We start from the raw sequence: 72,089 nt of genomic DNA, 5'->3' as shown, positions 1-72,089 counted from the left end.
TCCCCACTCCCCAGCCCCCTGGCCAAAGTTGTAAAGTTCGTTTTTCGACATAACATCTTGTACATCCCATTGTTGCAATGGGTCCACCTGTATCCCTATTTAAACAGTTTTTTCCCTTCCCCTCCACAAAGTATACCGACATCATATACAGTGAAAACAGGGGTTATATCTTGGGGGAGGGACATACAAAGTAACAATATGTTAGAAATATAAATATGTTAGAAACAATCGCAAGAAAGAAAAAAAACCACTGTATCCCCAACAGATTCTGTTGGGGATGCAGGGACCAGAAAGATGAGGGAGGCAAATAAAGATGGTGAATGAAGTTGTATATGATTGATATACTTTGGATATATACATATATACATATAAATATGTATATGAAAACAGAGCAATGAAACCAGTCGAAAGTGTTCTGAGGCGTGTGGAGGGAGTTAGTGAGGCAGTGTAATAGAGGTGCAGTTGATTGAGGTGCATTGTGTTTGTATGGTGCTATCACAATGAAAACCTTCTTATACAACGAATGTATCCTAATTTTGAAAAAAATTAAACATTGGAAATCACTGTAAGAATTGTTTTTAAGAAATTGGATTTGGATTGTTACATTTCAAACACCTGAATGTGAGTCTCAGACTGGTCTAAACCGGGAATTTGTTTTTTTTTAATATATATTTTTTATTTAAACCTGGAATTTAAATGAGAGTTTTAAACTTACTAGTCTGTTTAGAATATGCTGAGCTGTTTAAATGAGAGTTTTAAACTTACTAGTCTGTTTAGAATATGCTGAGCTGCTGAGAGGTCTTCAGAGCTTGGGAAATTTTGGGGAGTATACATGAGAATCCAAATAGGGCATAAGTAACTGTGAGGGTTTGGAGAGTGTATCGGGATTCAGTTTCTCAACCTGGAGACATGATTGCCTCCCAGCCTGCCAGTCTGAGAACAGCTGAGAGTGGAGGTGGAGAGGACACATGGCTCAGCAATTAGAAACCATCATTTACACCAGCCCAGCCACTAGTGGAAGAGGGTTTCATTGGAAAGGCCTAAAATGTAGTAAGGGGCTAAAGGGTCATGGGAATGTGCAAGGACTAAGACCAACACATACATGTACTCCTTTTAGGAGTACAAGAAAACTTCCATCAACGTAATGATGCTCCAGGGAGACAGAAAACTTACAATAGGCAGGGAGAGCCGGGCACACCCAGAATGCAGTAATGGACAGCATTTGCTCAGGAGTCAGAGAGAACTGGGATCTAAAGCTGGCTTTGTTTGTGAGATAGTTCCTTACTGTCTTTGAATCCTTGCTCCTTTCTGAAACAGTGATATTGTCTACTTCGAGCTTAGGAGGAGGGGATGAGATCATATAAGGAAAGAGGCCAATGAAGTTACTCAATAATGTCAGACTTGTAATAAAGTCATAACCATAAAACTTAAATATCCAACAACAGATAGAACATCGAAATCACAAAGAAGCTATATAATTGACTGTTCTATAACCATTTATCATTATGCTTTTTCCTCATTCTTATGAATATATATTAATGATAAAATGAATATATATATATATATATATATATATATATATATATATATATATATATATATATATATATATATATATATATATATATATATTGGTCAGTTGTGAGGCTTAAACTCTGGGCCCGGGCACTGTTCCTCAGTTCTTCAGTTCAAGGCAAGTGCTCTACCACTTGAGCTACAGCACCACTTCCGGTTTTCTAGTGGTTTATTGGAGATAGGATTCTGACGGTCTTTCCTGCCCAGACTGGCTTTGAACTGCGCTCCTCAGATCTCAGCCTCCTAAGTAGCTAGGCATGAGCCACCGGTGCCCAGCTAAAATGAATATATTTTTGATTAGAATGTTTTCATGCATGTGTTCTCTAATATGTGTCCATTAGTAAGTGTGCATACATAATGTTCTTTAACCATATCATCTCCATTATCTTTTTTTGTCTCTTCCTCACTGGGCCCTTTCTTCTTCCCAAATAATCCTTCTATTTTCATGACTTTAAAAAAATATATAGATTCGATATTTAAGAGAAAACATGGCATTTTCTTATCTGAGTTTGGTTTATTGTGCTTAACATGATGATCTGAAGTTCCACCCTTTTCCATTTTCCATCAAATTACATGATTTCATTCTTCTCTATGGCTGAATAATACTTCATTGTGTACATATATCACATTTCTTTATCCATTCATATGTTGATGGGCACCATAGTTGATTCCACAGTTTGGCTCTTATGGATAATGCTGCAGTAAATCTAAGTGCAATGGTATCTCTATTGTATGCTGACTTACATTCCTTTGAGTATATACCAGTTGTCTCTGAAAACAGCTATGGCTGTGTCATATGGAACCTCCATATTTATTTCCCATGGTGTTTGCTCTAATTTACATTCCCACCACCTATGTATGAGACTTTCTTTCAACCTACATCTTCACCAGCATTTGTTGTCTGTGTTCTTCATGACTGACATTCAGATCATGGTGAGGTGGAACTCAGTGTAGTATTGATTTACATTTTCTTTATGGCTAAGGATGTTGAACATTTTTTCCATATTTACTGATAAATATACTTCTTCTGAGAACTGTCTGTTCTCACTTGCCTATTTATTAACTGGATTATTTGTTCTTTTAGTGTAATTTTTTCAGTTTTTCATCATGTTTTGGATATTAATCCTCAGATTAATAGCTGGAAAAGATTTTCTGTAGGCTGACTCATCACCTTGGTAATTATTTATCTTGATATGTAGAAGCTTTTAAATTTGATACAACCCTGTTAGTTCTTGCTCATATTTCCTGAACTATCGGAGTCCTATTCAGAAAGTTATCACTTTTATCTAAATGTTGAAGTATTTTCCCCATGTTTTCCCTAGCAATTTCTAAGTTGCAGGTCTTACATTAAGGTTTTTCATCCATTTTGAATTGATTTGTACAGGATGAGAGATAGAGATCTAGTTCAGTTTTCTACATGTGGATATCCAGTTTTCCCAGCACTATTTGTTGAAGAGACAAATATTTTTCTACTTGTGATTTTGACACCTGTGTCAAGAATAAAGATAGATTCTAGCTATTTTGATTTATTTCTGGGTCCTCTGTTGTATTCCATTGGCCCATGACTATATTTGTGGCAGTACCATGCCTTTTTTTAAAGTATAGTTTTATTGATATTATTAAGATATTGTATAGAGGGGTTATAGAGTCTGGCACTGAGTACATTTCTTTTTTTGGACAATGTTACTCTTTCCTTTGCTTTTTGTCACTGTAGCTCTATAGTATAATTTGAAGTCAATAATCCTGATACCTCCAGCATTGCTCATTTTTCTCAAGATTGTATTGGCAATTTCAGGGTCTTCTGAGCTTCCATATAAATTTTGTTTTCTGTGTCAGTGAAGAATAGGATTGGAATTTTGGTGAGAATTGTATCAAACCTATTACAATTATATTTTGAAGAACATAATTAATAGAGAAATATTTAACTTACAAAATAATGTGAGCAGTACAAGGTAAAATACATACAAATACAATTTTATAAAGGAAGTATACACATCAAAAAACTAACAAAGTTTTGTTATTTGGGCTAAAAATCATAATCATGTTGGCTCCCTTTATACATACCAAAACAACAACAACAACAAACCAAATTGTTGTTGTTTTCCAGGTTTTCTGTGATATAAACAAAATTTATAAGAGCATGGAAATATAATTAGAGATAATAAACAGTGGTTTTTACCCTTGCTAACGTATTGTTCTAATTTGCTATTCCTAAATCCACTTCTGGCTGAGCCCCTGGGAAAATGGCAGGGATCCAGCAGAGAATAAGTCTGTGCAGCTGGAGGAATGAAAGGATTTTCTTCACTTACTTTGGGTGGCTTCTCTGGCTGGGTGTGTCTCATCCTGACAGGAAGTGTATCTCACCGGGAAAAAATTTCATTCTTTGCAGCAAAAAGATGGTTTGGAGGAGGGGGGAGAGAAGGAGTGAGAGGCCAGTACATGTTTCTCATAGATTCTGAGGGACTGTCAGAGCAGCTCTCCTTCTTTACTGGAAGCTCTCAGAGAGGAGTTGTCTCCCCAGGGGTCACCTGTGGCCACAAGGCAGTGTTCTGAAGGGCCAGCTCAATTTGCTTTTGGCCTCTGGCTTTGCCTTATAGAGGAATCAGCACCTCTCTTTGAGCCTCAGTTTCCCAATGTGTAATCCTATGAATCTCCCATCCTTGACAGTCACCATCCCAAAGGGAGGAACTGTGTTTTATTCTCTTCTGTAACCCAAGGCCAGTTTGTTTACTAAAATGAGAATTTGCTCCAAGTGGCTTTTGTTGTGGTGGTTGTTCCTTTGAGTCTGTGTAGCCTTGCCTTGCCTTGCTTCAAGCTCTCAATCTTCCTATCTCAGCATTTTGACTGCTGGAATTATAGGTGTGAACTACTCACTACTCTGGACTATAAATGTACTCTCCAGTATTGGCTATTACATTTGTACATATGGTCCTACAAAGTCTATTTATACATGATGCCCTATTTCTAAAGGATAAAAAAACATCTAGAGCCAATATGGGAAAATGGTAAGATTCCATAAATGTAGTTGGTGAGATGATTAAATATATGGAACCATGTAATATCCTAGGTCATCCCTTTGATTCTTTGTTCTTTTATTAACAACAACAACAACAAATACCTACCTTGTTAAATTGCTTTGTGCCTTGAAAATAAGTACTATATAAAAGGCTTGGTACACTGTGCCCTCCTAAGTATTGTTCTCTTAAAGCACTGTTGTAAATGGTAACTCTCAGTAGTCTATTTTAAAGGTTAAATCAGGCCAATGGCTTGTGCATGAGCCAGTGGTATACACTATGCAGGGGCTGAGATCTGGAGTATTGTGGTTCAAAATCAGCCGGGGCAGAAAAATCTGCAAGACTTCATCTCTAACCATAAAAACTGGACCAGAGGGAGGCATGGTTCAAGTGGCAGTGCACCAGCCATAAGCAAGAAAGCCAAGCAAGAACAAGGCCCTGAGCTGAAGCCCTGACAAGAATAATGTAAAAACAAAAATAGACTTTTTTGTTTGATTTGACCCCAGTCATCTGGACTGCCCTCCTACAGTGACACAGCAACATGTATATTGCAATGGAGATACACTGGATCCAACAGAACATACTCAACTACAATTCCACCCAGTGTTGGAAGTCTTCATCAGTGATATATGAAACGGTAATCAGCTGGGTATTAATTTACAACATGTGCTAGTCATTATACTAGGACCTAGAAATGAAGAGTTAAGAAGACACAGCCACAAAGAACTCTCTGTCCAGAATAAGAGACAGAGACAGAAAGAAATGATTACAATATAATGGAGGAAATAGTAAGCTAATAGCCCAGAGGAAGAAATGAAATATCCTGTTGCATTTAGTAATGAGAAGTGGTGATTTTTGTTAGGTAATGAGACTTTTAGAACCCATACATCTTTGAAGTTTAAAAAAGAAGGCCCTATTTGTTGAAAACAAAAGGGCACTAGTTTTAGACAAGATGATTTCATACATGTGGAAAGTAAATCAGTGTAAATATATTGTCATACATAGAAGTAATGGAGACCCATTTTGGGACCACATCAATGACAAAATGTCTCCTTGTGGGGAAGGGGGGAGAGATGCCAGGAAGGTGGTGGAAAAGATATTCCCTTGTTACCCACATATTGCTATGTTACTTGAAGATTTTAAATCAAGGATATAGTCAAATATTGTTTGTAAAATAATGAAAGATTACATACTGGAAAAAATAAAGGGATTCTGGTGGCTCACACCTGTAATCCTTGCTTCTCAGGAGCTGAGATCTGAGAATCATAGTTCAAAGCCAGCCCTGGCAGGAATATCCATGAGACTCTGATCTCCAAATTAACCACCAGAAAATCGTAAGTGGGGTTGTAGCTCTAGTGGTAGAGCACTCATCTTGAGTTGAAGAGCTAAGGGACAGTGCCCAGACCCAGAGTTCAAGCCCCATGACCAACAAAAAAAAAAAGAAGAAGAAAGGAAGGAAGGAAGGGAGAAAGGAAGGAAGGAAGGAACGAAGGAAGGAAGGAAGGAACGAAGGAAGGAAGGAAGGAAGGAGGGAAGGAAGGAAGGAAGGAAGGAAGGAAGGAAGGAAGGAAGGAAGGAAGGAAGGAAGGAAGGAAGGGAGGGAGGGAGGGAGGGAGGGAGGGAGGGAGGGAGGGAGGGAGGGAGGGAGGGAGGGAGGGTAAGTGAGAAGTCTTCTGATATTCATGTGATTTGCTCCTTTACTGGTCTGAGGTCTTATTCAAATGTCACTGTCTGAATATCCTACTTTAAGATTATCTTAGCCAGGCACTGGTAGTTCACAATTGTAATCCTACCTACTCAGGAGGCTGAGATCTAAGGATCATGGTTTGAAGCCAGCCTGGGCAGGAAAGGCCATGAGATTCTTGTCTCCAATTAATCACCAGAAAACTAGAAGTGGCACTGAGGCTCAAAGTGGTAGAGCTCTAGCCTTGAGCAAAACAGCTCAGGGACAGCTCTGAGTTCAAACCCTACAACCAAAAAAAGGAAAGAGAGAAAGAGAGACAGAGAGAGAGAGAGAAAGAAAGAAAAGAAAAGAAAGAAAGAAAGTTAGCTTACCACCTCACTACCTTTAGAATCCACCACCTCTTCTGCTCAGCACAATCTGACATCCTATATAGTCTACTTTTAATTTTTTTTCTAAATTTGTGCTGGTACTGGGGTCTTAACCCAGGGCATTGCACTTTTGCTTCGCTTTATAGCTCTACCACTTTCCACTTTTGGCTTTTTACTGGTTGATTAGAGATCAGAGTTTCTTAGATCTTTCTGTTCCAGGTGGCTTCTAAGAGTGATTCTCAGATATCAGCCTCCTGAGTAGCCAGAATTTCATGTGTGAGCCACCAGCGGCTGGCTGTACATATTTTTTAAGTGTTTCATCTATTTCCTCAACAAGAGGCCCTATGACTATGAGAGCTGGGGGTTGTTTCATAGCCCAAGCCTTTGGCCTAGGGCTGACTGTAGACAGGTACCTCTGGGCTGACTTCCTGATCTATGCAACAGGACTGCAGTATGATTATTTCTTTTTTAATACATATTTACTGTAAAAATACTGTACAGAGGGATTGCAGTTACATGAGCAAGGTAATGAGTACATTTCCTATCAAGTATTGTTGCCTCCTCCTTTGTTGTCCCCCCCCCACTTCCACAACTACACTCCCCCCAACCCCTCCTAAATTGCAAAGTTCCTTTTCTTTTTTATTTAACTTTTTAAAAATTTTATTGTGAAAATACCATACAGAGGGGTTACAATTACATGGGCAAGGGGGCGGGGGGGGGGGGAGTCCGGTCCTGGGGCCTGAACTCTGGGCCTGGGAGCTGTCCCTCAGCTCTTCAGCTCAAGGCTAGCACTCTACCACTTGAACCACAGCGCCACTTACGGCTTTTTTATTTTTACTTATGAGGTGCTGAGGAATCGAACCCAGGGCCTCAGGCATACAAGGCAAGCACTCTACCACTGAGCCACCTTCCCAGCCCCATGAGTACATTTCTTATCAAGCATTGTTGCCTCCTCCTTTGTTTCCCCTTCTCAGTCCCCCCTGCCCCCCCACCTCCCCCACCTCCCTGCGGCCAAAGTTGTAAAGTTCGTTTTTCGACATAACAACTTCTACATCTCATTGTTGCAATGGGTCCACCTGTATCCCTATTTAAACAATTTGTTTTTTCCCTTCCCCTCCACAAATTATACCAACAGCAAATACAGTGAAAGCAGGGGTTATACCGTGGGGGAGGGACATACAAAGCAACAAAGAAATCATCTTATAAATATGCTAGAAACAATAGCAAGAAAGAAAAATCATTTGAATACTTATCTTGGGGTTCATTTCACCTCACATCAGTTTATCTGAACTTTTCTGCTTTTCTCAGACATATACTAGTTATTGCAAATAAGAGAAATCATGGGACCTATGTTTCTTTGGGCCTGGCTTACTTCACTTCATTTTTTTTTTCCAAGTCTTTCCATTTCCTAACAAATGGGGCAATGTCATTCTTTCTGATGGAGGCATAGAATTCCATTGTGTATATATACCACATTTTCTTGATCCATTCATCTTCTGAGGGGCATCTGGGTTGGTTCCATATCCTAGCTATGGTAAATAATGCTGCAATAAAGCAGACACTCTGAAAACATTACAGAATGGAATAGGAGAAACCCTAGGTCTCCTTGGTACAGACCGAAATTTTCTTAATAGAGACCCAGAAACCCAACAAATCAAAGAAAGGTTGGACAAATGGGATTGCATGAAGCTGCACAGCTTCTGCATGGTAAAGGACATAGCTAGCAAGATCAATAGAAAGCCCATGGATTAGAAGAAGATCTTCACTAAGCCCATGGATTAGAAGAAGATCTTCACTAGCCATACAACAGACAAGGGTCTCATATCTAAAATATACCTGGAACTCAAAAAATAAAATCCCCCAACAACAAATCCTCAAAGAAACAACTGACCAATAAATAAGTGGGCTAACGACTTAAAGAGAAACTTCTCTGAAGAGGAAAGAAGGATGGCCAATAGACACATGAAGAAATGCTCAACTTCTCCAGCCATAAAAGAAATGCAAATCTTGGGCTGGGAAGATGGCTCAGTGGTAGAGCACTTGCCTTGCATGCCTGAGACCCTGGGTTCAATTCCTCAGCACCACATGAGCAAAAAGAAAAAAGCCAGAAGTGGCGCTGTGGCTCAAGTGGTAGAGTGCTAGCCTTGAGCTGAAGAGCTGAGGGACAGTGCCCAGGCCCAGAGTTCAGGCCCCACAACCGGACCCAAAATAAAAAAAGAAAAAGAAATGCAAATCTAAACAACATTGGGATACCACCTCACTCCAGTTAGAATGGCTAGAATCAAGAACTCTAATAACAACAGATGCTGGAGGGGATGTGGACAGAAGGGAATCCTACTGCATTGTTAGTGGGAATGTAAACTTGTTCAACCACTTTGGAGGTTCCTCAAAAGACTCCACATAGAGCTCCCCTATGACCCAGCAATCCCACTTTTGGGCGTTTATTCAAATGATCTTCATTTTCAACATAGTGTCTTGTACATCTCAATGTTACAATGGGCCAACCTGTATCCCTATTTAAGCATTTTGTTTTTTCCCTTCCCCTCCCTAAATTAGGGAAGTGTATATACAAGACAGGGAGGTGGGGAGTGTAGTTGTGGAGATGGGAGGGAAGGGATGGTAGGGGGAAAACAAAGAAAGGAGGAGGCAACAATGCTTGATAGGAAATGTACTCATTACTTTGCTCACCTAATTGTAACTCCTCTGTACAGTATTTTCAAAATAAAAAACTTATTTTTTAAAAAAGGATGCAGGGCACCAACATCAAATACAGTGAAAACAGGGATTATACCCTGGGGGAGGAACATACAAAGAAACAAAAAAAAATCATATGGCCCTAAAAACAAACAACTATCAACCAAGAATACTGTACCCAGCTAAACTCTCCTTCATAACTGAAGGCCAAATAAAAACCTTCCATAGCAAAGAAAAATTGAAACAATACATCTCCACCAAACCAGCCCTACAAAAGATTCTTAAAGATGTCCTACACATAGAAAGCCAACAAGACCGCAATAAAGGCCAAGAAACTGCACCCAAACTGAGAATCCAAGAACCATAGGAAGGACCCAGTTTTCGCAGCCCCCAAGAAGGTAGATAACATGGCAGGAACTCCCAAATACCTCTCAGTCCTATCTCTTAATGTTAACGGACTGAACTCTCCAATTAAGCGACATAGACTGTCTAGTTGGATTAAAAAACAAGGCCCTTCTATCTGCTGCCTGCAGGAGTCACATCTTGCCCGTAGAAACAAACACATTTTCAATGTTAAAGGCTGGAACAAAATCTACCAAGCAAACGGACCCCATAAACAGGCAGGAGTTGCAATCCTAATATCAGATAAAATAGACTTCAAATTAAAATTTGTGAGAAGAGATAAAGAAGGTCGCTACATACTAATTAAAGGATCTCTCCTTCAGGAGGATATTACAATTCTAAATATCTATTCGCCAAACAATGGAGCAACCAAATTTATCAAAGAAACACTACTTTCCCTCAAATCCCATATAGATCCAAAGACATTAATTGTTGGGGATTTTAACACACCACTCTCCCCACTAGATAGATCAACTTGGCAAAAACTCAACAGAGAAACCGCAGATCTAAACAGCTGCATAGATCAACTAGACTTAACAGACATCTACCGAACATTTCACCCAGCAGCATCAGAATACACGTTTTTCTCAGCAGCACATGGAACGTTTTCTAAAATAGACCACATTTTAGGCCACAAAGCAAACTTGTCTAAATTCAGAAACATTGAAGTTATACCTTGCATTCTCTCTGACCACAAGGGAATAAAATTAGAACTCAACACCAAAAGCCACCAAAGAAATTCCGGTATCACATGGAGGCTGAACAACACACTGCTGAATCATGAGTGGGTCATGGAAGAGATTAGAAAGGAAATTCAAATGTTCATGCTATTCAACAAAAATGAACACACAAAACACCAGCTCCTTTGGGACACAGCAAAGGCAGTACTCAGAGGCAAGTTTATAGCTCTGAGCTCCTACATCAACAAATTGGAGAGATCTGAAACTAACAATTTAATGACACATCTAAACCTCCTTGAAAAAGAGCAGCAAGATAAACCCCAATCCAGTAGATGGAAAGAAATAATCAAAATTAAGTCAGAATTAAATGAATTAGAATCCAAAAAAACTATAGAAAGAATCAACAAAACAAAGAGTTGGTTCTTCGAAAAACTTAACAAAATTGACAGACCTTTAGCAAATCTTACCAGAAAAAGAAGAGAACACACCCAAATTAATAAACTCAGAGATGAGAATGGAAACATCACCACGGAAACAACCAAGATTCAGAACATTATAAGGGAATACTTCTCAAAACTTTATGCTAATAAGTTTGAGAACTTGACAGAAATGGACCTATTCCTAGCAAATATTGACATGCCAAAACTAAACCAAGATGAGTTAAACTATCTTAACAGGCCCATATCAAGCATTGAAATAGAAACAGCAATAAGAGACCTCCCAGCTAAGAAAAGTCCAGGACCAGATGGTTTTACAGCGGAATTTTACAAGGCCTTCAAAGCAGAGCTCACACCAATTCTCCTCCAACTCTTCAATGAAATTGAAAGAGAAAGCTCACTACCGAACACATTCTATGAAGCCATCATAACCCTCATCCCAAAACCAGGCAGGGACTCATCAAAGAAAGAGAACTATAGACCCATTTCTTTGATGAACATTGATGCAAAACTTCTCAACAAAATTTTGGCCAATCGACTTCAACAATTCATCCAAAAAATCATACACCACGATCAAACAGGATTCATTCCAGGGATGCAAAGCTGGTTCAATATACGCAAATCAATTAATATTATTCATCACATCAACAGGAGCAAGAATAAGAACCACATGGTTATCTCAATAGATGCAGAAAAAGCATTCGACAAGATCCAACACCCCTTCATGATGAAGGTTTTGGAAAAATTAGGAATCCATGGAACATTCCTCAATACAATAAAGGCTGTATATGACAAACCTACAGCCAGCATTATACTCAATGGTGAAAAACTAAAGCCATTTCCTCTTAACTCAGGAACAAGACAAGGATGCCCACTCTCTCCACTTCTCTTCAATCTAGTATTAGAATGCCTAGCTACAGCAATAAGACAAGATGCAGACATAAAGGGGATCCAAATAGGGAAAGAAGAAATAAAACTCTCCCTCTTCTCAGATGACATGATCTTGTATTTAAAGAATCCCATAGACTCCACTCCCAAATTACTCAAGCTGATTCAAAACTTTGGCAAAGTAGCAGGTTATAAAATTAACCCCCCAAAATCAATGGCTTTTCTGTATGCCAACAATGAGAAAAGTGTGGCTGAAATTAGGAAAGCAACTCCATTTGTAATAGCCCCACAAAAAATAAAATACCTAGGAATTAACTTAACTAAAGAAGTGAAGGACCTCTATGATGAAAACTTTAAAATCTTGAAAAAGGAAATCAACACAGAACTTAAAAAATGGCAAAACCTCCCATGCTCCTGGATTGGAAAGATTAACATCGTGAAAATGGCAATACTTCCCAAGGCTATCTACAAATTCAACGCAATACCTATCAAAATTCCACCCTCATTCTTCAAGGAAATAGAAGAGGAAATCCAAAAATTCATATGGAACAATAAAAGACCCCGAATAGCAAAAACGCTCCTCAACGGAAAGAACACTGCTGGAGGAATATCAATACCAAATTTCAAACTCTACTATAAAGCCATAGTAATCAAAACAGCTTGGTATTGGCATAAGAACAGACCTCAGGACCAATGGAATAGAATTGAAAACCCAGAAATGAACCTACAGACCTATAGCCATCTAATCTTTGATAAGGGAGCTAAAACAATAGAATGGAAGAAAGACAGCCTCTTCAGTAAATGGTGCTGGCAAAATTGGTTAACTACTTGTAGAAAACTAAAGCTAGATCCTCAGATATCACCCTGTACAGGAATCAACTCCAAATGGATCAAAGACCTCGAAATCAAAGCAGACACTCTGAAAACATTACAGGATGGAATAGGAGAAACCCTGGGTCTCCTTGGCTCAGGCCGAAATTTTCTGAATAGAGACCCGGAAACACAACAAATCAAAGAAAGGTTGGACAAATGGGATTGCATAAGGTTGCAGAGCTTCTGCAGGGCAAATCACATAGCTAGCAAGATCAATAGAAAGCCCACGGATTGGGAGAAGATCTTTACTAGCCATACAACGGACAAGGGTCTCATATCTAAAATATACTTGGAGCTCAAAAAATTAAACCACCCAACAACAAATCCTCAAAGAAACAACTGCCCAATAAGTAAGTGGGCGAAAGACTTAAAGAGAAGCTTCTCTGAAGAAGAAAGAAGGATGGCCAATAGACACATGAAGAAATGTTCAACATCCCTAGCCACAAAAGAAATGCAAATCAAAACAACATTGAGATATCACCTCACTCCAGTTAGAACAACAAAAATCAAGAACTCTAACAACAACAGATGCTGGAGGGGATGTGGACAGAAAGGAACCTTACTTCATTGTTGGTGGGAATGTAAACTTGTTCAACCACTTTGGAAAGCAGTATGGAGGTTCCTCAAAAGACTTCACATAGAACTCCCCTATGACCCAGCAATCCCACTTTTGGGCATTTACCCAAATGTTTACAAACAAGACCACACTAAAGCTACCAGCACAACTATGTTTATTGCAGCATTATTTACCATAGCTAAGATATGGAACCAACCCAGATGCCCCTCAGTAGATGAATGGATCAAGAAAATGTGGTATATATACACAATGGAATTCTATGCCTCCATCAGAAAGAATGACATTTCCCCATTTGTTAGGAAATGGGAAGGCTTGGAAAAAATTATATTAAGTGAAGTAAGCCAGGCCCAAAGAAACATAGGTACCATGGTTTCCCTTATTTGCAATATCTAGTATAGGTATGAGTCAAGCGGAAAAAGTCAGATAATGTGATGTTAGGAAAACGAACCCTCAAATATGTATTTTAATGTTTTTGTTTCTTTCATGCATGTGTTTCTAATGCATTTATAAGATTATTTCTTTGTTGCTTTGTGTGTCCCTCCCCCACAGTGTAACCCCCGCTTTCACTATATTTGATGTCAGTATAACATGTGGAGGAGACGGGGACAAACAAGTCGTTTAAGGATTCAGGTGGACCTGTTGCAACAATGAGAAGTACAAAATGTCATGTCAAAACCAGCTTTACAATGTCGGTGGGGGGGGGGAGGGGGGGTATGATTGGGTGGGAGGGAGGGGGGAGGCTGGGAAGGGAGGTGAAGGGTAAACAAAGGAGGAGGATGCAATGCTTGGTAAGAAATGTATGCATTATCCTGCCCATGTAATTGTAACCCCTCTGTACAGTATGTTCTCAAATAAAATAAAATAAAATTAAAAAAAAAAAAAAAAAAAGATTATTTCTTTGTTGCTTTGTATGTCCCTCCCCCACAGTGTAACCCCCACTTTCACTATATTTGATGTCAGTATAACATGTGGAGGAGACGGGGACAAGCAAGTCGTTTAAGGATTCAGGTGGACCTGTTGCAACAATGAGAAGTACAAAATGTCATGTCAAAACCAGCTTTACAATGTCGGTATGGGGGGGGGGAGGGAGGGTATGATTGGGTGGGGGGGAGGGGGGAGGCTGGGAAGGGAGGTGAAGGGTAAACAAAGGAGGAGGCTGCAATGCTTGGTAAGAAATGTATGCATTATCCTGCCCATGTAATTGTAACCCCTCTGTACAGTATGTTCTCAAATAAAATAAAATTAAATTAAAAAAAATCATATGGTACATTATAAGTATGTTAGAAACAATAGCAAGAAAGAAAAAAAACACTTGTGTCCCTATCTTGGGATTCATTTCGCTTAACATCATCTTATCTGGTCATATGAACACAGCTTTTGATTTTTTCTGCTTGTCCCAGACATATACTAGTTATTGCAAATAAGGGAAACCATGGGACCTATGTTTCTTTGGGCCTGGCTTACTTCACTTCATATAATTTTTTCCAAGTCTTTCCATTTCCTAACAAATGGGGTGATGTCATTCTTGCTGATGGAGGCATAGAATTCATATATATATATATATATATATATATATATATATATATATATATATATATATACACGTATATATACAGACACACACACACACACACACACACACACACACACACACACACACACACACATATATATATATTTTTTTTTTTTCTTGATCCATTCATCTGCTGAGGGGCATCTGGGTTGGTTCCATATCTTAGCTATGGTAAATAATGCTGCAATAAACATAGTTGTGCTGGTAGTTTTCGTGTGGTCTTGTCTGTGATCATTTGGGTAAATGCCCAAAATGCTGGGTCATAGGGGAGCTCTATGTGGAGTCTTTTGAGGAACCTCCATACTGCTTTCCAAAGTGGTTGAACAAGTTTGCACTCCCACCAACAATGCAGTAGGGTAGGATGGATGATTTGATGACTTCTGAATAGAGAGATTATTGATCATTTTTTTGTTTGTCTTCTTTCTGTTAATTGGTGCCTGGATTTTGTAGTGGGCACATACTAATTTTATCATGTAAAAATACAAGAAAACTCTTTTAATTTACAAAGAAAAAAGCTTAGTTGGTGGAGACACATGGAAGGAACACAGCCCATGGGAGTCAGGCCAGGGTGTCTGGGGAAAGCTCAGGAGACACCTGGGGGGGCCAAACCACAGTCCCTCCCCAAGACCTGTCTATGATTCCTTCTAGAAAGAAGGAATCATATCTTATCTTTCCAGGATAAATGCCAAGTCAGGGGTCACTGGTTCACAAAGGGTCTTCAGCCCCATGGTTTCCCAACTCCAAACAGTGGGCCCAGAAACATACCCTCGTACTTCCATCCAGCAATTTTTTCTTTTCTTATCTGGCTCCTACTTAGGTTTCAGCTAATTCTTTTGCTGAGCTACTGGCTTCTTGTTCCTTGGGAACCAGACTCTTTTTAAGTCGGAGCCATAAAAAAGGATGAAATCCATTACCTGATACTTTCCTATTCAGCTATTCAAGCCATGCCCCAGATGGAGGCCCCATGTGCATGCCCTCCATTGTGGGCAGTGGCATCTGAAGCCCCACACTTGGAAGAAGTCAGATGTGAAAGTGAACACTGAGACTTTTCCATTCCTTTTATTTCCTCTCATTTTTTCCCCTCTCTATTCTTCTGCTAATTGCTAGCCATTGTCTTCAATGAATGATTTCAGAGACGACTGATCCTCATTTCAATGTGTCCTGTCCAAATGCAACCAGGAAAGACAGTCGCACCAATGCAAAAAATAAAAGTTAAGGGACTTGGATTCTCATGAATGCTCGGTCACTAACTTGCTACATGATCCTGCAAATCCTGTTAAGTCTTCCTCAGTTTCTTTAACTGCAAAATAAGGATCTTTAAGGTGATTTTTTTTAAGACCCCCCCTACCCACCAGTTTTATTTAATTGAGGACCAACAGCGACATCTTGTGGTTATATTGCAGCTATGCTAATTTTCTAACAGCCTATGGGAACCAATGTACCTTGATTTGCTGGCAACTCTGTTCAGCATGGCCACCAGGTAAGAATTGCTGTCTCCCTTTGTTCATTGTTGCCTCTCAGCTTCAGGAAGGTGCTTCTAAAATCAAGGTAAAGAGGGCAAACACCTGTGGTGAAGTCTAAGGTTGGATGTGAATGTGAGGGCTTCAGCCCTAAGTGTTCTGTGGGCTGGCCAAGTGGTTCTGGCAGAGAAGTGGGCCAGGAAATTGGAGAGTTTACTTTTTGTCAGAAATCCTCCCAAGTATCAGACTCCAAATTGTAATATGCCTCCGTTTACCTGTACAAAGAAATAAAGTTGCTAGTAGCACTACCTTCAAACTCAGTGTTTGTTTAATCACTTTATTTATTCTTGGAATAGTTAATGAGCATCTGCTCAGGGCTAAGTTCGGAACACTCCTGTGCCAGTGAAAACGACTTACAAAGACAAGGTCCTCACTCTTTAGGCTTTCTTTCTTCTGCTGGAGAAGAGGGGCAAGGCCTTCCATTGCCATGCACTAAGCAGGTAGATAGGTAGACACGGTAGACACAAAATGGCACTGAAGCCCCAGGGACTGCCATGCAGCTGAGGCTCCGGAGAAAGTGTGACATGAGATTGGGACCTTCAAATATGTAAAGCTGACTGAGCTGGTACCCCACCACCTGTAGATAGACATATATCTATGATCTGTATTCCTAATCTTGCAACCCAAAGCTGCAGAATCTTTCTAGCCAAACCCCAAGCTCTTCCATAGTATCCGCTTTCTCTGCTTCCTCTTGTAACCAAATGTTCCAAAAGTTCTGAATTCGTCCTCTGTCTTTACATCCTTACTTCCTCTTCAAATTTCAACCCATCTTGTCTTTCTTGTCACTTCTTCAGGGCTACCAAGCCTGTGCACCATATGGCCATCCTCAAATCAGCTATGTGGCCTTCGTGTCCTTCTCCGTGGCATTTGCCACAGTGGAATACTCAGGGCTTCCCCGACATCCACTCTCCTGTTTATGTTCCCAGTTCACCATCTTCCTCTTGGCTTCCTTCACCTACTTTGACAGGAGACAGCCATCTCCCTCAGGGCTCAGTCCTGGGCATTCTTTTCCTTTTCTACATAGGAAATCTCATTCATTCCCATAATTTCAAATATTCCTAAATTCCTTTTTTTTTTTTTTTTGCCAGTCTTGGGGCTTGAACTCAGGGCTTGAGACTGTCCCTGAGCTTCTTTTGCTCAAGGCTAGCCCTCTTACACGTGAGCCACAGTGTCACTTACGGCTTTTACTCTGTAGTTTTTTGGAGATAAGAGTCTCAGGCTTTCCTGCCCAGAGTTGGCTTTGAACCATGATCCCCAGATCTCAACTAGGATCACGGGCATGAGCCACTAGCACCTAGCCTTTTTTTAAATTTTTATTAGCATGTATTAGTTGTACAAGAGAGTTTTGTAATTGCATTTCCATACATGCATACAATGTACCCTGGTTGAACTAACTCACTCTCTTTCTCTACTTCTTCCTAAAAAAATTTCAGTAGGTTTCATTGTTTTGCTCTTAGAGATGCATATGAAATACTTTGACTATATTTGCTCTCCTCTTACTTGCTGGCTTCTTCTCCCACAAAAAAAAAAAACCTGTTTTACTTCTCTTCCATCTACTTTTTATGTACGCTAATTGTACAAAGGGCTTCATTATGGTATTTCCCATGTGCATAAATATTGTATTTTAATTGCATTATCCTCCTCTATTATTTTGTTTTCCTATCCTCCACCCCTTCATCATTCAACAACAGTCATTGAGTTTCTGCATGCTATTTTTATACATAGATGCAATATATTCAATATTATTTACCATCCTGTATTCTCTTTTCTTCTCATTCTCCTCCTTGTTCCCCCAATAGTGTAACACTATAATCATTTGAATATATATTATGTATTACACACACACACACACACACATATACACACACTAGGTCTGGTTTCCACAAATGGTCAACAACATGCAATATTTGGCTATACTGAATTTAGCTTAGGTCAGTCAGCATAATCTTCAATTTTATTTTCCTAAAAATAAATGACATATTTTCATTCTTATTTATGACTGTAGCTCTAGATATTTATTTCTGTACGTCTTTTATCCATTCATTGGTTTGGGGGAATCTTGGCTGACTCTATAATAGCCATACATTGGCTATTATGAACAGAACTGTAGTGAATATAGATATACAGATATCTTTCTGAAACATTAATTCACAGTCCTTTGGCAATGTACCCAAAAGTAGTATGGCAGGATCACAAGTTTTTTGAGGAGTCACCATACTGATTTCCATAGTGGTGGCACTAGCTTATATTCTCAAAACACTATATCAAGTTCACTTGATTCTTGCAGCATTTGCTGTTTTCTTAATGATTGCCATTCACTGGGGTGAGATATAATCTTAGTGTAGTTTTGATTTGAATTTTTTTTATGGCTAAGAATGTTGAATATTTCTTCATATATTTATTAACAATTTATATCTCTTCTTCCAAGAACTATTTACTATTATATTATTTGTTCTTTTGCTGTTTGGTATTTTTGAGTTCTTCATGTATTTTGGATATTAATACTTTATCTGTTGATACCATTGGATAACTAACAAAGATGTTGTCTTTCGATTTTGGATATTGTTTGCTTCACTAGGCAAACTCCTTAACGTGATGCTGCTGCATTTGTAAATTCTTGTTCTCATTTTCTGTGCAATTTGTCTTGTTCAGTAAATAATTTACCGAGTTTTCCTGCTTTAAAGTTTCAGATCTTACATAAAGATCTTTGATACATTGAAGTTGTTTTTTTTTTTTTTTGATACAGAATGAGAGACAGGGATCTAGTTTCAGTCTCCAGCATACAAATAACTAGGTTTCTCAGATCCATTTGCTGAAAAGGTAATCTCTTCTCCAGTGCATGCTTTTGGCTTCTTTGTCAAGAATTAGATGGTCATAGTTACATGGCTTTATTTCTGGGTCTTCTATTCCACTCCATTTCTGTCGTATCTGTTTTTGTGCAAGTGCCATATCGTTTTTGTTACTGTGGCTCTGTAGTGTAACTTACAGGCTGGTGTTATACTACTTCCAGCCTTACTCATTTTGCTCAGGATTACCTTTGTTATTCAGTGTCTTCTATGCTTCCATATAAATCTTTGGATTGTTTTTTTTCTATTTCTGCAAAAAATAACATTGATACTATAATGACCTGCAAGCGAGAAAATCCACGGAGGCACGGTTAAAGGTGACAGGGGAGTTTTACTAGTTGGTCTGCAACCCTGCCCTGGGTCACCTCAGAACTAAGCACAGCTGTAACCTCCAAGGGGGCAAGTTTCTGTTTTTGTTTTTCCTTCATCCTCCTTCCCATAGGCCTCTTGGCTCTCTGCAGGCCTCTCTGCTCTTCACAGGCCTCTCCACAGGCCTCCCAAATCTCTGCAGGATTTTCCGCAGGCCTCTCCACTCTGCCGCAGGCCTCTTTGCCGTCCCGGGTCCCCTCGGGCCTCTCCACTGGCCGGGGCCTCGTTGACACTGCTCCACTCCGGGAGGCGCCTCTTGCAGTGTGCCCTTCTCTATCAACCTCTTCCTCTGGAACACCCCGCCTCTATATATATCGTGTGCCCCACCTCAAGCCTTCTTCCTCCCTGGGACCCTCTACCCCACCGTGAGCCGGTGTGCGTGGCGGTGACGCTGGCGCGCAGCAGGACTTCCTGCCCCTCAGTTCTCACAACACTTTGGTAGTTACTGCAATTGAATCTATAGCTTGCTCTTGGTCATATAATCATTTTCATGATGTTAATTCTGCCAGTCCATGAACATGAGAGATTTTTTTTCCATTTTCTGATGTCTTCTTCAGTTTCATTTGTCAAGGTTTTGTAGTTTTTCTTATAGAGCTTTCACTTCCTAGATTTAAGTTTATACCTACGAGTTGGTTTTGGTTTTTGGTTCTGGTGGGTTTCTGTATGTGTGGTTATTGTGAATAAGAATGGTTTCTTTATTTTCTTCTCTGCCTGTTCATTGTTGCTATGTATACAAGTTACTGATTTTTCTATGTTGATTTTATATCCCACTACAATGCCAAAAGTGTTTATCAGATCAAGGAGACATTTTTTATGAACTGTTTATAGTCTTATAAGTATATCATCTGTAAATAAAGATAATTTGATCTCTTCCTTCCCTGTCTCTTTGTTGAAAATACAGAAATTCTCAATAAAATACTTGCAAACAAAATTTAATAACACATTGAAAAGATTACATATTATGACCAAGTTGGTTTTATTCCAAAGATGTAAGGATTGTTTAACATACAAAAATCAATCGATGTAATATGGTACTTAAGCAGACTGAAAAATAAAAATTGCATGATCATTTTATTTGAGACAGAAAAAAAAACTAACAAGATTCAACATCCTTTTATGATTTTAAAAAACCCTTAAACCATAAATCAAAAGAATGCACCTTAGCTTTTTTTTTGGGGGGGAGAGGGGGGTCCAGTCGTGGGGCCTGAACTCTGGGCCTGGGCGCTGTCCCTCAGCTCTTCAGCTCAAGGCTAGCACTCTACCACTTGAGCCACAGCACCACTTCCAGCTTTTTTCTTTTTGCTTATGTGGTGCTGAGGAATCGAACCCAGGGCTTCATGCATGCAAGGCAAGCGCTCTACCACTGAGCCACCTTCCCAGCCCCACACCTTAGCTTTCTAAAGGTTACATATGATAAACCTATTGCCAAGGAGGAAAAACTGAAATCATTTCCTTTAAAGTAAGGAATATGACAAGGGTATCTATCTCCTTACTGAAATTCCTAGCCAGGGTAATAAAGCAAGGAAAAAAATAAGAGAATTTTCTTCTTGACTAGCTCAACCACACAAGGAGATGAGTAATCCAATAACCTCAGGTGGGGAGGGACTCCTGGCCTTGGACTATTCATTGTGGTTTCCAACATTATTCATCTGCTTGCCTTCATATCCCTGCATCTCACAGCATACCTGGCATATAACATGTGCAAAGAATGTTTATTGGCTTGAATTAAACTAGATCTGCCCTGTAGCACTATTAGATTCTTTGGCTAGTTTAAACTGGTTGTTCTGTGAACATAAAATATATGCCAGATTTTGAAAGTTTAGTATAATAAAGTAAAACTTGTCATAATTTTACCAATCACATGTTGAAATGATACTGCATACATTAGGGTAACTAAAATACTTTATTGAAGCTAATTTTACTTATTCCTTTCTACTTTTTAAATGTGATTACCAGAAAATTTTAAATTATGCGTATGGCTTACGTATTATATTTCCACTAGACAGAGTGAATGAGATTCTATATCACCTAATGGCTGACTGATACTGAATAGATTCCAGACTTCTTTTGCTGTGCCTCCTAACTTACAGAAGATACACATGCTCTGTAAGGCACTTTTTAGTTACAGCAATCTATGATTTTATAAACTTTAGTCTAAAGTTTCTTTCTTGCAAATACTAATTAAATCACTACTGTGCACCATAGAAATGTAACATTTACATTCTATGAATTGGCATTTAGTCTGTAGAAGAAATGTAAGAGGGAAGAATGACTCTTCTTACATTATAAATGTAAAAGAGACGGTTCATAGAAGTTAAGAAACATGCCTACAGTTATCTGGCATAAGTGACAGAAGAGTTACACAGGGATTTTTGCCCCATGCTCTGATGCTTTGTAAGAATTCCCAAAAGAAACACAATTTGCTAGGTGTTGGTGGCTTGTGCCTATAATCCTAACTATCCAGGAGGCTGAGATCTGAGGATCTCAGTTCAAAGCAGAAAAGCTTACAATTAACTACCCAAAAGGTAGAAGAGGAGTTGTGGCGGCTCAAGTGGCACAGACTACCTGAGAGAGAGAGAGAGAGAGAGAGAGAGAGAGAGAGAGAGAGAGAGAGAGAGAGAGAGAGAGAACCTCAGACACTGAGTTCAAACCCCAGGATAACACATATACACAAAAAAAAACCCCACAATTCAAGAATTACTGTGGGTGCTTTGGCTAAGTTGTCCTCTGAAATGTTTCCTGAGAAGAATCTCATAGCACTGAAATCATTGCAAAAATGTACATGAGTCTCTTTGAAGACTAAACAGTACCCTGAGTGCTGGTCAGATTTGGCAGATCATTGACCCTAGGCAGTAAAGCTTTGGAAGCTTCTCTGGAGAGAAGCTGAAGAGTTGGCCATGCAGGGCTGCCAGTGGTTAATTGTTCACCAGCTTTAGAAGACCAGACTGGGGGTGGGGAGGACTGAGGAGTGAAACATTGACTAGCCCTGATTTAGATGCAGGAATGTTGGGGGGAGGTGAGGAGAGGTCAGGGGGGCAGTAGGCACCTGAGACAGGTCCCATGGGCAAAATTCCTCTCTCAGAGACAGGGAGGGTTGAAGGGGAGGAAGAGGCCTCTGGCTTCAGTATGTTGATTTCACCAGCTCACACTGCCAACTCTAACCCCTTCTAAAGAAAAACAAAAAGAAACCGATGAGGTCATGTTTAGTGTTTCAACTGAACTAACTCTGCTACAGTTTGGAAACCTGGGACTCTGGAGTGAGGGATAAGAAAAACAAAGATGATTAAGATTCTGGACTTGCCTCAGAGCCAAACTGGACAATGCAATGACTTGAAGGTTCCTGGACTTGTGTTCAAATCTTCACTCTACTTAGCCAGACAATTCTAGGCAACTTACTCTCTGAATAACAGTTTAATCGACCAGAAAACTAATAAAAGTTACCTCCAATGGTGGTTACATGATAATGAACAAGCTTCTGACCCCTAGTTCAATTAAGATGAAGTTGAAGGACAGGAAAGACAATAGAGTTGTTTAAAATTGTCTTAAGTTTTTTCCTGCAGAGCCCAAGGAAAGGGTAAAGCCCCCTTCCCTGTGTGATCTGGCCTTAGCTCCCTTCCACAGCTCTCCTCCCTCCTCCTGCCTCCTTATTCCATCCCAGACTAGTCAATTTCTATTCCGTGACACTTTTAGGACCCCAAACTTAGATATTAAGGTTTCATTCCTCAGTGTTTGCTGAAGTCTTTGAGTTACTCAGAGGAGTTGACCTTTCAAAGATCCTGCTTTAGCACGATCCCTGAAGCTACCTCGTCCTTTCCCAGGCTTCATTGATGGTCCAGCGGGACTATGCCTTCTTACCGTAAACCTCCCTAGACAAAAATCATGTTGACTTGCTCTTCAAACCAAAAACAAAAGCTTGCTGGCTGCCTGCCTGGTTTCTGTTATATAGGCTTGGATTAAATTTCTCTTGAACCAGTTTGTAAAGCCCCTAGACACTGGATTGAACAGTGATTTACATTTTCTCTTGGCAGAAGAATTATCCAAGTGAGACCTGCCTGGAAAAAAATAATAACTGTTTAACTAAAGCATGTGTGTGTGCATGTGTGAACACACATAAACACGTGTCTGGGTATGATCAGGTTGACAGGCTGCTTCCCATTGGTTGACAGGTTTCAGAAGAAAATGAGATGGGGAAGCTTTGCAAACATGCCAACCTGAATGGTAACAGAGTTCCCATGATTACATTTTCAATTTGATTCTGCATTCCCTGGTAATCAAAGTCAAGAGGCAATACAATCAAATCAGACATGTTGTTGTCCTCATCAGAAAGGAGGGGCATCCAAACCCTGAGAGTAATATAATAACAACTATTATAAATTAAACACTTACTATGTGTCAGGAGCAAGGTTAGTGCTTACAACAACTGCAAACTAGGTTTTGAGTTTATATTTGGGAAAAGTAGACTTATAGAGATAGAAAGACTTTCATAAGACTTCCCAGTTGGGAGCTAGAACCTTAATTACTACCAAAGTATATCTGCGTCTAGCTGCTTACCCATACTATCTTCTCAGCTGGTGATAGAAATGTCTTTAGGGATGTTTAGATAGAAAGCATTACTTTTTATGACTGTTTGGCTTTCAAGTAGAAGCTTTAAAACTGAATTTAGTACTGTGCTTTGACCAGAAATAAGCTGAGTGAGTAAAGCTCAGAGCTTTTCTCCCACCTCTCCTTCATCAAAAGATTTTAAAAACAGAAGAAACCAGGCACCAGTGGCTCACACTTATAATCCTACCTAACTCAGGAAGCTGAGCTCCATGAAGGTGGAAGTTTGAAGCCAATCCAGGTAGATAAATCCAAAAGACTATTGGTTCCAATTAACCAGCAAAAATCCAGAAGTAGAGATGTGGCTCAGTTTGTAGAGTACCAACTATGAGTGAAAACTCAAGCAAGATTTGAGGCCCTGAGTTCAAGCACTAGTACTAGAATACACACAAAAGTTAATCAAATAAATACATAAAAATAAAATAAAACCTTTGCTATCTAGCAGTGGCTTATGCCTGTGATCCTAGCTACTAAGGAGTCTGAGATCTGAGGATTGCAGTTTGAAGCCATCCAAGGCAGGCTTAATCTCCAATTAAGCACCATAAAGCCAAAAATAGAGCTCTAGCTCAGGTAGCAGAATGCTAACCTTGATCAGGGAAAGCACCCTGGCCCTGAGTTCAAGCCCCAGGACTGGCACCAAGAAAATAAAAATAAAAATAAATAAATAAATAAAAACCCTTTGTTGAATATACCCCATTAGATGCCTTATATTCATTTTCTATTTTAACTTCCCAAAACCTTATAACTTGGATTAGTGGATTCATAATTAAGTGTTGTTGGCTACTAGTATCAAGCCCCCCATGAGGAGTTTAAATAAAGACAGGCCTGTATTATAAAGAATATGGTGTACCTAAGGGAAATCAGGGGCAGGAAGTGTAGCTTCCTTGGAGAGATAGGAAAGAGAAGTTGGGGAGCCCCAATGGAGCTACTGCTCAGGGGTGGATGGTCTCTGGATTCTGCTTCTCTCTGCCACCTCTGTAAAAGGAAGCACCTTTGTTTCCAAGTGAAAGATCTTCCAGTATTTACAGTCCTGAACTCTGTGTGTGTGTGTGTGTGTGTGTGTGTGTGTGTGAGAGAGAGAGAGAGAGAGAGAGAGAGAGAGAGAAAGAGAGAGCCCGCATGTGCACCCATCCTGGAGCTTATATTGGGGCCTGGGTTCTGTCCCTGAGCCTTTGTGTTAAAGGCTAGTCCGTTAGCATTTGGCCACAGCGCTACTTCCAGCTAAGAATCTCACAGACTTTCCTGCCCTAGCTGGCTTCAAACCATGATCCTCAGATTTCAGTGTCCTGAGTAGTTACGGGATTACAGACGTGAGCCACCAGTGCCCGACTACTGACCTGGACTTTAATTGATGTATTTGGGGAAAAGAACCAAACGCTTGCAGCTCAGCCAATTCCTTCCCTTTTTCAATGGAAGGACCTCAGAAAGGTGGTCTCCCTCCTCCAGCTACAGGGACAGCCCAAAGCCTTTATTGTCTATATGGTCATTGTGCAAAGAGTTGGAAATCCCCAAGAAACAGACCACTGACTCAAAACCTGAATCTGGATTATGAGAGAATTTATTAGCAGTAAAGGGAAACTTATCAAGAGCCAATTATAACTGGTCTGGACTACTCCTAGGTATCAGGAACCCAGAACCAGCCCCGAGTAACAACAAATGGGGGTTTTATACCCCCAAATTGGAGGGGGGGGTAGGTCATGTAAATGGAATCTTTTTAACTCTCCTATGTTTTGTAAGCCAAGCAAAATACAGAAGCTAACTATCTGGTGGTTAATGCAAGTGCCAGGCCCACCACTCAGAATAGATTTGGCTGCCCACAAACTACCTTCTCTCCTAAGTTCTTTTTAGGGGCTTTTGTGAGTTGGTGTAGCAGTTTCTTGCCATGGCTTCCCAGCACCATCACGACCCCTGGCTGGCTTGCCAGCACTATCATGGCTCCGCTTATACTGCTGAACGCTTCATTTTATTTACCTAATTTCATTCCCCCATTGTCTCAAGTACAGAGTCAAATCATGGACTCTTTCTTCCCTTTCTGTTCCTGAAGCAGATGGATATATCCTGACTATCTCGGGTCTGTCTAAACTACTAGTCATTTTACAGCCTCTATTTTTCTTTTTATGTAACTTACAAGGGCATTAAGGATACATACAGGGCCCAATGGAAAAGGCAAGTAGCAGGAGCTCTAGCAGTATTGCAATGGCCAAAACCAGGGTCATGACCCAGGGGGACCATGAGAAAAATGATTGTCACCAACCTTTATTGTTTTGATGTGCCCCATCCAGCTTTTTCAAGTTGCTCCTGAATAAACCCAAACTTGTACAAAACAGTCCAGAATGGTTTGTATAGAGGCAGTGTTTTTTTTCTTTAACCCTCCTTTAAGCATCCCCAGGGGAGTTTTGGAAATACAAATTACATCATTCACATTTTCACCATCAGGTTTCCAGTGTCCATCTGTAAGGAAAAGAGACAAGACAAAGCTAGGCCTCCATTTGCCCATCCATATACCCATCTGACTCTCCAGGATTGATAAACTGCCTTTGTGCCAGTTTACCCTTTACCATTGGTCATGGACTCACCCCTGAGCCTGTACCATGTGTGGACCAGCCAAGCTGCACCTTTTGCCACAGCACCCCTCATCCCTGAAGATAGATGCACAGGCCCATCCTAAATTATTCGTTATCCTTTCCTCTTGATCTCTGACTGAGATAAAATCCAGAGCAGTTTCAAACAGGCAGTAATAAACAAACAGTAATAGACAAACCTTTATACCCAAATTTTTAGCACTTCAGCCCAAAATGTTGGCAGTGGAGGGAAATAAATTCAACTTCCCAATGCCTTTTTGTTAAGCCAGATTACTTAATTACAGTCTAAACAGCCTTTTGCATTAAAATACCAGATTTTTTAAAACATTTAAAGAATCCTTAGAAAACTTCTTAATCAAAGTTCCTCTCTAAAGCAATTTAATAATCCTCTGAAACTTTTGGTAACGTCAAAACTTTATAACATTTTTGGAGTTTTAAACCTAACCTTTTCCTTATTTTTCCTTTTTACAGCATTCTGAGTTTGTATCTTGAACATGTTCACATACATAGACTCTTGTGCATAAAGATCCCTGGGTCCCTAATCACACATTTCCAAACGGCCCATGCAATCTGGGGGTCCCAGGTCCCCTTTACAGGCCATCCTACATCAAATTTTGGCCATTCAAGTCCACAGAGAACTCTTAATTTGCCTAGGAAGAGATGGGCACTGTAGCCGGCTCCTGTCTCAAAGCCATCGCTGAAATACGAAAGCATACACTCCAATGGGGCCTTTGGGAAACTGGTGCCCGTGCCTAAAATAAAGACTGAAATACACAAATGAAACAAAGAGACAGACAAACTCAAACTCATGACAAACAGTAGGTGGCTACCACGCATTCACACAACTCTACTGAAGAATAGGGTGATGTCTCACTATTCCGGCACAAGGATCTACTGGTGTGTCCAGCCTCATCTTATTGTGCCCCATAGAGACCAGGTACCTTATCAGAAGACAGAAATGCGCGCTCAACAAGAATTTGAACTGGCCAACGGTCTCACCTCCATGTCAGCGTCCACTCCACCAAGGAGTCGCCCGATCCTTGAGGGTACTCCCTGAATCTCTTGTCATGGCCCAAGGAGAATGGCTTGGGAGCCCTAGGGATGACTCTGGGGCCTCCAGATGCAACAGTTGAAAAACCCCCAGGAAACAGACCACCTACTCCAAAAGCGAATCTTGATTATAATGGAATTTATTAGTAATAAAAGGAAATTTAACAATAGCCAATTATAACTGGCGGGGACTACACCTAGGTGTTAGAAACCCAGAAGCAGTTTCTGAATAGCAACAAGTGGGGATTTTTATACCCCAAAATAGGGGGAGGTCATATAAATGGAATCTTTTTAACTCTCCTATGTTTTGTAAGCCAAGCAAAACACAGAAGCTAACTATCTGGTGGTCAGCAAAAAATGCAGGCTCCAGGCCCACCACTCAAAGTACCTTCTCTCCTAAGTTCTTCTTTTTAGGGACTTTGTAAGTTAGTCTAGCAGTTTCTTACCATGGTTTCCCAGCACCATCATGACCCCTGCCCTGGCTTTCCAGCACTATCATGGCTCAGCTTAGGCTGCTGAGTGCCTCATTTTACTTACCTTATTTCAATGGGTTCAGCATAGCCACGCTAGACTAAGCAGCTAATATGCTGTTGTTTATTAGCAGTGATATATTTATTTTTCTTTCTTTGTCGGTCTTGGGGCTTCAACTTAGGGCCTTAGCTCTGTCCCTGAGCTGTTTTGCTCAAGGATAATGTGTGACTGCTTTGAGCCATAGTGCCACTTCTGGTTTTTTGGTGGTTAATTGGAGATAAGAGTCTCACAGATGGAAGTGGTGCTGTGGCTCAAGTGGGAGAGCACTCGCCTTAAGCTGAAGAGCTGAGGGACAGTGCCCAGGCACAGAGTTCAAGCCCCACAACCGACACAAACCAAAGAGACTCACAGACTTCCTTGCCCAAGCTAGCTTCAAACCACTATCCTCAGATCTCAGCCTCCTGAGTAGCTAGGATTATAAGTATGAGCCACCAGCACTCAGCATCTGTAATTTCTATGCCTTAGCTAGTTTATGAGGTGAGGAGAGGGCAGGCCACTGACTGGGTCCCTTAACCTTCAACATGGAGATAAATAGGACAATTGGGCATAATCTTACCTTACTTCTCTGAATTCTATTCTCAAACTGTTGTAGATTTATTATTGTTATTATTAGTCAAATTATGAGTACAATGCATCCTGATCAATGCCTCCCCTTCTATTATCCCCCCTCATTTTTCCTAGCCCACCCATCCCCTCACGTTACAGGATCCATTTTCACATATGTACATTGAATGTAACTATTTTTCCCTGCCCTTCCTTTAGTCATTGGCCTGCCCCGCCCCCGCCCCCGCAACTTCCTCCCCACAAAACATGTTTCAGCTTCCTGGTGTTCATTTAAACTGTTAGTTGTGCAGAGGAGTTAGACCATTGAAATTAGTCAATTTGTCAATTTGTTTGTGTATATATGCTTATAACCCTGTATATGTTTTATTGTGTGCTTATAATTTAGAACTAATTTCCACATATGAGAGAAAACATGTACCATTTGTCCCTCTAAGCCTGAGTTACCTCTCAACATATTTTTTCTAGGTCCATGTATTTTCCTATAAATGACTATTACAAGATTTCTGACTGAGCTAATTGGGTCAGTGAAGGTGATGTGGTTGCACACGTTTACCAATCAGTGACTGTGACAGCAGGTAAAGAGTGATAAGCATTCGGATCAAGGAAGATAGTCGTGGCAAGACCATGACTACTGAGAACTCAATTCAGATGTGTCACTTGAACATCTGGAATGGGAGCTCAGTGAGCTGACTGAACTTGCTAAACAACACAGGCATAGCTACTTCAATGTTAACAGCACATCAACTGAACTTGTAGGACAAATGTAGTCCATCCACGCAAAGCCAGATCATATCAGTCTCATTTGCTTCTCTCCAAAGGATGTCAAATTTTTCAGAAGGTGTGGTACAAAGCAGACACAGGTGAGACAGATAGTAAAAGATTCAAATGGCTGGTTTGCCACTTTTACCTGTAAGTCTGTAGCTTAATTAAATGGCATCTCAACCACGGGGCTTTGCACTGGTGATTTAATGAAATCACAAAATCAGGACAGAAAGGTAATATAGGTATTCCCACTTGTACATTGTTTCCTTTGATTTTTAAATCCAAATGGCAATCAATTAGTCAGTCAGTCGATCACGAACACTAAGTAGAATGACTTTATTTTTTCTGAAGCATATGGGATATCCTTGGAGCTGGTAGCAGATATTCCTAACTCTGTTTCTACTGCTGTTTATAAACATGAATGTGAAGATAATTATCATTCTTCTCAGTTTACTTTTGTGCCAAAATAATGAATTTAAAAAAAAACCCTAGCTATGCTGATACATATACATATGTATATATTCACATATATATTTTTATATATGGATATTTGGCAGTCTGGAAACATATATGTGCCCAGGAGAACTCTAAAGGAAACAGATATACTTGTAATTTCAGGTGGGAATTTAAAGTGACACAACCCCTGCAGGGCAATATGCTCGATTTGTTAAAATACAAATTCATATACCTTGTGCGCCAACAATTTGGCTTCTGGGAATCAGTCATCAAATGTTCTTACATTTCTAAGAACTACCACACAGGCATACAGCATGATCATTATCATTCCAGCATTATTTATTTAAAACATTTTGAGGTAGAGTAAGTTTATTTGAAAATGAAAAGAAAACCTTGAAAAGAAAGTAGCAAGACTGTAGTCAGAGAATGGCCCCCAAAGAGAAGTCCAATGGTGTCCTCTTGGAGGGTGTGTTGGGGCATTGTTTATAGAAGCAGACTGAAAGCAAATGGCATAGCCATCATAGAGGTCGGGCTCAGCCATGAAGTGAAACATGGGGGTCAGTGACAAAGAATATGCAAGTGTTCTAAGTTTCAAAATGGAAATTTGCCAAGATATACCCATAAGCAGAAAAGGCAATGGTGCAAAGCAGTGTGGAGAGTGGACCTCCCTATGTGAAATCTACATATAATATATAGCATTAGCAAAGCTAAGCACAATAATGAATACTAGTAGCCAACTCTTTATGTTCAAACAGAATATGTCCTAAAAGACTAATTAATAGTACAGTATGCATGTATGTTTCTGGGCAGAGACATATATACATGCCATGAATGCGCATGTGCATATATGTGTGTATATATATGAGTACAATGTGTATATATATGTATCACATACATATACATGTTTATATACGTGCATATGTATACTTATGCACATATCTTTTCTTTATATGTATTTATGTTATTTATATGTATTTATGTGTGTTTGTATGTTTATATGTATATATTGTACATGCCTGCATAATATACATGTATATACATTATACACATATATAATGCACATATATATGTATATAATGCATATATATGAATTACAAAATTTCTGGAGATATAAAAAAAATATGAGGGCTGGGAAGGTGGCTCAGTGGTAGAGTGCTTGATTGCATGCATAAGGCCCTGGGTTCGATTCCTCAGCACCACATAAGCAAAAAGAAAAAAAAAGCCGGAAATGGCACTGTGGCTCAAGTGGTAGAGCACTAGCCTTGAGCTGAAGAGCTGAGGGACAGCGCCTAGGCCCAGAGTTCAAGCCCACGACTGGACCCAAAACAAAAAAAACAAAAAAACAAAAAAAATATGAAGAGGTTTCTTTTCTGAGAGGGGCATGTATGGCTCACACCCGCAATCCTACTTACTCAGGAGCCAAGTTCTGAAGATCCAGGTGTGAAGTCAGCTAAGGAAAAAAAATCTGAGAGCAAAAAAGCTGAAAGTGGAGGTGTGGCTTAAGTGATAGAGAGCAAGCCTTGAACAAATGAACCAAGCAAGAGTACAAGACCCTGAGTTCAAGTTCTGATACCAGCCCCACCCCATCCCCCCCCCAAAAGAACCAGATTTTTAAAAAATAAATTTTAATTTGGGGTAGGAAGCCAGGCAAAATCTAGGGAGAAAGAGTGCAAATAAATATTTTGACAGAATACCTTTGGAGAATGTTTGAACCACATGCATGTATAATCTATGTAAAAATGTCACAAATACATGTGATTTTTATAATGACAAAAATTCCATTTTTTAACAGAAGGAGTCCAGAGTCCTACAGGAATGAGTAACAGGGCACTCAGTCTGCAGAGCCTGGGAAATGACTCTGGAGAAACAACTTTTAACTCAAAGAATGAATAGGCAAAGGAGCAAACGCTGATTAAAGATTGTCTAGGATAACTCTTGGGCATCTACCCAGAGCATTATAAGTCAAGATATGGTAAAGATACTTGCAAGGCAAGCCACCTTCCCAGCCCCTGGCAAAGATACTTGTACATCCATGTTCACTATTGTACTAGTTACAGCAGCCAAGTTATGGAAACAGCCCAGATGGAACTCACAATGGAATTTTACTCATCCATTAGCAATAATGGTTATGCCATTTGCAGGGAAATGGATGACCTAGAACAAATCATGCTAAGTGAAGTAAGCAAACTTGGAGAGATTAACAACACATTTTCTCTCATATATAGCAGCTAGATCTAAAATATAACTGGACATGATAACTATACAGGACTCTAGGCATTCACACACCAACAGACTGAAGGAAGACATCCTTAAGGGAGGAATGCAAAGGTACAACTCTTCTAAACTTTTAAAGTGCTATTCATTGAAATGAAATTTCATTCCAGGAAATGAAAATATGGGATTTTTTTTTGTTGTTATTGGTAGTGGTGGTACTGGTGTTTGTTTTTGCTTTCAGGGGTTTTTTTTTATTTTGGGGGTGACAAAAGGGGAGGGCACAGAAAGAGAGGGTAGAAGGGTGAACAATTGCCATCATGTTATGTATTCACTATGTAAAAAATGATCTATGTAACTTGTGGGCTGGAATGGAGGGGAAAACTGGGGAAGGGCAAAGGAAGGAATAACACAGCCCAAACAAAGAAATGTACTCATAATTTGACTTATGAAATGGTGACTCCACCTCTCTACAACACCTTAATAATAACAATAAAATTATGTTTAAAAAAAAGATTCTCTAAGATAAAAGGAAAAAGGCCAAGCAGGAAAAGAGCTTCTAGCCAAGCAGCAAAACCTTACCCCAGCATGGATGGGGTACAAAAGGCAAGGCATAGGGGAATGGAAGAAGCAGTAGCTGAAGGCAAAGTAAGCAGCCAAATAGCACTGGCTATTTTAAAAATGTCTGGGCTTCATCCCGAGGGCAGAGGGAAGCCACTGAAGAGTTGAAGCCAGAAAGTGCAGGGCCGAGGGTTATGTTTTGAATAGGCTGTTCTGGAGCCTGTGAGAAGGAATGATGGGAGGAAACAAGACTGGGTGCTGACAACTCGTATATCTAACAAACTGCTTTGGAGAACTGTTTGGCAATTTCTTATAAAGTTAAACATACACCTACCCTATGACCCAGCAATTTCATTCTTAGGTCTTTATCCAAGTTAAATGAAAACATATGCTCACAAAAATATTTGTGCAAGAATTTTATAGCAACTATATTCATAGAAACGAGATTTATGTGGAAAAAAAAGCCAAATAGCTTTTCAAAGATAAATTTATAAGCAACTGGTGGTCTGTTTATACCACAAAATACTACTCAGAAAATAACAAGAAGTGGGGGTGGGGGAGAGATGGGAAGGGATGGGAAGGGAAAACAAAGGAGGAGGTAACGATGCTTGATAAGAAATGTACTCATTACCTTGCTCGTGTGATTGTAACCCTTCTGTATGATATTTTCACAATTAAAAAAAAAAGGAAAGGAGGAGGAAGGAAGGAAAATGGGTTATAAGGTATCTAAAAAAAAAAAAAAAGGAAGAAAAGAACTAGTTATACAACATGGATCCACTTAAATTCATGGAAAAACAAACCACAGATACAGATAGGTATATAAAATATGTTGTTAGTCCATTGGCCTGAATGAAACCCCTGCAAGAAAGAATAACCAGAAAGCAGTTATGGAAATGAGGGGACAGTGACTACAACAAAAAGTTAAGAAGAGAGTGAGACAGACAGTGATAGAGAAAGAAAGAGAAAAGACATTGAAAAGGTTAGGAGGTGATTCAAATAATCCAAGGATAATAATCCCAGTTACCCACCTTGGAGTGAAACAAATGAATACATATAGAGAAGTAGTAAACTCTAAAGTCCCATGCAAACCACTGAGAATCTCTTGACAAAAGTGTGGACTTAGCCTAACTTAGCCCATATCAAGTTTTAGATATGACAATGACCTCCAAAATTGCTCTAAAGCATTCTCACTTATTTGCAGTGACAAGCTTGAGGTGATTAATCATGGTTTTCTATTGATTTGCCACAGTTTGGCAGGAAACAGAGCCAGTGATTGCCTAGATTCATCAGAATATTTGACCTTGGGTCAGAATGAGGGAAGGGCAGGAGCTACTTTTGCAGGGGTGGAGGTACTTTTCAACTGGGCTTTCCCAAACAACAACATGCATTCAGCTGCTAGGCTTCAGTCTTGAATTTGTTTTATTGAATAATTAGAGCTCGAAGGCTACAGCAAAAAAGGAAGCAGACTGTCAGTTCCTGAGGCAGGGACCATAAGGATCAGTGACACAGGCCACCCACAGTTCAGAACTGGCTGGGAGCTGGGAGTGTATGGGAAATACACTGGGAGCTCAGACAGGTTGAGAAACAGCTCTGTGGGAATCAGTCAGAAGCCATCTGGATAGCTGGTCACTGAGCTCAGTTTCTTTTGTATGCATATTTTCGATGTTAATAAACTTATTTGTCTTGATCTAATGTTTATTTTGTTTTCTCAAAATCACTGGATGAGCAGATCCAGCTGGATCTTACCAAAGCACACAAATGGATGCTGAGTGCCCCGGTACTATATCTGGTCTCTTGTCCCTGGGGGAAGATGCTCTGCTCCAGTTAGGGCCTCAGATTCCCTGACCCTTGAAGATCCTCCTCTGAGCGGCAAAGGGCATTTATCCTCTATTCTCTAGTGTCTGTTGTCCGATCTCAGTCTTCCTAAGGATGTTCTCTGTTGTGACTTCTCTTGGTATAAGGGTAGGAACTACTTTCCACAATAGACACAATCACACACATAATATCACACAGACACTGCTAGCCTTAGCTCTAGCACATTCTAAGGCCAGGTAGCTGAGCTGTCCTGGGTTCAGCAACCCAGTGGTCGCCTTTGAACTATGACTCTAAGAGCAATAAAAGAAGATGGAGCCGAGTGTTGGTGGCTCACACCTGTAATCCTGAGGCTGAGATCTGAGAATCCCAACTTGAAGCATTCTGCTCCGAAAAGTCTTTGAGACTCCTATCTCCAATTAACTAGCAAAGTGTTGGAAGAAGAGCTATGGCTCAAGTGGCAGAGCACCAGACTTGTGAGGAAAAAGCTGAGGGATGGTACCCAGGCCTGAGTTAAAGCCCTAGTATCAGCACAAAAATGAAAAACAAAAAGAAGATGAAGATGGTATGGCAGTTTACAATGAAGACAGGTAAAAAGCAACCGAGCAGGCATACTGACCAAATTCCCCCTGCCAATTCACCCCTCTGCACTTCCTTTGGCCTGGCCCACTGACTCTCCCCTAATGACTGCCCATTTATGAAATGAATTCATTCACCAAGTTCCCTTCTATATAAGTTATATAGAGTCCATATTTATTGCTGACATGCTGGTACACCATCACCAATGATTTCATCTCCTGAAGGAAACCTTTTTCTAAAATACTCTCAAATAGTATCTCAGCCACTCAGGCTTTGCTTTGATGGCAATAGAAAGTACATGAGTAAGGGAAGTATGGATAGTGTAAGAGAAAAAGAGAAGAGAACATACCTCATATTGCATATCCACTATATTCTAGGGCTGAGGATAAAGTAATGTTCAAGACAAGCCAAGGCGCTAACAAATTCCAGCAGGGAACCGAGTATTTGCCCATCTACCTTGGGGTCGTAGGATAAGAGGTGAGTCCACAGGTGGTGCAAAAAGCATGAGGTTCAATGAGGTTGAGGAACACGCCATAAGTCTCACAGAACATGGATAGGGAAATTGGTCTTTCAATCCAGAACTGCCCTCAACTGTCCAATCAATTTGTTAGACAATGGAGATTAAATCATCTGCCTTTTTCTTTTCACAGTTGGGCATTGTATTGATGATTTGATGATATAATATAATGATTTGATGATAGATTATGGATGTATTTATTTATTTTAAAACCATGAGGTAAAACCCTTCTCTGAGCTCACGAGAAGGGGAGTTTGGAGGTGGTCTGTCAAGGCCTGTTTTGATTTAAGTGGCATAGATCCAGCTTGAATGTAAATTTGAGACTGTGTGTGCTTATGTCACACTCTATTTTTTTCAAATTACTTTCATATGTCCCATTTTATTTATTTCCCCCCAAACTTGTGATGGGAAAACTGAGGCCTAGGACTTGAAAAGACGTGTTCATGTTAACAAGGCAAAATGACTATCAAAGCCAAAATCCATATACATATACAGCACAAAAAATATTACTGAACCAATTGAGCCTTATAAGGTGACTTGAGTTGGCTCTTACTGCTGATCGGACTCAGTTCCTGGGTTTCTTTGGGAATGTATTAGTCCCACATCCCATTTATATTCAGTCTCTCTGAATCCTTGGGGATTCTTTCTCCCAGCACTCCACTTCTCCTCGTTCTTCATTCCTCTCTCCTCCCTTCCTCTGTTAACCTCCCTTCTCTTCTTTCCTCCCTTCTTCTACCTCCCTGGTAAACAACATTTGCTAGTCTCACAGAAGCATGGTATGTGACTGAGTGACTGAAATGAGAAGTAGCGCCTGGAAGCAGAATTTTTTTAATTTTTTTTTTCATAGATTGTTTTGCCAAGCTAATGGAAAAGGGTTCTGCAGGCCCCCTTATCTCAGGCCAACTAGAGGATCTCTTCAAGTTTTTGTTTTTCTTTCCAAGCTGGTTTTCTGACAAATGCGTGCTGAAGGTCACTCCCAGGTTCCCAAGATAGTGATAGGTAATCAATCACTTTCTGGACAGCAGTATCACAGCAGATAATCTCAGGAATGGGAGGATTCCGGGAAGAGAGAAAGGAGGAGAGCCTGAACTGTCCCACTACTGCATGCTCAGCAAAGGTGATCTGATGGATTGCCTTGCCCTGAAGTTCCAGGGCCCTCACAAATACTTTCTAGCTCCACTGGCCATTCGTTCCTCCTGGCTCTTTTTCTTGAAACATACATAAAAGGCTCAAATATTTTCCAGATAATCTGATCTTTGCAATTCAGAAAGCAACATAGACTACATTTAATAGCTCCAAGGGATGGGAGAGGCCACATGTGGCTTCAGCAACAACCAATCTATTAAAAGATAAAAACACAGCCAGTCCCATTGGCTCGCTCTTGTAATCTTAGCACTCAAAAGGCTAGATCTGAGGATCAAGGTTCAAAGCCAGCCCAGGCAGGAAAGTTCATGAGATTCTTATCTCCAATAAGCAACCCTCACACCAAAAAAAAAAAAAAAAGCCAGAAGTAGCGCTGTGGCTCAAGTGGTAGAGCACTAGCCTTGAGCTGAAGAGCTAAGGGACAGTGCCCAGGCCCAGAGTTCAGGCCCCACGACTGGACCCAAAAAAAAAAAGAAAAAGAAAAGAAAATTAAAAAAAAAAAAAAAACAACAGGGAAAAACAAGAAAACATAAATAACAGAAGTGACACACACCACTGACTTTGCTGAGGACAAGGTTGTTGTGCTGGATGAAATCACTTCAATTCTCTAGGCTGTCTCTTCAACTACAAAATAATGGACTAGGTTATTACAACAGCAAATGCTAACTAAACATCTACTTTATGACAAGCTTTATGCTAGAAGCTGAAAAAAATAAATAAATAAAGAGCAAACCCAGTATGTGGTCTCAGGAGGTCTTTAAGTTTATTGGAGGGAAAAGGTATGTCATAGGGTATCGTAACATTTTAAAGTGTATCATAATTTTTTAAAGTGCTTACAAAGTTGCTATGTACTAAATACTATGCAAGGACAGAGGTAGAAGCAACTCTGGCAGAGTTTCATCTTAGAATTTATCTGAGTGGTAAATATGTGGTTTTTTGTTGTTGTTGATTTTGTTTTGTTATTTATAAGTCCTAGAGTTTGAACTCGGTGCCTTGAGCTCTTGTTTGACTTCTTTGCTCACAGCTAAGGCTCTATCACTGAAGTCATACTTCCACCCTGGTGGATTTTTCTGCCTAGACTGGCTTTGAACCACAATCCTCCAAATCTGTTTCCTAAGATTACACACATGAGACACTGGCACCTAGCTGGTCCTTTGGTTTTGATCTACCTTTCACTATTATATGCTTTATTCTTTCTTGATGGGTTGTTTTCAATCATTGTTGTCATTTTCAACCATTACCAATACACTATTACATACTGTTTTAGTGCTCCAGCCCTGTTGTTTTCAGTTTGCTTTTTTCTTTTCTTTTTCTTTTTTTCTTTTTCTACTGGTCCTGGAGCTTAAACTGGGCCTGGATGCTGTCTCTGAGCTTATTTTGCTCAAGGCTAGCACTCTACTACTTGAGCCACAGAGCCACTTCCAGCTTTTTTGGTAGTTTATTGGAGACAAGGAGTCTCATAGACTTTCCTGCCTCAGCTGGCTTCAAACCTTAATCCTCAGATCTCAGCCTCTTGAATAACTAGGATTATAGGCATGAGCTGCCAGCACCTGGATTTTCAGTTTGCTTTAGAGATACAGTTGCTACAACTATCAGTTTGATTTGAAAAATCTCTTTTAAAGTTGTAGACCAAAAACTGAAGGTCTCTTCTAATGAAGGATCATGGAAGGGAGTCTACTGGAGCAAACCTTTCCCCTGAAGGAAGAAAGATGTTAACTCCTAGAAGCCTAGTAGAGACGGAGTCAAGAGCATCATCTTGATTCTTTATCTGTGATGTTAAATTTTCAGATATCTCAGATACCTTCTTATGAAAAGTATAGACCATCTCCCTAGCCAAAAAAAGACATATATATTATAAAAAAATTCTAAATAAGAAGTCTCTGCAATGTCTATAGATTCTTTTAAACTGTATTTCAGATCTAGAGTCCCTTGATGATAGATTCCTTCAAGATCAGAACCACCCAGGAATTAGAACTTATTTATTCCTTACAGGGTGAAAGCTGAAGTAATCTGGAATAATGAGTTGTTGTGCGCATTTTCTGAGACCTAGTCTTCTGATTGTCAACTCTTCCCTTGAACTAGTTGACCACTGCTAATTTCTCCTATCAAAACACACCATAGCCAAGTGGAACAATCTTGTGCCTCAAACAGCTGGTGCTAGGGAGTGGGTAAACATTTGTACAACTCCTGAATGAGTCTGCTTGTTGGGCTGAAGAATGGTTCTTGTCCGTGAGACACTCAAATGTTTAGGAGAAAAACACACAAAAAAGCAATGTAATGCAATATGATATGTGCAATTACAGATGCCTGGGCTGAGTTTTCAGTGACTGTAGAAGGGTGCACTCAGTTCTGCTTGGCCAGATTATGTGAAGCTCCATAAAGCAGAACCCTCAATCAGTTGAAAAGTGAGTAGAATGGACACAAAGGGCTGAGGCCATCAGCCTATGCAATGGGTGAAACAATAGAAGGAGGAACTGGGAAGCTTGCAGCATGAGATCAGATCGTTGGAACCTTAAATATCACACCAAGGAGTTTAGGCTGTTGGGAACAGTTTCAGACCATGCCATAGACTATGTGCAGTGTTTTAGTTGGATGGTACCAGGAGATCAAAGAACTATTTCTTCTGGTAGTCTTCTTCTGAGAAAGGATGGTAGTAGAAGTGGAGGAGAGTGAGCTTCTCTGAGACTCCTATCATCTCTCTTCTCTCTAAAAGTCAGCCTCACTAAACCCTAACACAGATAAGACCTCTGTAATGCGTTCAGAATTGACAGGCAGTTGGTTAGCCTAAAATACATCTCCAAGATGTCCAAGGGTACTCAGCAGAAAATGACCCCTCCTCTCCAGATAGTTAAATGGGAGGAGACCTCAAAATTGCTCTCTTAACGTTTTGATGAGCTTCCCATTTTTCATTCACTCTTAAGACATCCACTGGTTTAGCCATAGGAGGCCCACTGACTCTGAGGAGACTATTCATCAAGAAAAGAGACAGGAACCAGAAATAGGGGTTCACCCTTGTCATCTTAGCTGTTCAGGAGGCGGAGATCCAGAGGATCTCAGTTTCAAGCCACTCTGTCTAGAAAAGCCTTTTGTGACTCCATCTCCAAACCAACCAACAAAAAAGCCAAGCTGAAAGCATATGTCAAATGGCAGAGCACTAGCCAAGCAAGCAAGCCAAGCTAACAAGCCAAGCAAGCATGAGGCCTTGAGTTCAAGGCAGAAAAAGAAAAAAAAATGGAAAAAGAGAAAAGAAGGAAGGAAGGAAGGAAAGAGAGAAGGAAGGAGGGAAGGAAGGGAAAGAAGGAAGGAAGAAAGGAAGGAAGGGAGGAAAGGAAGAAGGAAGGGAGAGAGAAAAGATCTGCAGTACATAATGGAAATATTAATATGACATTATATCTCAAAATTCTTAGACTCCAGAGATATTTTTTAAAAGTCCTTGTATAAAAGTAAATTGTATAAAAGGTGCTGGTGTCTCACTGCTGAAATCCTGGCTACTCAGGAGGCTGAGATCTAAAAGTTGCAGGTAGAAAATAGCTTGAAGAAGAAAATACATGAGACTTTTCAATTAACCACCAAAAATTCAGAAGTGAAGCTGTGGCTTAGTGCTAGAGTGTGGCTCAAGTGTTAAGAGTCCCTTGAGTAAAAAAGCTCAGGGACAGCTGAGCACCAGTGGCTCATTCCTGTAATCCTAGCTACTCAGGAGGCTGAGATCTGAGGCTTGCAGTTCAAATCCAGCCCGGGCAGGAAAGTCTGTGAGACTCTTATCTCTAATTAATCACCAGAAAACCAGAAGTAGTGCTGTGGTTCAAGTGGTAGAGCACTCACTTTGAGCTGAAGAGCTCAGGGACATCACCCAGGTGGAGAGTTCAAGCCCCATGACCAACCAAAAAAAAAAAAAAAAAGCTCAGGGACAATGCCTAAGCCCTGAGTTCAAGCCCCAGGACCACACACACACACACACACACACACACACACACACACACACATTTTCTCCCAAGCAAAACCAAAAGAAAAATAAATTCCTAATTTCTAGAATACTATATTTAAATTGTCTGCACAGAAGTTCTACCTCTGCTGACCACTAGAGGTCAGAAGAATTCTGTTGTACAAGAAACAAAGCATCAAAAATGCTGACTTTAAAGATAATCATTTCCCCCATTCAGATTTGTCAGTAAAACATATTTTCAACAAAAGGAAAAGTTGAGATTGTTCAGGGCTTACTTCTTGAGCAAAATGATTTTTAATACAAAATAGTTATAATTCCTCAGCTTACCTGCAAATACAGAAAGTCCTGAGGAATCATAACAAATAGATTTTTGTTGAAATTTCCACAGTAAATATATACCTTGCAGGAAATTCCATTGTGTTTACACTGTTTATTTAGTAAAAATTATCTCTGTGATTATGTGCATTTATTTCTAAAGGAGGGTGCTTTCCCTTCCTCAGACGAAGTCCAGGAAATGAGTGGAATGTTCAGGAAGTTAGCTAAATGCTGATGTAAATCCAAAGGAAGGTCTGTTGTTTTAAAAAGGGAGGGGGTGAGGAAGGGGGAGGGAACCAAAAAAAAAAAATAATAGGAAGTAGTTTCCTCATTCACTTATGGAAAATGTTATGCAGAAATTTTGATTTAAAAGGAAGAGGATTAGAACCTCTCAGTACCTATATGTTTTTGGGTGAACCCATTAGGGAGACCAGACTTGTACTGATAATAATAGCAAACAAAGCAAATTGTGACAAGTGGGTTATTTATTTGCAACTGGCCATGAAGGGTATTCTGTATCAGATATACAGAGCAAACACTTTTTGCCTCTGAAACACTAGAGTGCATTTGAGAAACAAAGATTCGGCTCATTGAACAGACAGAAGATAATCTGTTATGCTTTGTCTGAAAATCACCCCTCTCCTCTCTTCTACCTCTCTGCTACCACCTTCTTCCAGACTTCCAAAGTTTCTCATCCACAACTTGCTTTCTCTCCAGCTACCAGTTCTCATGGTAGCCAGAACAAAATCCAAAGAAATCATATTGGTATAAAAAATAAAAATAAAAAATAAACACCAAAGACAAGTGCCTTTGAATGCTTTTGAACTCTGCTGACAACCCTGTGCCAAGCACTAAAGACACTCTAACCTCTAAAGCTTCCCATCAGCCTCAGCCCACATTCCCTCCCACTAGAAGAATCTCAGGCTCCAGTTACACTGGAATGGCATGCTGTCCAGTGCCTCCCTTCAGACAATTCACAGCCAAAGTTATTCATACAGTTATCCTTCTTAGTTTGGAGGCTGAATGAGGACTTCTGGCCATGCTTTTTTCTTAACTTCTACAAAGCAATCTGTGGATCTCTGAATTATAACATGTGAGTAGTGACAAAAGTTTCAAGGACACAGGACAGTCCCATGAACAAAACATGTCCTCCTGGGCCAAGCTCTGGTGGCTGGTGCCTGTAATCCTAGCTACTCAAGAGGCTGAGATCTGAAGATCTCTGTTTAAAAGCCAGCCCAGGCAGAAACATCTGTTCGTCTCTTATCTCCAATTAAGTACCAAAAAAGCCAAAAGTAGAGCTATGGCACAAGTGATAAAGTGCAGGCTTTGAGCAAAAGAAGCACAGAGACAGCACTCAAACCCAGAGTTGCTGGATGCAAATGTTGTCAACTATCACGTGTGCCTAGAAAAGATGTTTTACAGGAGGCAGGTAGCTGGATCTAGTGATTAAATAAATATCTATGATGGCACATCATGAGTAACTTTTAACTTCTATAACTTATATACAGAATACACAGGATGGTTTGGAGAAGCTGAGTCCTCAAGAGTTGTGAGTACCATGTACTGGTGGCTCATGCCTGTAATCCTAGCTGCTCAGAAGGATGAGATCTGGAGGATCAACTTTGAGGCCAGCTTAGGCAAAATAGTTCAGTAAAGTCGATCTCCAAAATAACCAGAAAAGGCTTAGATGGAGACATGGTTCAGGTAGCAGAACATCAACCAAGTGAGAAATCAAGCTGAGCAAGTATAAAGACCTGAGTTCAAACCGGAGTACTGCCACAAAGGGGGGATCAGGAGAGTCATGGTCTTTGTTTTGTTTTTGTTTTTGTTTTTTGTTTTTGGTCCGGTCATGGAGCCTGAACTCTGGGTCTGGACGCTGTCCCTCAGCTCTTCAGCTCAAGGCTAGTGCTCTACCACTTGAGCCACAGAGCCACTTCCAGCTTTTTTCTTTTTGCTTATGTGGTACTGAGGAATCGAACCCAGGGCCTCATGCATGCAAGGCAAGCGCTCTACCACTGAGCCACCTTCCCAGCCCGAATCATGGTCTTTGTGATCCATACTTACTTTCTCTTCTTCCCTGTATTCTCCTTCAAATTTCTGTGATGCAGATGTATCCTTTTAGAGGTCAAATGGAGAGATGACAAGCTGTTCTAGCCAAGCTTAACAGGAATTTAGGATTAGGAATACCAGGTTGCAGGAAAGGGGTCTAGGGAGACAGATACATGGTTTGCTGCTAGGAATTTCTAGATGAAAGGCTGTGTTTTCTTTATCTATTTATCTCAGTGTACTCTGCAGTGCTTTCCTAGGCCAGTAGCTAGCCCACAGTGGACCCATATTCTACTGTTCAACAAATATTTACTAAACAGTAGAGGATTTGTTTTCCTAAGTTTAGAGGTTTAAGCTTGTTAATAGCTAAATTATTTCTCTGTCATTTGCATTTTGAGACTCTTAAGTTGGATTTTGTCTTTCAGGATTTGCTGCTTTATTTTTTTTTAAATCATTTCCTTTTCTCCGATAGCTCATTCTACAGCTCTCCATGCAGTCAACTGCAAGTATTTGTTGGGGAGAAAGAAAAAGAGAAAGGGGAAGAGAAATAGCTTTGAAAAAGTATGATTCATCTTGAGACTATAGAACATTCTGGGGCAAGGGCCCTAGCATGTGTCCAGAAAGTCTTGCCAGTGTAATTACACCTTTGTTTTTCTTTTTCTGCTAGCCACATTTGCCACCAGTGCTTCTCAGTCCCTCCTCCTGACTCCTTTCCTTCTTTTCTGAATCCATTTCTCTCTTTTTCCCTCTCTTTCCTGTCTCCCTTAGTCCCTCCCTCCCTCACTTCCTTCCACAAATATTCCTGACACTGGTGCTCTGTGCCAGGCACAGTGCCAGGCTCAGAGCACATAGAGAGGCCCTGCAGGAAGCTCAGGAAGTGAGGACAGGGACACATGCACAGAGCCTTACACTCTGTGCACCAGGGTTCCCAAAGTAGAAAAGCATAGACTTAGACTAACCAGTAATGGAAAGGAAAGGGAAGCAGGAAGGGCAAGTAGGAAGACCAGGGAAGTCTTCCCAAGGAGAGGTGACATAAGACTTCAATTATGAAGGAAGAATAGATAGAATCTAGTTGAAGAAAGATGGAATATTCCAGGCAAAGGGGACCCGAGGGGGAAAATGAAGCTAGGACAAGCTTTTTCTATGTGACTTATCAATTCCATCTCCTGGCTTTCTTCCTTTACCCATTTACCTCCTATCAAATGAAATTATGCAATCTCCAGGCATTTTAGGAAGTTTAGACAGCTTCTCATTGAATCTCTTAAATGGAAAAGCCTTGGTAATGTGAACTAGCCATAACATTAAGCATGCTCTTGGGTGAAAAGAAGATGAGGTCTGAGGAAGACCAAAATATCCAATCCCAGAATATTTCGTTGGCATATTTCAAGCTGGTTACTCAGAGAAATTGCAGAGCTCTGCAGATACTGGAATGGCTTTGAAAAACTAGCTTTTGGGAAAAGAAACTTACATCCATGTACATAAGTGAATAACAGGGGCAGGCTGAGCCTTTTCTGTTTCCTATGTCCCCTCATCTCCTCCCATTAGCCCAGCCACCATCATAAAGAAGGGATTGAGGCGTGGATACCTGGGGACAGAGATAGTCTGTCATTGGAGTTGGCTGTTACCACAAAGGTGACATCCTTGTTAAGAAGCCAACCCTTGCTCTCAGAATCCAGCCTCTTCTCCATGGCCTGTGCCACTTCCTTCTCCCCAGATCTCAAGCCTTTACCTCTGTTAATATTTCTGTGAGATTCCACAACTGTGTATGATACTCATCTAAGATATGAGACAATGTGTATGTTCTTTTTCCTGTCTATAGCTAGTTTTATTTCCACACTAAACTTCACAAGAAAACTGGAAAATTTCTAGGTAAATGCCAATAGAAAACTAGATAGAGGGGCTGAGAAGGTGGCTCAGTGGTAGAGCGCTTGCCTTGCATGCATGAGGCCCTGGGTTCGATTCCTCAGTACCACATAAAGCAAAAAGAAAAAAGCCGGAAGTGGCGATGTGGCTCAAGTGGTAGAGCACTAGCTTTGAGCTGAAGAGTTGAGGGACAGTGCCCAGGCCCAGAGTTCAGGCCCCATGACCGGACCCCCCCCCAAAAAAAAAAAAAAGAAAAGAAAGCTAGCTAGAAAGCTGAAAATATAACACATTTGATTTTGTATTTTTTTTCTCACTATGGGTGTTTGAGAAGTTGGAGCCCTTTACCATGAAGATGGATGAAGCCATCTAAGGACTCTCTTATCCTTGGAATAAAAAAAGGCAAACGAACAGGGCAGGTTGGTTTCCTGTACTCCCAACAACTCAGCTGCCCTATAAAGGAAAACTGAGGCCAGGAACAAGCCCTTCTCCCAGTGTGGTTTATTTCTATTCACAGAACCACTAAAAACAGGAGGCCAAAGCTGACCTCTTTAGTCAAGAGTCAGCTCCACTTTAAAATTATGATTCCATGTGAAAGCTAAAATGGGAAAGAGAAAAAATCAGTTCTCAGGACAGAAATGTTAAAAACCCTTGGGCCACATTCCAGTTAGGGGGCTGTCCCTGCACACAGAACTCCCATTGGGGTGGGTAGGCGGGAGGGAGATCAGTCAGGCCTAGGTCAAACCAGTGCAATGTCAGGGATTGTGGGGTTTGCAGTAGAGGTGTCCAATTTACAGATAAAGATATTTACTATGATAATTATGCTACATAATCCTTAAAAACAGAAGCTTGCTGGGTGACAGTGGCTCACATCTTTAATCCTAGCTACTTAGGAGGCTGGGATCTGAGGATCAGTGGTTCTGATGTTTGAACTAAGGGCCTGGCACTTGCTAGGCAGGTACTCTACTGCTGAGCCACACTCCACTCTTTGTTGTAATGGTTATTTTGGAGATGCAGTCTCAAGTCCTGCCCATAACCATCACTAGACCTTCTAAATCTGTCAACTTTCTATTATAGCTATGATGACAGGAGCAAGCCACCACGTCCAACTTCTTCCACTAAGCTGTCATCTCAAGCACTTTTTGGCACAGGCCAGCCCTGAATGATTGTCCTAGTCTCAGTTTTTTATCTACCAATCTTAGCCTCAAATCTAGCTTGGGATGTCAGTTGTACAACACCATATTCAGCTATCAGTTAAGAAGGGAGGGGGAGGGTGTCTCATAAATTTTTCTGCCCTGGCTGGCTTAGAATCATGATCCTTCCAATCTCAGCCTCCCAATAGCTAAGATTATAGGTGTGTGCCACTGCACCTGGGAGAAATGTATTCTTACACAATTCTGGAAGCTACAAATAAGAAACTAAGGTTTATTCTTTCCATAGTCTCTAGGAACGAACTTCCTATTCCTCTCTCAGCTTTCAGAAGTTTCCAGCAATTGGGGGCCTAATGCTTGTCCTATAGCTACATAAATTCAGTCTCTGTTTACACATGTCATTTTCCTCCCTGTTTGTGGCTAAAAGTCCCTCTTCTTAGATGAATACTAGTTAGTGGCTTAAGTCCCACCCTTATTACTTTAATTACATCTGCAAAGACTCTATTTCCAAATGAATTTACATTCATAGGTATCCAGGGTTAGTCTTCAACATGTCTTTGGAGGGACACAGTGCAACCCACAGAAATGTAAACATGGAGACAGAGCAAAATCCTGTGTAAAATAAAAACAAAAGTAAAAGCCTGAGCTGGATGTGAAATAATATGACTATCAGTCAGGCCTATCCTCTCCCCATTACTGTGTGCAGGCCCTCTGTCTTCTGTTCTTAGAGATGACAATGCTTACCCTACTTCAGAAATGCTATGAGAATAAAATAAAGTCATATAAAACATTTTCTATTGGGGAAGTGTTTCTACAAGTGCAGAGGATTATTGCGAATTCATTCCAGATTGTGTTGACTTTTCCTTAACTTCATAACTACTTAATGAATAGGTAAAGGAAGGAGAAATACAGCTTGTCTTACAAGGAAGAGAATTTAAATTACATGCCTCCCTTCATTTAGGGTTTGAGATAAAAGTACAATAGCAATCTACAGATAAGGAGAATAGTATTACAAATCCCCGCTTCACTGGGCTTTTTACTCACCCCAAGACAGAGTGGTAACTCAAATGAAGCCAAAAGGTGATAAGCAATTGAAAAGCAAACCAAGCGGGCCTGTCTTATCTAGGACATCTGCAGATAAGTATCACCAACTAGCAGTGGCTCTCTTTCTCTCCGTGTGGTCCCTATTACCGGATGCCAGGACAATATTCTGATCATTTGCTTTGTTTGTGAGACTTGAGTCTGGAACAGGGCCTCACACATGCACAGATATCACCAAGCTACATCCCAGCCCCCAACATCTCAATAACTGCTTTGAATCTGCTTGTCTGATGACCTTGCTGGAGATGAGGACAGAGACCACCAACTTTATAAAATTAGACAAAGATATTTTTCAGCTGGATGTGACATGTCTATTACACAAGCCTCTGTCTATTACAAACAAGCCTGTGGATTCTGGTTTGGGAAGAGGCAGAGGGATGAGGGAAACTAATGGTTGGGGTGAGTCGATATATTGTATGTATTTATACAACTAATCCATTGTAATTTTTTTTAATTTTAAAACTGAAATATTAAGGGATGTGAAGGGTAAACAAAGGAGGAGGCTGCAATGCTTGATAAGAAATGTACTCATTATCTTGCCCATGTAATTGTAACCCCTCTGTACAGTATGTTCACAAAAAATAAAAATAAAAATAAATTTTAAAAAACAAATATTGTGTAGCCAGAATAAATTAAGATTCAAATTTAAAGATTATTAAAAAATAAAAAAAAGAACCTTGTTTTTTCCTTTTTAAGAACCCATAAACCCTAATAGTAATGAGAAACATTTTGTCAGATCACCAGATTAAGTCCATGGGCCTTAAGAAGCTAAAGATGGCCACCTCTGAAAACGGGGGGGGGGGGGGGGGGGGGGGGGGGGGGGGTCGGTAATTGTGTCCTTATAACAGCTTGAGAACTACATCCAAAGCATCCTCCAGGAAAAATTGGGGGGGGGGGGCAGAGGAGGGAAACAACATCACTAAGGAAAAGAAAACAAAGGTTCTCAGAAAGCATTTCTCATCTGCTCAGCAATCTGAATCCTCTAATTCTTACTGCTCTGTTCATAGGCTTGGACCAAGGGGGGGTAGCATAATCTTAACTTAGAGGAATATACCAAATCACACACTAATTAATAAACAAAACTTTATTTTCCTTTAATACAAAAATTAAATAGCAAGGGTTTTTTTTTGTACAGTTGATAAATTAGAAATTTACAGTACAGACATCAATGCAGACATACTTTTGTACATCCTTAAAAGCAGGGTCCATTTCCTTTGTGATTCAGTGCTTCACTCTGAGCATGCATAGTAGGAGTTCGCCTGGTACCTCTATGTCCGACAGGTGGAAGTCCCCCAGGCGGGCTTCCAGGTGCCTGGCACTGTGGGGTGGCATGAGGATCCAAGGAAAGGCAACAGAACAATGAGTCTGACTGCTGCGCAGAGCAGGTTCAATCATGCTTTTATCTTTGCAGATTGCACCTGATAATTAGTCTACCTTTCTTAGGAAGAGCTCAAGGGGCCTTCATCCTGAGACCTTCTAAAGCCTCACAACATCCCTGTGAGGTAGAAAAAAGAAATCAGATCTACCTAGATGGCTCGCTGACAGAGATCTAAGGAAGCAGCTTACCCCTCCAATGCCTACAACCAATTCAGGGCCAAAGCCTATTAAGTATATTAGGAAACTTGCACAACCAGGAAAGGAAGATGGACCCTGCCTTTGTGGGGAAGAGCCCCTCTCGCACTTAAGCCTTCTAGGTTAAGAGTGGCCATGTAATGTGTACAGCAGGCTTTCAAGGAGGTACATAAGCTTTGAAGATACAGCACCTATGAGACCCAAGAAGACCCTCTAGCAACTGCCTGGATGAATACTAGGAATGCTAATGCAAAGATATAGTAAAGCAAAAACAGAAATTAGCTAATAAGGGCAATTGAGTTTACCAGGAAATCCGTAGTATATTTCTCTCCTAGTTCTGTCAAGCCATTACTACACATATGCATGACCAGATGTAGCCAAGCGAGTGCTCTAACCAGGTCACAGTGAAACCAAATCTGTTACTGAAGGCTCTAGTATCTGGTTCTTAGGAGGAGCAAAATGCTCTCCTAACAGTTCCCAAGGTCTGGGACCTAGCCATGAAGAAAAATAGCAAGGAAATAGTTAACTCCCAATTTCAAATAGTAACTCCAACTCCACAGAAAAATAGTAATTCCAATTCCCTCCATCACAGAATGAAAATCAGGATGTAAACTGATCTTTCTTCAGAGGCTCCTCCCAACCTTTTCCTAAGTACTGCTGTCAGCCCTTCATGAGAAGGCAGAGACTGTGTGACATCCTGATGAAACCCCTTTAAATTGAATCAGCCTTTTAAGGACTCAGGATGTGGAACACATCTTTGTCCTCAGGTCCTAGCTTGGCTCTGAACACACACACACACACACACACACACACACACACACACACACACTTCCCTGACACACACACACACACACACACACACACACACACACACACACACACACACACACTTCCCTGACCCAGGGGGAGAAAGCTCAGAAATGAGGGGGGGGGGGGGGCGGGTAACTGGATAGAACAATGACTTCAAACCTGAGATATTTCCCAGGTTCTGGGATTGGGGAGTACAGGTGACAGAGTGACAGGGTAAGAAAGTCAGAGAGCATCTCAGGGAAATGAAGGGTCACCTCTTCTCCAGTTTCAGGTCCCTGGGCAGGACGCCAGCTCAGAAGCAGTCTCAGTAACCAGGAAATAGGTCTCCATAAAGGAAGAAGGATATGAATCAACTAAGGAGCAAAACCAGACGGCTCTGGCCAGTCCTACCCTCCTCCATGTTTCTCTGCCTGCCCTGAGGTTTGAGTTTTAGGAAATGAGACAAAAGAGCCTACCAGAAAGGGGGCTGAACAGAGGTGTCCTTGGACTTATTTGCTCAAATCTCTGGATGCCAAAAGATTTTTGTAGAAAGTTGCAGCTATCCCTAGTTCTAGATTTCCAAGAAAGAAAAGCAAACCTTTTTCAGAAGTGGCGCTGTAGCTCAAATGGTAGAGCGCTCGCCTTGAGCTGAAGAGCTGAGGGACAGCGCCCAGGCCCAGAGTTCAAGCCCCACAACTGACAAAAAAAAAAAAAAGAAACTAGGAAAAGCAAACCTTTTTCCCTTAGCAAGACTCTCTCCTCAAATATACCTACACAAGATCACACAGAGACACAAGCCCAAACATGTCTGCCTCCACAGCCACAGTGACATGGAACCAATTCCTATCTACCTAGGAGCTCTCTATGGAGACTATCCCCAGTAGAGGGAATATTCTCTATCAGAACCACTGTAACTGACTTTGTGAGGAATGCTAGGAAAGCACAGATGTTCGGAAGGTAAGGACCCAGCAGAGGCTTATGGGAAGGACCCTAAGTGAACCTGAGGTAAGCTCCAAAGGCCTCCAGTTATATACAAAGACAAGAGCAAAGCCAAGAGCACCCTGATCCAGCCTACCCTACATGTATTACAGCAACGGAGTTGGCATCATTGCATAAGTGCTGATAACTGACTTTTTTTTTCTTTTCTAAACCAATACAATTCAAGAGAAGACAGAGTCACTTGAAGGTCAGTGGTAACTGACTCCTCTTCCACAAAGTTGTTTTGCCCCCCTCCTGAAACTATAAACACTCTTCATTGTCTGCAGTGTGAAAGGAAAAGCCTATGACCCTGTGGCATTACTAAGGCTACTAATCCATTCAGTACCAACATCCACTTCTGCTCAACTGTACCTTCTCTCTGAGAAGGCAAGAATGATGAAGCAGATGGTTACACTCCTAAATGCTGCCAGATACCAGCTCTAGAACTCAGGGTTCAGGTGTTTGGGTTTTCTCATGTGTTCTTTTATTGTTATGATTATTATAACCTTAATCATTTACAGATACTGATTACCTCCTTTTGCCCAGCCCTCTGCGGACTGCTGCCTGAGTCACACAATCACTGAAGCATTACAAAGAAACCTGCACCATCTCCTATCATATACTCTGGCACAAACATAAGCCCCTTACTGCAGGGTCCTCTTTCCCTTTCTGGGCCAGAGCAACTCTGAACAATTCCCAAGATACCAGAGTAGGGAATGAGGAAGGGCAGGCTCTGCCCCTGGGTGCATGCTCTAGGGCCAGCTATGGGAACAGTCCAAGCAACACAGGGAGTTCACATTTTACATCTCCGAGGCAATATGTGGTCTCAGATGGAGTTCAATGAGCCCTTCCTGGGATCAGTTCTCATGTTCCCAGAGTCCTTGCTCCAAATTCAGCCTAGGTACTCAGACTGCACCAAGCCATAGGGACCACCAGACCCACATAGCTCTTATCTTAAAAGCCCCAAGACTGTCCTTTCCAAATACATAATGAACAACTTGTATACATCTTGATCTCAGCAACTCACTAACCTGCAAGAACAAGGAGGGAAGAAGGAAGGAAGCTGGCAGATCATGGGCATAAAGCTCAACCAAGGTGGACAGAGGAGGATTCTTATTTTCAGAATAGAATCATCCATTTGGAATTTTGCATCCCTACAAATGTTTCTTCACAAAGTATGATAAAAGGAGGGAGAATAAAGAGTTTTCCTACTGTTTTTTTAAAAAGGCATAAATTAATAAATAATGAATGACTGAAGTACAATTGCTGAAGCAAAGACAGGTCTAAATTACAAGGAAAGCAACCTGTGACATGGACATTTTGTCCCAGAGATCTAGTGATCAGAAGGCCTACAGTGGGTTCAGAGAAAGACCAGTTACAATTTCAAAAGAACTGCAACTTTCAGTAGACTGCTAGGAGGTACCCCCTTGTGAGGACTGAAAACATAAATTTTTAAAGCTTTGGATACTTCCACAAAAGGCAATTAAGACCTGTACTGTTAAAGTTTGCAGTTCATTTCATATGGTCTACACTTTATTTATTCCCTGCTAACCAATCCAGCCCCTGGCCCACATTCTGGAGAGTCATTAAGCACCATATAAATACTCCAGGCCACACTGCTTCCAATGAAATCTTCTAAGGAGCCTTTGCCAATTACTAGGAAACAATCATACACCAAGTAGTTGGATTAACTGTCCTTAGTCCCCTTTACATAATTGAATAAGTCTCCATTGTGGTAAGCAGGCCAGACTCTGATAACATTCTTATGCTCTGAGGGAAAAAAGGCACTATCATTCTAAGAATGCAAGCTGACCATAGTTTGAAAGTCAGTTGAGTATACTGTGTCATGGTCCAAGAATGTGCTTTTAATTGTAATTGACACACACAAATTACACAGTTAATCTGTGCAAATGCAAAGTTGCCAAGAAATTTAACATTTCAGCTCTTCCAGACTGGCGTCTGTGTAGATGCAATCACACAAAGAAAAATATATTAAGTCCCCCTATTGCTTAATGCAATAGGTCTCTGGGGTGGGTAAGGTAAGTCAACTTAAGTAAATCTCATTTTCCTCTGAATTAAGTGATTGTCAGAAAGCAAATCACCTTTCCTTTTCCCCTCATTAGGCATGCTGTAGTGCAAAAATTCCTATAAAAATACCTTTTTTTAAAAAAAATCATTAGTGTAAAAATCAAGAAAACAGCAGCTGCCTAGAACAGGGATGTTAAATTTTAAGAGAGGAGGAAAGAGAAGAAAACCCCACTGGATACTTTCTGTGCATTAGCACAGTACTTTTGTTTGTCCAAACAATTCTGTTTTATGACAAAGTCACTGAAAGATTTTGACACCACCTCTTGGGAGTGCAATCCGTGAAGTTCAAAACAGCAGACAGTGTACCACAGAAGATGTTTATGTTAGATCAGCCAAACTATAAAACTCTTATAACACTTCTCCAAACCCAGCATTTCCAGTGTTTACAGATCACTTTGTTAACTGCAAGACCTAGTTAGTATTTAAAAATTTAAAGGGCCTAAAAAAAAAGAAAAAGAATCTTTCTCTCCTGTAAGTTATCAATTCACAAAACAGATCCCACCATGTAGGAAAAAACAGTATCGCCCTGGGTTTCCTGGAGTGGAGACAGGATCTCCACACTCCAAGCTGCGACCTGCTAAAGTGATCATTTTGATTTTTCACAGCTTTGAAAGCCCTTAACTGGCTTTTCTTTCCATTGTGGATCATTCCAAAGTCTGCAGCAAAATCATTGGTTTTATGATGCTGGGATGAGAATGAGGGGTGGGAAGTTGGGTGTGTGTGGGGGGGATTGTTTAAGTGTTGCTAGTTTGTTCATATTGAAAATCTCTGCATACAAGGTTTAGTAGCATTACCAAAGAACTGCTGGTGTTCCTTCCTTCAAAATGAGGAACATGTGGAGATTAGCTAGCTTTACACCACAGTTTCATTGCCTTTCCCAGGCTTTACCCAACCATTCCCTCTCTTCTCTCTTTTTACCTTCCCAGAATTCACCAATCTGTTGGAACATTTCTGCCAGGTGTGAAGAGTTTTGGCAGACCAAATCCACATGCCTGAAGTGATGCCCACAAGCAAAGACATAAAGATTTTCAACATTTCCACGGCCATATTAGAGTCATCTGCAGAATACCGAAAGAGCGCCCAGTTGGAGATTTCATAGAAATAGCAAGCAATCACACAGGTTGCAGGAACTGTGTACAGCACTGAGAAGACTCCGATCTTCACCATCAGCCTCTCTAGCTTGTCTGTCTTTGTCCCATCCTTCTGAAGATTAGACCGGATTTTGAATAAGGCCACCAAGCCTGCAGCAATGAACAAGGTTCCGATCACCAAGTAAGTAAAGAGGGGAGCCACTACAAAGCCGGTGAGGGCATCAAGGTTCTGGTTCCCAACATAGCACAGGCCAGTCAGTTCATCTGCATCCACCAGTCTCATAATCAGGATGACGATGGTTTTCACAGCAGGGATGGCCCAGGCCGCAATGTGGAAATAAGAGCTATGCATTTCAATGGCTTCATGACCCCATTTGAGTCCTGCTGCCAGAAACCAAGTGAGTGTCAGGATAACCCACCAAATGGAGCTGGCCATTCCAAAAAAGTACATCAACAAGAAAATTATTGCACATCCTGTGTTCTTAAGTCCTTCTTGGATGAGAATGGGTTCTGCTGCCTCTTCAAAATCGCAGGATATCCTTTCCCGGCCTACAGTCAGCCTGACAATATAAGCAATGCTATAAATATTATAGCACATACTGAGGAATATGATGGGGCGTTCAGGGTAAGAAAACCTGGAAGAATCAATCAGGAAGGTCAGCACAGTGAAGGCGGTGGAGATGAAGCATAGGCTGGCCCACACCGCCATCCATATGTCGGTGAATTCTTTAGCAGATCGGCTGTATAAGCCAGCATCATAGCCACACTTGAGAACGCAGTTTAGACTCCTTTTCACCCAGATGTACTGATCAGAATTGGTTCCCACAGAGTGACACTCTTCCCCAGGCTGGATGGAGGTCTTGTGAGGTAAGGGTACCTCTTCATCACCTGGCCCTTCCATGCACATGTGATTGTGGTCATTCTGTGGTGGGAATTTGCTGCAGTTCAGGCTCTCGGGCCAGGCAAACCCAAATTCTTTCAGGACGGGTTCACAGCGTCTCTTGACTGAAAGACACATGCCACCACATGGGCCAATGGGGATGTTGATCTTCTCTGTACACATTGGCACGTACACCGAACAAAGGAAGAACTGGAAAAGTAATGAACAAAGAAAATAATGGCTTGGAGGTTTGTGCAAAAGCTTGTAACACAGCTGAATGAATGTTTCAAGACAATGTATATATCTACTTTTAAGCCAGCCTTTTAGGGGTTCAGCTGGTTGTTCTGACCTCAAATAAGGGTGCTTTCTAATCTATCCTTTTTATACACGGTTCTTAGTTTGGCTCCACTCATTCTTTCCAGAGAGATATACATAAAAAAGGAAGCACATAAATAAATATAATGCATAATCCTTTTTCATACTGCCCTTAGTAAATCATCTTTAGAAAGTAATCTTGTAAAATCTGACATCTAACACCCCTCCCCTTTTAGTCACTATATGAAAGAGTTTGAAAAATCTAACAAAATGATTATTTTAGATCATTCAAACCTGGACTGAAACAGAAAAGAGAGACCAATGGAGATGCTGTTAGACAGGAGGATGAGCTGTGGATTGAGGTCTCCGGTCACCAAGCATTTGTTTGGCTTGTGTTTCCTCAATGAATAATAATGAAGCACACTAGGCAAATGTAAATGTTAAATCCCTGAGACTGCACTAGCAGCAGGGGAGAGTCCAGTTGCTGTCCTCAATTCCTCCAGCATTGATAAACAGTCTCCCTGGCTCCTTACAGATGTTGTCTATGAGGTCTAGAGTTACAAGGAACTATTTTCCAGCATGTAAAGGGATCCAGTCTTGTCCTTCAAAACAGCTTGGCTGCTTCTCCAGGATACGTGTCATTAAAAATATATATCCCTGCAAAAGCTGTTTCTCCAATGAAAATTGCCACTGATGTCAGGGTATGTGCTGCTTCCAAACTGAGACCTGGAGGATCATTTCTTCAGCTTTTATAACCTAGTTCTAAAATTCTGAAATTTCCAAAGGGATATTTCACCAGCAACAGGTCTAATCCCAACCATCTTTCCAAAACCACAATCCAACTTTTAAAATGACCTATGTAGAAACATGAGGCTAAGTAAGTATGTTGTATGTCTGTTTCTTATCTATCAGAAGTTATAGCCAGCTCCATAGATTTTTGAATTTTTTTAAGCATGGACAACTTTTATTTTTTCCCCCAACTGCTGCTCTCTTTTCTGAATTTCTTAAAATCACTCAGCGTCACCAACCAAACCACAAGTGATGTCAAGTTCTTTTACTTTCCTTTCAGTTCACAAATCCCCCCCCCCATAATAATTTGGTTGTTTTTGCACAATTAAGACTACCCTGCATATGCAAATTCTTTCTTCACTTATTATTTAAGGAACAATTATTGTTATCATTATATATTACATAAGCTGTCAAATGTTTAATGACTTTAAAAATGCCTGCAACATTAAAACTATCTTCGTAGAAGTTTGTTTGTTTGTTGTTTTTCATCCAAACATGAAACCTGCTCCCAACTCTGAGGACAAGACAGAACTCAAGCCAAAACCAGCCTAACTTATGTGACCTCTAAATCCACCAGGGACGATGTGAGGACAGGCCATTCCGCAGAACATGGTGCAGTGGTATTGTATTTAAATAAACCCACTCACCCATCCACCCCCCCCCACACACACACACACAAATTATGGGATAAACAACGGGGAAGTTCTTGCTTCTTATCTCTCCTTCCAAATCTTAGCTGCAGCTGGCTGCTCTGCGGGGACTCACCCACCAAGCAGCGGCGGCCAGGATCCTTGGCAAAGAAAACCCCTCAGCTCCACTGGGGTTAGGGGCTTGGCCAGACATGGGTGGGCAGGGGAGATAGACGGAAGGGCGGGGTGTGAGAGTGGGTTCCTTCGCAGGCCAGATGACTTACACAACGTCTTGGCTTCCAGTCCCTGAGAAGGGACAGCAAAGTGGGGGGGGGGGGTGGAAATCACTTTTCCAGTAGAGCTGCACACTTCCAACTAGGACGGGGCGGAGGGGGGGAGCTTCGCGAGGGGGGCCGGGGACCCCGCCGGGTGGGTGGAGGGGTGGGGGTGGGCGCTCACCTGCAGCTGGCTGGAGCAGCCGTACTGGATGAGAGGCGTGAACGTGGTCAGCTGCAGCTCAGCGTCCGTCTGCAGCTCGTGCCCCACCAGGTTGGGCATCTTGGTCACGTTGTAGCCGAGGTTCTGGCACATGGAGATGCGGATGGGGTCGCACCGCCGCTCCTCCTCGTCTCCGAAGCCCCGAGCCGGCCCGAGGAGCAGCAGCAACCGCAGCACCAGCGGCCCCAGACGGAGCCCGACGCCTCCGGGTGCCCCCGGGACGCTCGGCCCGGTGCCCCGCCAGGCCATGGCCAGAGCCCGGGGCTGCGGCGGCGGGGACGGATCCGGCCGACACCCCCAGTTTGCACCGGGGCGCGCTGCTCGCAGCTCGGGGCAAGGGAGTGCGATAAGGCGCCAAGGGTGACGCGGGGAGCAGCGGCTGCCGCTCCCCGCCGCTGCCCGCGACCCGTTGGGATATCAGACGCCCCGGGCTGAGACAGAGGGTCAGACTGCTAGGGTCATGGCTACAGGCGGCGGCGATCCCGCAGCCCGGCGCCCGCCGCGTCGGCTCGGGGTCTCTGCGAAACCCGCCAGCACTCAGCGCCGCGCCGCTCTCACTGCCCCAGCGCTGCGCGGCGCAGGAGGTTCGCTGGGCGGTGGCGGAAGAGGACCGATAGCTCTCCTCTCCAATGGGCGCGCGGCGAAGGCCGTGGGGGCGTGGTCACGGGGCGGGACCTCCCTCCCGCTGGAGGGGTCAGGCCCCCGCCCGCGGCCCTGCGCCCGCCCCGCCCCGCCCCGCCCCGCCCCGCCCCACTCCGCTTCCCGGCGAGCACTGTCCTCCCACCCACAGCTCGGCGCGCTCGGGGCCAGGCGGCGACGGAGCCCCACGGCTCCCGCCAGGCCGGCCTGCGCCCTCCTCCCAGGTGAAGAGTGTTCCAGGATGGGGTCCCACTTTCTTTTCCTTCTTCTTCCAGCTGTCACCTGAATGTGCCGCCGCCCCCGGCCGAGAAGAGCACACAAAGGAACTCGTGACTTCGCGTTACACCGGTCGTGGCTGGGAATCCCGGCGGTGTGACCTTGAACAAATTGCTCAACCTCTCAGAGTCAGGCGGATCTCCCTCCGTACCACGGCGGGAGGATTAGAGATAAAGTTTAAAAGTCTCAACTCCCGTGCCTGGTACTGCGCGAGTCGGCAGCTCGCTCGGTGGGCGCCCGACCCCTCTCCTCGCCCGGCCCGCGCCCGCGGCGGCCGGGGCTCCAGCCCCGAGTGGGGGAGGCGCCGCGCAGCCGGCCGGCCGACCGCCTCGCGCTCCGATTTCCTCACCGTACGAAACGAAATTCCACAGGGGGATTCGAAAGGAAATGAGGCCGGGACGCTCTGTGCTCCGCGGCCCGCCGCCCTTCCTGTCTCGGGGACACGGTTTCTAAAGAAGGTTCAGCGGGTGAGAGGGCGGCAGGGGAGAGGTTCGACCCGTGCGGGGTGAAGGTCCCGGGACCCGGCGAGATCCGCCCGCCGCCTGCGCCCCCCGCGCCCCCGCTCGCAGCCTGCGCCCCCCCCCCCCCCCCGCCCGCAGCCTGCGCCCCCCCCCCCCGCGCCCCCCGCCCGCAGCCTGCGCCCCTGCCTCCCCGTTCTGCGCCTGAGTAGGGTCTGGGGCAGAGGATATGGTTAGACCCGAGGTCCCGTCCGGCCCTTCCCTCCCTCGTGCCTGGCCACCTGTCGGCCGGTGTTCGGACAGGGGAACTCTCAGCAGGTGGCATCCTAAACCGTTTACTTATTGCTTAACTGGGGTCACACCACCACACATCTCCCAGCCCCAACACGGACCATCTGGCCAACCTCTGAGACAAGTTCATCTCCCCACCAGAGTTCTCAAGACTTCCAGGAAAAAAAAAATCATGCCTGTAAACAGGGACTGGCAAATAGTAAATGCTAAATAATTTATTGTTGTTGTTGTTATTTTGGTCTGGGGCAGAGCAAGTCCGTTAAAGACACAATCTAACTTTCCAGTCTGGTGTTAAATACATCTGGAGCCCAGGTCTGAAGATTTTGGTAAATAGATTTTTATGTTTCAGTACTGGGGATTGAAGTCTGGGCCTCACTGAGCTTGGGAGGTAATTATTCTATCACATGAGCCACACCTTCATTCCTTTTGCTATGGTTTTTGTTTCTTGTCCTTGCTGTGACTAGGATCCTCCAATCTCCACCTCCTGAGTAGCTGGGATCACAGTGGGGGGCCACCTAGGTAAAGGGATTTCTGCCCTCATCCTGAGATCCTTTTGTCCCACACTTGTCACTTTTCCTGGGGCTGATTCACCGTTTAAGTTGGAAGAATGTCCGTGCCATCCAGGTGGTACTCATATTTGTTTTGTATTTTTAGTTGTCTTTTCTTATATTGGCTGAGAGCACGAATGGAATAAACTTTTTTAGGCCTTTGGCTCCAGGCCTGGAGCTCCTGAAACTGTGAATGTCCTAATGTCTTGGTGAAGGAAACTCTACCCCCTTAAAGAGATTGTGAAACTGAGGCTAAAACCAAAGCAATAGTTAAATGACAGAACCAGACAGTCACTTCAAAAATAGAGATTGCCTTTATCTCCCTCCCCTGCACCCCCCCCCCCCCAAAAAAAGTCCAAGCTGGAAATCAGTGACTCAGGGGAGGCCTGAGTCTTTTGTATGTCTCCACCAAGTAACACTCAACACCAGTAGCCCACAGACCTAATAAGTAAAGGAGCAGAGCAGAGCAAAATAATTTAATCAGCATTTGAGCTTCAGAGAGGAACAAATCAGATGACTAGTAGAAATGAATTGAATAATTCCCCACTCTCGAAGAACACCCTAAGGAGACAAAGAATAACCAACTAGCATTAAGTCCCTATTATAAGCCCATAGGTAGAAAATTGTGGGCAAACTGAAGGTTTGGAGGGCTACTCAATGTGAGATTCTGAGCTATTCAACAACAATAAATGGAGTTAGTTTACAATAGGCAAACTTGAGTAGGGTGGGAAGGGGGCAGGGCGGGTGCTGAAGAAAGATGTACGCGCTTTATGAATCAATGCTCCTGAGCTCCAGAAGGTCCTGTTCCTCACACTGGGCCTGCCACAAGAAGGGAACTTCGTTAAATGTTGGGCAAAAGAATACCATTATCGAATCAGTAACAGAGAACTCATATAGAACACGCTAGACATGGGCTTCCATGATTTACATTTGCTATTTCATTTATTTCTTACATCTTGAGAAAACATGTTCTGCGATGTTAAACACTTTGTCCAAGATCACACAGTAGGTGGTAGAAAGGACTCACATGAGTACCTGCAAGCCAACTGTTTTGGTGCATGCCCATAAGGCTAGCACTCAGGAAGCAGGACCCAAAGAAATTGAGTACAGCCTGATCTAGTTAGTGAGACTGTCTCAGCAAAAGCAAGAACAAGAACAAATCAGATATGTTGACTATCCCTGGTAGATTCTCCACAGTTGACTTATGAGGACTAATGTGTGCATAGCTCAAATTAGAACTCAGGCTGTGGAGTTGATCTGTGAGTGGTTTCAAATAAGAAACAAAGGCCAACACTGTAACCCTAGCTGCTCTGGAGGCTGGGAGCTGAGAATTGCAATTTGAAGCCAGCCCAGGCAGAAAATCTGCAAGACTTATCTCCATTTAATCATCAAAAAACCAAAAGTGGAGGTGTGGCTGAAGTGGTAAAGTGAACCTTGAGTGAAAAAGCCAAACAAGAGTGTAAGACCCTCAGTTCAAGCTCCAGTACTGCACAAATACAAATAAGCAAGCAAAATAAATAAATAAATAAAACGTTAAAATAAAACAGGTGAACATATGTTTCAGGAGAGCAGGAATTTTGGATTGTTCCCCATCCTCTAATATTTTCTGAGCAAGAAAGAGGTAGCCCAGACATAGTGTTGGAAACATTTTGTGGTGTGTGTTCAGGTGATAAAATAACCCATAGTTTGTTCTAACCGAGGATGGTGATAACTGTGACCATAAGAAAGTCTATTTGTATTTGGAGATATCAGAATAATTTTTTTCTCTACCTTGTAAATATCAATCATATATCTGTTGATAGATAATTTGAATAAAGTATATTAAAGGTGATATGTATATGCCTGGCCCTGAACTCTGCTGTCACAGAGGAAACTGTTCTAACACCTAACCTAATCCTTGGTTAAAGATGACCCCTTTGTGAGCCTGACCTTTTATCCTTGTCCAGGCATCCCTGCCTCAGCATGTTTGAAGGGTTTGTCTCCTTTGAAAACACTTGAAGAAGCCCCTTCCCCATCAGAGGCTTCTCCTGTCAACAGCTTTTCTTACGAGGGATGAAACTCTTTGTAGGTATTTTCCAAAAAAAAAAAAAAAAGGCAAAGGAGTCAAATTTCAGTGTGAATGTAGAAAGAAAACAAAGACCAGACTTACAACTGAGACTGAATGGCCTGCAGCTAGCTCCTCAGCCTTCAGCTCCCACAGTAGCTTACTCTATCCAAAACTGGCCCTGGTGACAGGCAGAGAACATTTGTCTTTGTATGGAAAACACTTCCCTGAGGGAGTTCCAGGCAGAGAGGATCTATCCCCTGTCCCCCACTGCTTGTCTGAGGGGAAGACATACAGACACCAGAAAACGGAACTTCAACCCCAGTGGCTCTTGCCTGAGGACTAGGCAGTTTCCCTTGTTCAACTTCTCACTTTAAAGCTGCCAGGCACCGGTGGCTCACGCCTGTAATCCTAGCTACTCAGGAGGCTGAGATCTGATGATCATGGTTCAAAGCCAGCCCAGGCAGGAAAGTCCATGAGATTCTGATCTCCAATAAACAACTAGAAAACCGGAAGTGGCACTGTGCCTCAACTGGTAGAGTGCTAGCATTGAGCTGAAGAGCTGAGGGACAACACCCAAACCCAGAGTTCAAGCTCCATGAGGGACCAAAAAAAAAAAGGCGGCCTCAAACATGACTTCTATGGTTTATTAGCCCTTTGGAGGATTCCCCATTGCATCTAATGAGAGCAAGGTTCTAATGAACTTCTGTGATGTGTTCATATTTTAGCTTGATATTTTCTTTTTTTTTTTCTTTTTTTTTTTGGGGGGGGGCCTGAACTCGGGGCCTGGGCGCTGTCCCTCAGCTCTTCAGCTCAAGGCTAGTGCTCTACCACTTGAGCCACAGCGTCACTTCCGGCTTTTTTCTTCTTGCTTATGTGGTGCTGAGGAATCGAACCCAGGGACTCATGCATGCAAGGCAAGCGCTCTACCACTGAGCCACCTTCCCAGCCCCTAGCATGATATTTTCTATGTAATAGATTTTGTGTGCTTGTGCCAGTACAGGGACTTGAACTTGGGGCAGCTTTTTCCTCTCAATGCTCGTGCTCCACCACTTGAGCCACAGCTCTACTTGCAGGATTTTTGCTGGTTAGAGATTATCTTAGGGAATTTCCTGCCTGGGCTGGTTTTGAACTTCCATTCTCATAGCTTAGTCTCCTGAGTAGCTAGGATTACAGGTGAGAGCCACCCGATATAGCTCAAATATATTTTTGCAATGGTTCCTAAATTAAAGACTGCATCAGGAGACTAGCATTTAGGTTAAAATCTATCATCTAAGGGAGTGAGTGCTGTAAACATCCTTTCCTTCCTAAGGAAAACCCCTTGTTTGAGTTTTTCTTTTTGCTAACCCAATTAAATGTTGAAGTGGTCACCCCAGTGCCTGCTTTTCATTTCTGGCCACACAATCCAACTAATCCATATTCAGTAGCTTCTAAGAAAAGATTTACTTCAACTGCTCATGAAGAAACTAGCTTTGAATCTAGGCAGAACATTTAGAACTCTCAAAAAGCTGTCTTGATAGAAAATGCAAGAAAGCCATTCACTATTACTCCGATGGGTTTTTTTAAGGGGAAAATTCACTGGAACTAAAGCTCATAAGTATTGAGAAATCATTCTGAAGCAACAGATCCGTGGGGAGAAGCCACATCCTATCAGTTTATAAATAGCTTGCATGCTGCATCTTCTCCTTCACTCAGAATAGTTGTAAGACAAAAACATATCTACTGGGAAAGGTGGAAAAAAACCCACCGATTCCAAGTTGAAGAATCAGAAGTTCCAAGAGACTAAGTACAGTAATAGCTATTAAGTGATAGACCAAAGTTTATTCTTAGTACCTTGTACCTTGCTCACAGAGAAGAATCACAACACATTAAGGGAGATTGAGACATATACCCAAAAGGAGGTTAGTTTTATTTTTTAACCATTAAGTTCTTTTCTCTTCAACTTCCTTAGCCCCATTCTCTTTATTATGAATTTGTTGGCTGGCTTGTTTCCTTCACTAGCCTTTGAGATTACTGTGCTTCTGAACAGCATACAACAATATTATCTGACTCATAGAAAGTACCAGCGCTGGTGCTAATGCCTGTAATTCTTGCTACTCAGGAGGCTGAGATCTGAGGATTTCAGTTCAGAGCTAGCCCAGAAAGGAAAGTTCATGAGTCTTATCTCCAATTAACCAACAAAAAGCCAGAAGTGGAGCTCATGTGGTAGCGTGAAAAAGTTCAGGGACCATTCCAAGCCCTGATTTTGAGCCTCAGTACCCAGCACCAGCACACACACACACCCCAAGTAGTGATCTGTTGAATAAATAAAGTTTTTAGGACATGTGGTCTGATTCTTCAGGAAAAGAGTCTTATTATGTACTGCATCTATGCAAAGACCAAAATGTAGCCAGTTAGGTTATAAGTCATTTCTGTGTAAGGCAGGCATGTTTCATAGCTTTCTGCTTTCTTCTGAAGTCAGATGTTTTGCCAATCATATCTTCCTTTTTTTGTTTTATTGTGTCATTCATTTTAAAGTAGAACAGTATTTTGGCCAAAATTTTTGTTAGATTTAGAGGCAGACAAGTTTCTTTTCTTCACGAACCAGCCCAAGACATTTTTTCATCACTGGGTTGGCTAGTCCAACTCTTATCATATTGTTGTCAGATGAAACCATTAAGTATCATGTAGCCATGAGATAAAAGCAGGAGTTCAAGCCCAGGTGTTAAAAGGAAGATGGTTACTTCTTGGTAAGTTTGCCAAAAAATTAAAATGTGAGATTAGTTTTGAGGGATGAGTGAATTTCCAAGACAGCTAGGGAAGAATGAGAAGGAAAGCAAATGATGATATTCTCTAAGGCAGGACTCTCTTATCAGTTGACCTGCAAGAGAAATAGGAATAGGAGTGATGTCACACAAATGACTGAAATGTGGACTAGCACAGACTGTACCAGCATGAACTGGAGTTGACAAAACCCAAGTGGTAGTTCCAAAAAAAGACCTCAGTTTCTTTGATACTGCTCTCATTGGAGGGCAAAGTTTATTTACCTTCCCTTGATTCTGGGAAGGCTATGACTGCTTCAACCCACGAAGAATGCTGTGACACCAAGTGACTTTCAAAGCTATGTAGAAACAGGACATTCGGTTTTACTTCATTTGCTAGAGAACCGACTTGAGATCTCTGAGCATCCTTCCAAGTTCTCTGACTACCTCTAGATGCCCTGTGGGAAAAGCCACATGCAGGCTTTCAGTTGAGAAGACCAGATGAGCAAACCTTTAAACATCTAAGCTAGGTTCTAGATACATTTTTTTTCTTTTTCTTTTTTTTTTTTGGGGGGGGGGATCCGGTCGTGGGGCCTGAACTCTGGGCGTAGGCGCTGTCCCTCAGCTCTTCAGCTCAAGTGGTAGCGCTCTACCACTTGAGCCACAGCGCCACTTCCCGCCTTTTTTTTTTCTTGCTTATGTGGTGCTAAGGAATTGAACCCAGGGCCTCATACATGCAAGGCAAGCGCTCTACCACTGAGCCACCTTCCCAGCCCTAGGTTCTAGATATATAAGTGAAGATTCTATCCTGAAAGTAGATCCTCTAGACCCAGCTGTTCCTAGCCCCTCCTGGTGGAGCCAGCCTGGCCCAGGCTTTGTGGGGCCTAGAAGAAGCATTCTTGCTGTGTCCTTTACAAATACTTGCCATATAAAACACCGATGGCAATTGATTTATGCCTATAGGTTTAGATTGATTTGTTGTTCAGCAAAACATAACCAGAGGACAGGATCGAGGGGAGAAGGAATAGAGAACTGAGGAAAGAGGGGGAGAATCCAGTCATAAAATGCAATGCCTATTTTACAAAATTAAGAAAATTGAGGGAAGGGGGAGGGTTGGGAGGCATGGAGAAGAACGATGAAAGAGGTGACATGGATTAAGATTCATAAACTGCCTTATTGAATGGCAACTCCTTTGTACAATTACTTAAAGATGAAATTAAATTAAAATTAAAACAACAAAAAAAACAGAACAAAATGAAGTAAGAAGATAGCAAAGAAGAGAATATGAATCAGCTAGCACAAGACTCCAATGATGGATAAATGGACTTCACAAGCCGGGTGCCGGTGGCTCCCGCCTGTAATACTAGCTACTCAGGAGGTTGAGATCTGAGGATCTAGGTTCAAAGCCAGCCTGGGCAGGAAAGTCCATGAGACTCTTATCTCCAATAAATCACTAGAAAGCCAGAAGTGGTGCTGTGGCTCAAGCAGTAGAGCGCTCGCCTTGAGCTGAAGAGTGCAGGCACAGCGCCCAAGCCCAGAGTTCAAGCCCCACGACTCACAAAAAAAAAAAGTGACTTTACAACCTTGCCTGGGGAGAGGAATAGCATACACACACACACACACACACACACACACACACACACACACACACACACACACACACACACACACACACACACTAAGCTGACAAGGAATGGAATCAAGTAGCTTTGTATTGTGTCAACTTAGCTAAATCGAAGCTTCCTTTCCTAGAATTTCCTTCCCTACATGGTTCTAGATTAGAGTTGACCACAAGAGAACTTGACACCAGATTGGGAGATCAGAGAGCAGCAGCATTGGGTGGCTGGTGACATGAACAGGTAGCTCACCTGATAGCATGGGCAGTACCAGGACATCCTGAAAATCTTCATCTAGTCTGAATACTGCTCAATAAATGAGTGGCTAAGTGTTCTGGTTTCTCCATGACTTGTTCGATCAAGGTTAGAGGGATTAAGGACGGTTTGTCCTTGTGGTCCTGTGTTACCCAGCATTTTCTATGTGTCATACTCGGGTTTTCTTCCTGACCCCAGGACCGGATGGCCTGTAGTATCTGAGCATCAGGCACACATTAGACAGCCAGAGATGCAATACCATGCTTACTGTACTTCACTGACTTCTACAATTTTGTAAAGTCCAATCCTTATAGTGGTATAAGTCACTTCACCCCACTGACTAGATTCTGACTGATGGATCCCATAAAGAAAGGCTCTGACAAAGTTAGCACTTGGAAATATCAGTAGAGTTCATCTCATCCAGTTTACAATGAGTTGGGAGGACAGGGAATGAAGCCCCAAATGTGACTTACTCAATTAGCTTATGAATAGTAGGAGCGAATCATAAAAGCGAATTTGAGAATTTGCTAACTTGCACTTGCATATATGATCTGATTCCTATTTGACTTAGGGAAATAAAACTAGCTTTTAATTTGAATATATCATCTGTAGCAAGCACTTATTTGAGACTTTCAGGCACTTGGTATATATTTTATATGCATTATCTTATTTAATCCACATTACCTCTATATCTTTTAAATCTGATCATCCATTTTTACTTGGTAACTGTCTCCTGACTGGTATGCTGCTCCCACCATTTCTCACCATTGATCTATTCACTGCACAAGAGGGATATTATTTGTTTGGTTGGTTAGGTTTTTGTATGCCAGTACTTGGGCTTGAACTTATGGTCTCTCTTGGATACTTCTCTCAAGGCTGAATCTCCACTTCTGGCTTTTTGGTGTTTAATTAGAGATAAGAGCCTCATGCACTGCTCTGCTCAGGCAAGCTTCAAACTGTGATCCTCAAAGCTCAGCCTCTTGAGGAGCTAGGATCATAGGGGTGAGCCACTGGCACCCAGGAGGATGAGTAGTGTGTGTGTGTGTGTGTGTGTGTGTGTGTGTATGTATGTATTAGATGACTATTTTTAACTATTTGCACAGATCATGGTGTTCTTCTGCTTAAAACCTATCAAAGATTTCTCATTCCAAGTGAAAGAAAATTGATCAGGCTTCTAAAATGTTTGAGACCAGGTTCCATCTCTTTTTCTCTTTGCTGTATTCTGCCCCGCTCATCACCTTCCGGTCACTTTGACCTACCCTCTCTTCCTAAAACTTGCCAAGTTAGCTCCTGCCTAGGATTTTTTGTTATCCCCCCCTTTTTTTTTTTCCAATAACTTATTGGAAATGAGAGTCTTGCGGCCTTTCTGGCCTGGGCTGGCTTTTAACTGCAATCCTCTCTCGGTACCCTGAGTAGCTAGGATTACAGGCATGAGCACTGGTACTTGCCCCCCTCACAGTACTACTATTCTATGACACAGTTTGCATCCAGAGGAGACCTGTGCAAACAATGAAGCTGTGTGGGATGGTGGCCGTAGATTTTAAAAGCATAGGCTAAAGAGTTAGATGGACAAGTGTTAAAATATCAACTGCCATTACCGTGGTCATCAGGCCAAGTTTCTCAATCTCCTACACACTGTAAAATAGAGAGTAACAGTAGATACCATACAGGTTTGTTCATCTCATGACTAGTTACTGAGCATGGACTGATTAATAGGAATAAACTAGAGGAAAAGATGGTCAAGATTCTGATCTCATACAGTTTACATTCTAGTAGAGAAAGAAAACAATGAAATAGTAGGCAATAAAATATCCAACAGTAATTTATAAGACTGTGGAGGAAATAAAGTTGAGCCAAGGAAAGAGGGTGACACATGAAGATTTGGGGGGTATCTCTCAGAGGAAATGGCATTTGTCAGGAAGGAGTGATGTGGGGAAAATTAGGACAGACATTCTAGGTAAAAGGGATAACAAAAGGAGCTGGGAAGGTGGCTCAGTGGTAGAGCGCTTGTCTTGCATGCATGAGGCCCTGGGCTCAATTCCTCAGCACCACATAAGCAGAAAGCTGGAAGTGGCGCTGTGGCTCAAGTGGTAGAGTGCTAGCCTTGAGCTAAAGAGCTGAGGGACAATGCCCAGGCCCTGAGTTCAAGACCTAGGGCTAGCAAAACAAAAGATCTGTGAGGGAAACTGTGATAATCCACCAGTTTCTTATATTATGGTGAAGTTAGTCAGTTAACAACTGTTGTGTGTTTTTTACTATGCATTACTGAATAAATGGAATACCTGCTACAAACGGGGTAACATTAACGATCAGTCACTTATGACATTCCAATTGCCTGTATTTTTTTAATCTAATTTTTCTTTGGTAGCCCTCAGGTTTTTTAAAATTTTGAATCATAAGCCTCCCTGCATTGGTTGTTGTTCTCTTAACTTATTTGCCTTCCAAGAACTCAAACCTATGTTTTCATTTCTATTGTTTTACGGAAAAATAAGAGGAGCTTTTTAGTTCAAATGTGAGTTAAAGATGATTTTTAGACTCAAGGAAAACAAAAACAAAAACAAAAACAGTAGCAGCTGATAGCATCTGTTAGCCTACCAGAGAGAGACCTGGAAGGAAATTTCCAGATCATCAACTGCAGAACTGTTTAACAGATAAGGAAGTTAAGATACAATGAGTGGGAATGACTTATCTAAAACAGAGATAGGAGTAGATTTTTCTTTACCCAAACCCCAGGACTGTTTCCACATCACCATGTCTTTCCTCCACTCACTTTCTCTGGATATTGTGGAAAGCAAGTTCTAAGTAAAGAATAAAGACTGGGCTGGGAATGTGGCTTAGTGGTAGAGTGCTTGACTAGCTTACATGAAGGCCTGGATTCAATTCTTCAATACCCAAGGAAACAGAAAAAGCCAGAAATGGCACTGCGGCTCAAGTGGTAGAGCGCTAGCCTTGAGCAAAAAAGAAGCTCAGGGAGGGAAGGAAGGAAGGAAGGAAGGAAGGAAGGAAGGAAGGAAGGAAAGAAGGGAGAAAGGAAGGAAGGAAGAAAGGGAAGAAGGAAGGAAAGAAGGGAGGAAGGAAGGAAATGAAAGAAAGAAGGAAAGAAAAATGGATCAGCTAGACCTGAGGCTTCTAACTACGTAGGGAACAAGGCCATAGACCGCTCTGTTCAACCAGCCTTTTCTTGTTCCCCAAACACTTTTAGATTCCATCAGCCACTCACTAAGAATGAATAGACACATCCCTCCTGCCTGCCCTGCAAGAGACTCTACATCTGCCTAAATTACATTTCTTCTTCCTCTTATCAAAGCACTGTTTTTCAGAAAAGCACTGTGTTGAATGACTCACTTCTGCCTCTCTGACTCTATTGAAACCTTCCTGGAGGAACAAACAATAAATTTGAATTACAACATCCACAGGAGGGCAGAAAGGTTGAGGTTATGGGGTATCAAGAATGTCAGAACTGGAAAGTACCTCAGAGGCAAAAGAGTCCACCTCATCACCCCATTTTGCAGATACATGAGGAAGGCCAATCCACTCTTAACCCTGCTAACTAGAAACAGTAAGTTCAGAATCCAGGCCTTCTGATTGCCACAGATCAGTGCATAGTGCATTGTACTGAAGCTGTAGCACATAGACCACAGAGAATACGAGCAACGTTCCCCAAGCCACAATCTCTTCCACCAAAAAATGCTGTTTCCTCCTTAGAATAAACCCCACCATAGTAACCCTCTCCAAGACAAAAACAAATGCAAAAGCAACATTTCTTTACTGCTGTCCTATGGGTTTTTGTGAGAATTAAAGAGAGAACTATACAAAAGTTCTTGCTTGACTGTGTTTAGTAATCATGATTAGCTTTCTTATCTTGCCTCCCCAGTTTTATTCAGTTTTATTTATTGAAATTGACAACGATTGAATGTATTTATTGTGTTTTGATATGCGTATAGTTTGTGAGATGATATCATAATCAAACTAATTAACATTTCTGTCAACACACAGTTTCCTTGTGTGATAAGAACATTTAAGATTAAATCTCTTATCAAATCTCATGTACGTCTGCTGGTGCTGTACATTAGATTTCCAAATACTGAAACTTCCATCCTTTCACTGACAGCTTTCCATTTCCCCAGCCCTCTGTCTCTTGACAGCCATCATTATATGCTCTGACTCTGTGGGATCAACTCTCAAAGACTTCCCATAGAAATGAGATCATTTTGTATTTGGGTTTCTTTGGCTGGCTTATTTCCCTTAGTAGATTGTCCTCTAGGTTCACACATGTTGTCACAAGTGTCAGGACTTCCTGTGTTTTAAAATTGAATAATATTTCACTTGTTTAAGGGTGTGTGTGTGTGTGTGTGTGTGTGTGTGTGTGTGTGTGTATGTTTTCCAGTACTGGAGTTTGAACTCATTGTCTTGCACTCCGACTTGTTTTTTCTGCTCAAGGCTCGTGCTCTATAGCTTTAGTCATATCTCTACTTCTGGCTTTTTGCTGGTTAATTGGTCCTGAGATTCTTATAGACTTTTCTGCCTGGGCTATCTTCGAACCATGATCTTCAGATCTCAGCTTCCTGAGAAGTAGCTAGGCTGACAGGCTTTAGCTACAAGCACCCAGCCTTCTGTGTGTGTGTGTGTGTGTGTGTGTGTGTGTGTGTGTTTAATTGGAGATAAAAGTCTCAGACTTTTTCTGTCTGGACTGGCTTTGAACCATAATCCTCAGATCTCAGTCTGTACAGTAGCCACTGGCACTGGGATTTTCTTTTTTTTTCGGGGGGGGGGGTGTCTGGTCGTGGGGCCTGAACTCTGGGCCTGGGCGCTGTCCCTCAGCTCTTCAGCTCAAGGCTAGCACTCTACCACTTGAGCCACAGCGCCACTTCCGACTTTTTTTTTTCTGCTTATGTGGCGCTGAGGAATCGAACCCAGGGCCTCATGCATGCAAGGCAAGTGCTCTACCACTGAGCCACCTTCCCAGCCCCTGGTCTTTTCTTTATTCTTTAAATTATCTTTAGATAGTTGAATGAAGGGTATTCAATTCAACAAGTCAGTTTATAAGGGCAATGCATCTTGATCAATGAATAACTTTTATCAGATGGTTTACAAACATTTTTTCCCATTCTGAAGTTTCCTGTGTTAACTGTAGTCTTTGTTGTATGATGGCTCTTTATTTTGAAGCAATTTTGTCTATTTTTTCTTTCATTGCCTGTAATTTTGGAGCCATAGTAAAAAAAACTTACTATTCAGAACAATGTCAAGAAGCTTTTGCTTCTTGTTATAGTTTCAGGTAAGTCTCCATGCTATTTAAGCTGGTTTTGTATGTAATAGGAGATATGGGTCTAATTTTACTCTACCTGTGGATATCTAGTTTTCCCACCACCATATATTAAAGAGATTTGTTGTTTAAACTTCTTTTTGTGGTGCTGGGGTTTGAACATAAGTCCTCTTGCTTGTTAGACGAGCACTCTACCATTGTAATTGTCCTCCAACTCATTTTGCTTTTGTTTATTTTCCAGGCCAGCCTTTACCTCTAATCCTCCTACCTCTTCTTATGTATCTGGAAACTACCACACTGGCTTATTTTCTGAGATAAAATTTCAATTACTTTTGCCCAGCTGCCCTGGATCTGTGATCTTCCCATTTCTTCTCTGAATAGAGATTACAGGCACAAACCACTACACCTGACTCTTAAATTTTTGTTTTTTTCATATTTAGGTGAAATGTAGTAGCCATGCCTGCAATTCAGCTACTTGGGAGGTAAAAGTAGGTGGATTGCAGTCCAAAACTGACAATGTATCAGCAAAAAGCTGATACATTATCAGAAAAATAACTAAACAAAACTGGCTAACAGTATCACTTAGGTGATAGAGCACCTACTTAAATATAAAACCCTGAGTTCAAACCCTAATATCACCAAAAATGTTTCTTAAGTAGGGAAATAAAAATGCTCCCTCTTTGCCTTTTGTGAATTTGATTATGTTTAGAGAAGATTAATTTATATTTAATGTATTTGGGGTTGTCTGGGCCTCATGGATCGACGAACATTCTCATGATATTTTCAAAGCTGTCTTCTGATGAGTCCCCTCTCCCTCCACCCTAACCCCCTTTCTTCAAGGTTCTCCTTTGGCACAAACCGAAAGCCTGGCTCCTCCAACAGATGCAAAAATGTGTAAAGTCTCAACTCCTCTCATTCCGTGGCATGTTTTATTGCCCTTGGGAGCACTAGATCGAACTAATGCCAGCATGGATATACTATTTTGATATTAAATGCATTTCTGAGAAAATTCAGGCAAATTGCCATTTCAAGGATCTATTTTCTGG

General features: G+C 41.7%; 1 protein-coding gene across 2 annotated transcripts; it reads right to left on the bottom strand.

Moving 5' to 3' along the window:
• Positions 1 to 39,769: 39,769 nt before the first annotated feature.
• Fzd4 (frizzled class receptor 4) lies at positions 39,770 to 57,452 on the bottom strand. 2 transcript variants are annotated; one of them, XR_006148653.1, is made up of 3 exons: positions 56,874 to 57,452; positions 51,835 to 54,891; positions 39,770 to 39,780 (listed from the first exon to the last, which is right to left on the bottom strand). XR_006148653.1 is itself a non-coding variant. In XM_042688065.1 (2 exons), exons 1-2 carry the CDS (start codon positions 57,159 to 57,161, stop codon positions 53,563 to 53,565), a joined length of 1,617 nt encoding a protein of 538 aa, XP_042543999.1. In that variant the 5' UTR covers positions 57,162 to 57,452; the 3' UTR covers positions 50,873 to 53,562. The 2 variants fall into 2 exon arrangements, 1 of the variants encoding a protein (XP_042543999.1); XM_042688065.1 differs by lacking the exon at positions 39,770 to 39,780 and having other exon boundaries at positions 50,873 to 54,891.
• Between the last annotated feature and the right edge of the window lie 14,637 nt (positions 57,453 to 72,089).

The sequence above is a fragment of the Dipodomys spectabilis genome, unplaced genomic scaffold (genome assembly GCF_019054845.1).
Source record: "Dipodomys spectabilis isolate Male_0828 unplaced genomic scaffold, ASM1905484v1 ptg000003l, whole genome shotgun sequence".
NCBI classification, from domain to species: Eukaryota; Metazoa; Chordata; class Mammalia; order Rodentia; family Heteromyidae; genus Dipodomys; species Dipodomys spectabilis.
Note: the sequence above shows the minus strand (reverse complement) of the source record. Positions and strands in the feature narration are given on the sequence as shown.

Excerpts from the sequence above, each read along its gene's own strand:
- Fzd4 (XM_042688065.1), bottom strand. The coding sequence starts at position 57,161 with ATGGCCTGGCGGGGCACCGGGCCGAGCGTCCCGGGGGCACCCGGAGGC. Across the intron at positions 54,892-56,873 it reads GCTGCTCCAGCCAGCTGCAG|TTCTTCCTTTGTTCGGTGTA; the intron begins GTGAGCGCCCAC and ends TTACTTTTCCAG.